At 51.8% G+C, this 59,623-nt stretch overlaps 1 protein-coding gene across 1 annotated transcript; it reads left to right on the top strand.

Moving 5' to 3' along the window:
* Nucleotides 1–18,004: 18,004 nt before the first annotated feature.
* On the top strand, nt 18,005–59,605 carry EPS8L2 (EPS8-like 2; the record flags this gene model as incomplete). Its single annotated transcript, XM_010156461.1, has 20 exons — nt 18,005–18,053; nt 33,934–33,998; nt 37,954–38,115; nt 39,034–39,183; nt 39,327–39,406; nt 39,540–39,679; nt 41,809–41,888; nt 42,345–42,471; nt 42,794–42,882; nt 43,631–43,705; nt 44,726–44,874; nt 45,057–45,183; nt 45,561–45,676; nt 49,221–49,332; nt 50,380–50,487; nt 51,911–52,052; nt 54,800–54,983; nt 55,838–55,970; nt 56,325–56,389; nt 59,564–59,605. Coding segments are annotated over exons 1-20 (2,195 nt in total), but the record flags the coding sequence as incomplete, so codon positions are not given.
* Between the last annotated feature and the right edge of the window lie 18 nt (nt 59,606–59,623).

Below are 59,623 nucleotides of genomic sequence, written 5' to 3'. Positions count from 1 at the left end.
CGCTGCTTGGGCCAGGGTGCAGCAGGTGCCCAGGAAAATACCGACCCACCTGCCCAAGGTATTCAAACCTCCCACTCGGAGGGAGGGGAAGGGTGGTACCCTCAGAAACCTGCCCTGCTCATCCAACAGTATTAGACTGTGTTAGAGAGGCCTTGCACCATCAGAAATGCTGCCAGGCACTGTACAACACCTGAGTGACACAGGAGACGACATCTAAGGAGGCCCGAGGTCACAATTTGGCTCTCGGATCTCCCCCACAAGACCCCCCAGCTTTTCATCTGTCAGGGTTACAGCAGAGAGAGTTACGGATTTTTATATAGCGGAGAGGCTGTGAACAGCGAATCTGTCTGCTTGCAGCGGGTTTGAAATGCCAAGCTCAGAGAAAAAAATCACTGTCACACATCCCTAAAATATTTAGTTCCTCTGAGTCAAATCCCTGTTGAGGGGGAATGTCAAAGGAGATCCCGGAGAGAGCCGTTCCCATGCTTTGGGTGCTGCTCCCAGATTAACGAGGCCACCCTTGCGCACAAGGCGAGAGCTCGTCCTTCCTGTCTCCTGGGCTGATGACAGCGCCGCCTCAAAGCCCAGATGCGCCATGCCGGGGGGTAACCAAAAAAACCCGGGTGGTTTTATTTCCTGGTGATCCAGGTAAATCAGGAGGATCGCAATTAAGAAGGGAGAGAAGGGTGTGTAGCTGAGCGCTGGACCGGTTTGGAGCTCTTCCCCACTCGGCAATTCCCCAGGAGAGCCCAGCCCTTATTCCCATTCCCTAAATGCTCCCACGGGCGTTCCTGCAACGTGCTCACCGTCACCAAGGTCCTGCTGAGGGAGCAGACCAAAAGCTTCCCAACCCACGGGAAGAGGAAGCCAAAGGTGGGAAGTCACAGGCTCTGCCTGCTCGGCTGCTCTGGAACACCGATGGAAGCTGCTCTGGCCCTGATTTGGGTTGGGGCACCAAGCGAAGCCGGGTGGTGACTGTTCCCGCAGGGAATGCTGAATTGGGGGCACCCTCAGAGCTGCGTAAGGCGAGAGGCTGGGCTGCTCCGTGTCAGATCAGGGGACAAGGTGCAGCCGGCCACAGATGCCCTATGTCCTTTTATCCATCCATGCCTGCAGGGGAGGGCCACACAACTCAGCCCTGCTCACCTGATCTCCCCAAAAGGTTTTCCTCACCCTGTTGACATGGACAAATACTCCTCACGTGCCAGAAACCCTCATCTCGGGTGCAGGGGCACATTCCCACACCCAGATCATGGTTGGGTCTTCACTCGCTGAGGTGTGAGCCCCCCTATTCACCTCTCCTCTCCCACTCCCCAGTACACTTCCACGGCTTCCCTCAGGCACTTTGGCTGGGATGGAGGAGCTGAGCACCCGTCGGGGCAATGGGCACCAAGGCCCAGGGCAGGAAGAGGCAGCCGATGGGGTTTTGCAACAGCCCTGGCTGTCGTGATGGGCAGGTGTGGCCCAAACGAGCCCTCATGGCTCACTGGCCTCTGACCCAGCCTTGCCCTAGGCGAAGGCAGCTCATTTGATGGCTGGTGGAGCAGTAATGCTCCTCATCTGGTGGGCTGGGGTCTTCCCACACCACCTTGGAAAGGGCCAGCGAATGCTTCCCTTTTTTTGGCTTCCAGTTGGCCCCCAAAAGCTTTTCATAACTTGTTTGAATTTTGTTCTTCCTGCTTCCTTTTTATTTTTTTTTTCCCTCTGTCTTATCAATCTCAACCTGTCCAGATTTATATCCCATGAAGGTAAAGAGCAGACTGTCTGAGTGGCAATAAACCAAAGTTCAGCCACCCAGCAGTAATGCTCACCACTGCTGAGCAATTCAGAAAGTGAAATACTGCTGCTGGCAGGACGGCGATTAAGATCGCACGAACAGGCACAGTCAGAGGCAACATCACCCTCCCCCAGACTGTTTACCCGTAACTTTTCTCTCGCTGAAGATGACCACAAGTGGGAATTATCCGGGAGCCGAGCTGGCTCTAACCTCTTCACGCGTTAGAGCTGTTGGCTGCCAGGACTAGAGCTGCCCCCAAAGCCGTGGGCTCCCCCAGATTCCCGCACCAACGAATACAAGGCAAAACCCAAACCCCGACAACACAAGGGGTTGTCCTAGCCTGCCGCTCCCTCCTCATTACCCCCAGCGGGACCCCACTGGGGTCACCCCTCACCCTACCACTGTCGCCAGGAGAGGGTGGCAGTAAGGATGGGGCTGGAGAGGCTGTGAACAGCCCCTCGGTCTGGGGGTCACGGAGGGTTGGGGTGTAGGCCAGAATGGCGACCTGTGGACATGAAATCCTCCAAGCCAGGTTTGAGGCTTTCAGCAGTAACTGCACGGAGTCAAAAGCAGCGACGCTGCCTTTGCTGTAGATAAACACCGAGGCACCCATTTGCCTAAGCCTGACACACTCCTTTCATCAGTAAATTCACTTTATACAAACACTGGGGAGAGGAGAAGAGAGAAAGGTAATTGCACCCACGACATCCCTTAATAAATCACAGGCTGGAGCCTGCTCTCATTCCTGACACTGCTGCCTCTTAATTATAGCTGTGTTCATCTGAGGAGACAGAGTAGGAGAGCCAGGCTTTATGCAGAAGGGAGCACTAATTAAAACCTCTCTGTTCCCTAGAAAGATATTCATGCTTTCCCCTGGGGAAGAACTGAATGGACTTGTCTCTGGCCATTCCCTCAGGTTAATCTGTAACACCAACTTTCACACAGCAAGGCGGTTCGTCTTGTTTTCAGTACCTGATGCTCTTGGCATTGCTTCTGGGTTGAGATACGGGGCTTTCAAAACTCCTTGAAGAAGGAAGAGGAGTAACATGCATCCAGGAAGCCTGTGCAGGTGTGGAGTAGCTGCCTGGGGTAAGGTTGGGTAGTAGGGGGTGGCTCCTTGGTGGATGTACGCTGACCACAACAGAGTTTTGCCAATCCTCCCTTGCTGGGACTCCAGCCCTTCATATCTGACACAGACAGGACTTGTGTGATGGAGAGTGTGTCCCAGACTGCACCCAAGCAAATCCTCGGACTGAAATTAGATGGACTTCAACAGGCTTAATCCAGGCTCAGATCCATGAGAAGAGTCAGGTCCCTTAGGTCGGCAGGGGAAGGATCTTGTACCACCAGGCACCAGCATCTCTAGATGATCTCCCATGGGCTTGGTACCTGGCCACGCAGGCGGGTGCATGGCTGGTTCACCTCTATGTTTCTTGAGAACACAAACCCTGCTAAATCGCAGGCGGAGAGTAGGCCATCCAAGCTACAGAAACAGCAATTTGCCCCCCTGAAGCCAAAGGGCCAATTCCCAAAGGGTGTCAGTCGTTCTCCAGCTGCAGAGGTTCAATAGCAGAGAACTCAAGCTGGCGAAGGGGGGTCTCTGGTTCAGCATCCAGACACATGCTGACTCCATCCAGGCACTCAAAGAGGCCAGAGCAGACTGGATTAGAATTACATCAGGAAAATGTTGGGTTGGACATTTTCCCCTCTTCTTTGCAATAGAAGGGGCAGGGGGGTGACATGGGAGGCTCTCAGGGTTATCTGCAGAGCCAGAGGACTGTCAGGTTTGCTGCTGAGTTGCTACTGCTTAAAAAAAGATAAAGTTTCACCAGCTGAAAAAAACCGGACAGCAGAAAAGCTGCAGCTCTCGGATGAGCTGCTGCAAAGGAGGCAGGAGCAGGTTCCACAGGATAAACTGAGAGTAAATGTACCAGAGCGGTGCTGGCTGCTGGGCTCTGCAGTGTGAGCAGGTAACACCCAAGGTGTGGCCCGGCCATCAGCTGCCTGAGCAACCCTCTCGCCATGGAAGCGCCCTCTTCCCACTGCTCCTCCGCGCAGCCGCGTCTGCCCCCGGCTTCAAAATCAAGAAGGAACGGCCCCCGAATATGTGACTTGAGTTAGGAAACTTCCAATGCTGTTCAGCGTGGAAGAGGGAGAGCTGAGGTGCTGCGCTCCTGGAGAGCTGCGATCCTGCCCGTGGCACAGACAGTGAATAAGGGAACAGTTGTTCCCGTATTCCCTTATTATCCCTCTGCTAACAGAGCTGGGGGGCACCCGTGAAACCGGCAGCTGGCAAGTGCGGCCTAAACAAAAGGAGATGGCTGAACAGATGATGCAGAGCCGAGCTGCGGAGGTTGTCCCAGGTCCTTCAGGATGTCACAAGTTTACACAGGTTGGCCAAATTCAGGGATGTAAAAGGGCACAGAGAGCTCCTAAATCCCACTGCTGGAGGCTAGGAGACTTTGCGGAGAGGCTCCCCATGGTTCTGTCCTGTTCTTGTCCTCCTCTGGGCATCCACAGATGCTACAGCCGTGGGTGTGCTCCCAACCTGCCAGCCAAGCAGGGGCTGAGCACGGGAGATGGGAGAGGTGATGGTCTGCCCCACGACCAGGCAGCTCTAGCTCCTCTGAGCCAAAAGGGAGGATGGGAGGGAGAGGGGCTCCAGCCCCAGTGACGGCTCAGTGGAAGGAAATGTCGTACCAGTTTAATCACAGCCTACGAAGTAAGGACTGAGGGTGGCTGGAATAAACAAGCTGAAACTCTTCTCTCCCCTTCCCAGCCCCGTGATCACTCCTGGTCTCTCCTAGCCCAGCTAACAGACTGCCCGCACAGCCTCTCATCCCAGGACTCTGCTGCAGGGACCAGTCATGCTTTTTCCTCCTTTCCCTTGCGGGAGATTAATTTTTTTGTGGCAAGGTTATTAAAACATTTCTGCACCAGAAGATTAGAAACTGCCATTTAAATCCTTCTGATAAACCCAGCCTCAAACATCCTTCTATTCTAAATGAAACAAAGGGCAAAGGGAACACATTTTTTTGGTTTTGGAACGATCTCTCCAGGATTGTTCTGGTCACTGTTCGTGCTGCAAACCTCCCCCCAGCCGGCCTCATCCGCAGGGCTTGGTGGCTTTACTGAAAGCCCAAACGTTGACGACCAACCCAGATGGCAGATGATCACCCTGTAAAAGCCGAGGGTTGGCGTGCCTGACGCAGGGGGAGGCTCCGCAGTCAGCAGCGATGCCAGCTTGAGCCGTTCCCAACCGCTCACGCTCCTGTGAAGCTCCTCCATTGTGCCAGCCTGTGGGGCTGGGCTGAGAGTCAGGTTCTGGAGCTGATCTGGCTGGAAAATAAACCAGCGAGTTGAAAAATGCACATGGGGGGGGAACGGGGGTCAGGAGGGCTCCCCCACGCAGTTGCTGAGGAGGGTGGGAAGTGCTGAAGCTGCTCCTGGAACTGACTGGAAGTTGTTGTGATAGCATGCAGGTTGCTAGGAGAGAACAAGGACTGTTGGCTCATCTTTAGCCCAGGTTTTGGAGTGAAAAGCAAGCGGGAGTTTAAAAGCAGGAGAGATGAACTACCAGAGTAAGCTTGCTGTGCCCAGCAGCATCCCCAAGGGTTAATACGAGGAGTCTCTAGCAGACCCTGCGGACAGAAGGCTCCAAACGCTACAGCCGGGTCAGGAGCCACAGGCAGTTGCTTAAAAGTGGAGTTAAAGATGAGTTGCTTAAAAAAGGTTAAAGCAAGCAGGCAATGAATGTGCCCATTTGGATCAGTTGTACTTGCGTCTGTGCCGTGGGGCTGCCAGCTCTTCCCTGACAGACTCCGCTACTCTTCCCAGCTGGGACACCGACGTGCACCTCTCCTCCGGGCCGCGGTCGCCCATCTCCTCCAGTATTCACCTGTTCCTCGCTGCGTACATTTTTCTCATGCCCTTTCCCTGGTGGGAGCAGGGCCCTGCAGGGTCTAAAGGATGTGCTGGAGGAGACCCAGGGATCTGTCAGAGCAGTGAGCTCAAATCTCACCTCCGATGTCCAGTTTGTCTCTTTAAGGAGCGCGTTTCCTGCACAGGGTTTTTGAGAACAGCACCTGCTTCTCCTCCCCTCGCTGTTTTCTTGACTCTGCACCTTGTCTTCTGAACCCAGCGCAGGGCTATCCTCCCCTGGGCATGGAAGTGGGGTTAAATAGTTTGCAAGAGAACGTGTTTTGCATCAGGAGTTGACATTAGGGTTCCTGTGGGGACTCTCTCTGGGAATCCAACAATCTCAGCATGTTGCAGGTAAAACAATTAAGTGACTGACAGCCACAGCGTATTTTTATGAACTCCTATTTCTGCCTTTCAGAGGTGACTGGGAAGTGACAAATCACAATTTTCCATAGAGAATTTTATCTACCGTGACATACATATGAAAATACCAACAGCAGAAAGAAAAAAGCTAGATTAGGTTACTACTAAAAAATGCCCAAGTGCTGCTGCACGGACATTTGTTGCTTATTCCCACCCTCAGCAGCACAGCCCACTCCCCTGAGCCAGCTAGATGATACACCCTTGTTGAGCCAAGCTGCATCCACAGCCAGTGCCAACGCCGCGGGACAGGGACACCAGCAGCGAGCTGCGCTCTGCCAGCATGGACATTCGCTCTGACGCACAGGCTGGGCCCAGTTCTGGCCGCCTGGGCTCCTACACCAGCTCCCACCACACCTCAGGGCAATGTGGGATTGAGGAACCCAGCAGCAGCCCCTGAGCAAGACCCCGCGCACCCTCTGAGCTTGGGAGACGCGGCTGCCGCCTGCATCAAAGCCAAGATGCCCCAGCCGCATTTTGAGGGGCTGAGTCCACCCTGTGAGAAACCCACCCATCCCCTGCCAGCCCGAAAGCTGCCACGTCCCCACCAGCACAGTTGCCACCAGGTCACTCGGTTAACCAACACCAGCTTGTTTTCCTGCAGTGACACTCAGAGCCGAGCTCCCAAGTGCCAAGTTCTAGCTCAAACAAATTGTTAACAAGTGGCCAAAAATACACCGACAGGATGTGAGTAGGAAGCACAAAACGGGGTGGGAAGAGATGGCAACGAATGTTGTCATGATTAGCCTAAAGAAAGCTGGAAAAGCTGTCAGCATCAAACGTGATTTTCAAGAGATGAATCTCCTGCCTGAAATGTCTTGCCCCACCCTCCCAGCAAAACTCCCAGGGCAAGTTTTACAGCAGGAAATGAAAATTATTGATGCATTAGCCTCCCCAACCACTGTGGGCAGATGTTTGGAGAGGGAGCAGGGAGCAGAGAGAAGTAGTTACTCGCTGGTATGGGCAGAGGGGGACAGGCTGCAGCCCTCTTCCTGTCTTTGGGGACGGATGCCACGGTGCATCCTTCCTACGCAGGGAGATAAGTATCTCTTGGTTCAGATTTACCAATCTCCCTGCAACCACAGAGACTTGAAGATGGCCATGAAGACAAACTGGAGCGAAGCTTGGCCCCCAAAGTGGCTCTCAGCCTAATAACAAGCTTTTCTCTGATGGAGAATAAGCTCTTGGCAGGCTGGCTGACCATCCTGCTGCATGCCTGAGTTTCTGCCAGGCGAGTGAATCAGCGTTTCAGGGAGTGACCAAAAATGCCCTTCCTTTAGGAGGAGGTGGTGGAAACGTCCCATCGATCTCAACGCCTCTGTCTTGCTCATGAACCAGTCGGTATGGAGTTAATTTACAAAGAAAACTCCTTCTGCCCCTCCTGAGGGTTGGTGAGGGACCCGCCGTACCCCTCAGTCATCTCTCAAACCCTTCCAGCCCTGTTTGGGTGGTACTAGCCAGGCCAGTGATGTTCTGGTTTAAGTATCACAGTCCTCCGGGGGCTAAAGGCCTTTGCTGGGAAGCATTGTGGAAAATGATGAGCCTGCCAAATTTCTTGCATTATTAGTTATTTATTTCTACAGGTCTCCTGTAAAAGCAGCAGCAAACTAGGACTGCTGAGGTTAGCTTGTAAGGATTGTGCAATATCAATATGAGGCGGGGTCACTGTGTACTTACACATTAAGGCAATTGTTTAATGAACAATTAAGGCACTTGAGTGATTAGCTGGAAGCTGAGGGGACAGCAAAGGCCAATCTCTTACCTACCTGTACAGCCACAGCTGGCAATAAACGACTGATACCCATCAGGGACTACCAAGGACCACCCAGGTATTAGTAGTGTGTTGTGGGTGTAGACATAGAATCACAGAACGGTTTGGGTTGGAAGGGACCTTAAAGATCATCTAGTTCCAACCCCCCTGCCATGGGCAGGGACACCTTGCACTAGACCAGGGTGCTCAAAGCCACATCCAGCCTGGCCTTGAAGACATCCAGGGATGGGGCATCCACATCTCTGGGCAACCTGTCCCAGTGCCTCACCACCCTCTCTGTGAAGAATTTGTTCCTGATATCTAATCTAAACCTCCCTGATTTCAATTTGTACCCATTCCCCCTTGTCCTATCACTACATGGCAGCTGATGGTTGGACCAGACAGCTTTAAAGCTTCTGGAAGCAGCAGTTTTGCTCCAGGTGCTTTGCATACACATACCACCACCTTTCAGACACAGACGTGACAGCCCTGAGCCCATCAGCCTTTTTTCCTTGACGTCCCACCACGAGGTACACTTTGCTGTGCCCTCGATCAGAGCTTGAAGCAGCAGGAACCCTCCCACCTTCCCCATCCCTGGCCACTGGCCCATCCTGCCCCACCGGTGCCAGCCTTTGGCTGAGTCTCCAGCTGTTTCACAAATGCCTTTGAGCCTGGAAAAGCCGTAAGAGAAAGGAGAGAGATTCTCGAGGCGCACGTGAGGGACAGCTCTGGGAGTCGGTGCTTGCAGCCAGCAGACACGAGCTCACTGCCAGTCACAGGGTTTGGTGTTTCGCCCCAACAGGGAGGCTATTCAGTCCCTCCATCGAGCTGGGCTGGAGCAGAACGGAGCAGCGCCTTGGGCCGTTATCCGTCCTGCTCTGGAATATGACACACACATGCAGAGTCACTCCCTATTTTTACTGGCCTGATGTCTGAGTCCTGATTTCAACACACAGAAAATAAAAAGGATCTCTTTCATCAACAGAGCCACAGTGAGAAATCTGTCCCCCCTTCTACAAATCACAGCTATAACCCCCTTACTGCCGGTGATCCAGCTCCCGGGGTCCAGCACCAGGCTAGGAAAAAGGGATCATTTTTGGGGGTGGATTGGATAAGGACAGGGCAGAGAAACCTTCAGCGTGACAGATACCAGTGCATTTCATCAACAAGCCTTCTGGGTACCAGGCATGCTACACCCACGCGTCCTGCCAGCTCCAGCACGATGGCCGGAGCCCTCCGGCCTTCCCCTCGCATCCTGCCCACAGTCCCATGGCCAGCTCCAGCCTCCCACGGCTCCCATCTGCCGGGAGCTGGGTGGTGCCAGTCGCAGGGCGAGGGGACAGGCTTTGCTCACAGAAGGTGTGGGCACAAATGAAAACAGGACAGAGGAAAAAGCTACAGCATTCCCCATAACACACTTCCCAGGAAGTCTAGGGAATACGTCAGGTTGGGTTTCTTCCTAGGGAACGCAAGTGACTCACATTACACTTTCTCCCATTTTGTTTTGAACTGGGGCCTTTTAATTGAAACCATTTAATGAGCTTTTATAGAAGGTGCGCTCATCTGTCTCCTGCCATCTTTCCATTAATATCTGGCACGCTATTTCTGACTCTCAAGCTTGTTGAACTGCAGCCCGAGCGTAGATAGCGCTGCACTCGGTACCCCTGGCAAGAGCCGGGCTCCACAGACACGCAGCAAGCCCCGACCTGCGCCGTGCTTTTCCTCCACCCGGCATCTGCGGGATTCCTCCAACAGAGAGGAAAGGTGTAAATTCGGGGGCTGTGACTCAGCACCGGGACTGTGCAAACACCTTTCAGAGGGGCAGTGGAGTCAGCTTCCCGTTTTTTCCCCAAGATCATGGAGATTGTGGCTATTTGTGCATTTTCCCTGGGTATTTATAGAGCAGGCACTGTCTAGACTTGCTTTTGGTTGTGTTTGCTGGAGGAAGGCTTTGCCTTCTGGCAGGAACAGAAAAGCTCCCAGTTTGGTGCAGCTAGCCCGCAGAGCCCTCCTCTCCCGCCACGACCTCCGTGAGCACCGAGAGCCTCCGGCGCTGCCTGGGCTCCCGGGAGCCAAATTAAGGTCTGTGTGCGTCATCACCTACGGACTGACACAGCCGCGCACGAGCGTGTGTACACACGTGCCTGGGGACACACGGGGGCAACTTCCCATGCTCGCTCTAGGTAGTTTGGGAGTCTCACATCAGGAATTTGTAAATACTGGCACTTCCGCTCCGTGGTGTCAGTTTGGGTTTCTGAGCGTTAACTCCCGGGTCTCCACTCCAGCCCCTTGGGGGATCCGTTCTAAAGCCAGGGGATGCATTGCCCAAATCTCCAGAGCAGGTCTGCGTGGTCACCCAGGGGCCGCTCATGCCAAGCCCAGCTGCCGGACAAGCGTGTGGGTGTTCCCCTCTCGACGCTGGGAAGTCTGCCTAAGCATTTTCCCAGGATATACTTTTTAAGCACAAATTACTGTTTCTGAGGATGTGAGCGAACAAGGCACGGCCGACTTGGGTGTGATCCTCCGCAATGGGCTCAGATCTTATCCTGGTGCTCTGCGGGGCACGGCACGGAAGGGCACAGCACACAAGGAGGGAGAGACTCTTCGAAAGTGGTCACTGGGGTCTGTCAAAGCTGGTAGGGGGGTGGCTGTAGCTCTGAGTTGCCTCAGTCTAAAAGAGCTGCTGCTGCTTCTCCCACAGAGGCTGAAGCACACTTGGTTCTTCTCTGCTCCGACCTGTTGGGCTGGGTTATATTTATCCAGGTGTTTGTCTTCTGGAGAATCTCCACAATGTGAAAAATTCCATGTACAGAGCAGGGAGTGTTTCTTCCAGACACCTAGCCAGTTGTGCCCGCTGCCTGTGACCCCAGCTACTGTGACACAGCGCGTGCCACGCACCCTGAAGCGACACAGGCGTTCACGCTCACCTCTTCCGTAGGGACAAGCGTCTTCCCAAAGCGACCTGTGACTGCCAGTAGCTCCGCCACTGGAAAGGTAACTCAAAAGGTGCCATGGGTGGGAAGGAGGAAGGAAGGAACAACTCACCCCTTTCGAAAACCTGGGGCACTGGGAAGACATCTCAAACGATGCAGATAAGAATGGGGACTCCTGCGGTGACCGGCCTCTCCGGGAGAGATCGGTTGGATGCATTCCCCTTTGCAAAGCAGGAATCACCAGGAACAGGTTAAAAGAGAGAGTTGTGACATCCTGACTTGGTCCCACTGAACCACCATGATTTGCAAGGCCTGACTGGTGATGAAGGGTTTGGAAATTTCAGATGGAATATGATCCTCTCTCTCTTTCACAAAGGAGCAGCAGTAACATGTTCATTTGTTTGGGTGTCAGGCTCTTTGCTCTGGATTTGGGTTTCCCCTGATGCTTTCTGACTAACCCAAAGACGATTTTCTTCATGAGTCCTTGGTTCGTGGTAGAGACCCTACGAGCAGGTCTGAATTTCCTCTGGAGAGCCCTGACAGGCATCCTTACCGGCAGGTTCGGAACAGCAGCTCGAAGCAGAAGGGTGGTGTGGTCATGAGGAGGCTGAACCAGGGCACAAGAGACCCAGGTTAAGTTCCCAGCTCCACCGCAAGCTCCCAGGGTCCATCTCACAAACTTTTGGAGATCTAAATCAGATCATGAGAATTTAGATCTCTTGGTGCCACGCAAGGAGCACTGAGCACAGAGATCCCAGTGCCCCACCAGCACCCGGAAGCTGTGTTGGTGGTGGACTGACATGGGACTGTAGCCTTGCCTAGCTGCCAGGACCTTCAATACGGTCACAGCGGACAGCATGGAGCATGGGAGTCAGGATACTCTCAGGGGCTGGAGGGGACTGTCTGGAGCACAGACAGTGCAGGGGACATTGCACGGGGCCTGCGCTCCCTTTACTCGTGCAGGTACAAGCAGACTTAGCTTTGCGGGACAGCCTGACAAACAGCTTTCACCAGTGTGACATTCCCTTACTCAAACACTCCACAACCCTAACAGACGGCGCTTTGTTGTCCTGGGAAGTTCAAAGATAACATCATGTGGTCACCAGCTAATGTTTCGAACTGAGCTTTATGTTACTTGCCGAGGCTTTTGCTAAGCTAACATTGCTGCCTGACCCATCCACTTGGCACCGGCTACACGCACAGACAGCAGCACCCTCATTGCGTCTGCCCCCTCCCTCCCCAGGCAGGACCCCCAGGCAGCGTTTCCATCACGTATGGAAACCAGTGACGTTTTCACAAGTGCCCAAGCCCCACAAGCTACTCGGTGCAGAGACTGCCCTCGCCACGTCCTGGAGCAGCTCACACGCGCTGCAGAACGAAACCATTCCCCACCTTGGGGTTGACTTGACGGGACATGAGGGAAGTTGGCATCATTCCAGCTGGTCCAACCTGGTCAGGAAACACTTCAGGCTACAGACATCAAACCTATTTGACACCTTTTTGTGACACACTGGTTAAGCCATCGGTATCAGTGGCGTGGCTCCAGGGAGGAAAACCTCTTACAATCCTGGCTTGTGGGCATTTCGGGAGTCCTGTCACACTGGGCAGATTTCAGCGGAATGACCAACAGAGACAAAGACAAGGTCTGTTAGAAATGGGTTAGGGCATGCTAGGAAAAAAACCAAACAAACTTCCTGTTACTCTTAGACAGTTTGTCAGTTTTTAAGGTTTTGGGGGTTTTTGCTATATTTTCCTACTCCTCTTGCAGCAAAAGTTGTTGCGTTTTGCCCGGCATTTCTCCACCGCCACAACCATCTGTTCCCACAGCCTCTGATACCAACAAACCGTCTCCAGCTCACTCTACCCAGTCCTTAGACCCATGACAAAAACCACTCACAAACACTCGATGCTGCTATTAACAGTAATTACAATAGCCCTAAAAAAGACACTGGTATTTCACATTTTCAAGTTGTCCAATCTTCACCTGAAGTCCAGACATCTTCACAATCCCTTTCCATTTTGTAAGAACAAAAATGCCTGATCACAGCAGACAAAGGAGAAGTATTCCTAATAAAAATAATGTGCGGCGATAGCAGTGATCGGCCCGCAGAGAAGAGAGCTATTATTATTTCCCCGCCCATAGAAATTCTCCACCCTTGCATCATCGCAGCTCCCTCTTCAAAGAGGCTCAAAGAAAGTCAAAAACAATGAATGGCCCGCTTCCATTTGCTGTAAAAGTACAGAAATGTAGCACAGACAACAATGCCAGGCTGCTATCATGACTGTGTGTCTTTGGGAGGATATTTGACCTCCAAGGATAAGACTGTCCGGAAAGTCAGGGAGTGAGATTTCCGTTGCTTTCAAGTACAATACAACTTCACCCACCTCAATGTCCTTCAGCAGTGACCTGCCGGCCTCCCCAAGGCCCTGTGTTTCAGCACAGGGGATCTCCTGGCCTGGGATGGACACAGTGCCAGGCTTTAGCCAGGCAGTTCAGCTTTTCCTGTGAGTCCCCGCAGCCGGAATTTAAGCCTGGCTTTGCTGCCGGAGCCCCTGTTCCATCAAACACACCGCTCACATGTAAGGCTTTGCTGGCTTTCTGGGTGACATGCAGAGAAACGCTGCCCTGCACCATCAAAAGCTCGGGCACACGGTCTCAAAGCTGGATTTGACAAAGGCAACCCCTGCGCAGCCACACATCACGCTGCTAAGGTTGCCTCTCGCTTCCCTTCCCGTGCACGCTGCTCAGGAGAAACCTCCCTGCGGGTGCGGGGGCTAAGCGGGAGATCAGGAATCCTCTCGTAAGGGACGCGTGAGCCACAGCTGAGACACCTGCGGGGAGAAGACACCGTCTGTGTAGGGGTTGCAGACTGTCAGAGCTCATAGGGATGCCCCCACAGGGAGGGGGGAACCTGGGGAGAGCCAGCCCCTCCGCCATAACCCCATCCTCTCTCTTGCATCTTTGGCTCCGTCCACGTTTAGGGGTGAAGCACTCTCAGCCCTTTCCTCACCTTATTCAAGCCTCTTGACTAAGTAAAATCATAATCAAGTCTCCAACCCCCCAGAAATGCACCCCCCACCATCTGCCAGCTAGGGTTCTATTAAAGTCAGCAACATAAACTGCACTTGGAGCTCTGGCGCGAGGCTCTGTCCTGGTGTAGCTTGGCCAGCATCACACCACACCCTCGTTTCGATGAGCACCAGTTCGAGCACAGACACGGCCCCCAGAGCAGCGGCAGGAGCTAGGAAAAGGTTAGGTAACAAAAATAGCATGAATAAATAAAAAGAAGGGAGCCCAGCAGGATAAGGACCTGGCAGGCACTCATGTTCCTTCCAGTTCCATGCCCTCTTTCAGATGCAGGCACACTGGAAACCAGGACAACCTTCCGACGGCGCTGGGCAAAGGGGGCAGGGATGCTGGGGTTTACCGTGTTACAACCAGAGATCGCTGATCGGACACGTCGGAACAATTTATAATCAGCCCCTCGCTGAAACGTCGGCAGCGCTGACACATTACAGCTTCTGCTGGGCCAGGCGGAGGCTTTTGGGGCGTCGGGGTAGAAACGGGACTGTATCAGTACGAAATCTTTCTGCTGTTCCGTGGGCGGTGGGTATTCCCACCAAGCAGCGCGTTGGCAAGTCATTCCGACCTTGGCTGCATCCCTGGTTCCTCCTGGGAGCAAACTCTGAACTTCATGGGCCAAACTCAGCACCACTTGCCTGCTGGAGCAGCCTGGATTTCAGTCCATAAGGACACGGCCCTGGGCCCGCGAGCGCAAGGGAGCCAAGAATACGACATTAAGACGCAGAAACATTCCCAGCGACCATCAGCCCTGGGACTAAAGCGATCAGATGGCGTGAAGTAAACAGAGTTTACTGGGTTTGTTAGAGCCCGTTCCCTTTCCTAGGTATCTTATGCTAATGCACAGAGATCTGGGAGATAGGGGCAGTTTGGGGATGGTAAAAGGAAACCAGCAGACAGCTATTAACAGAGGGAAAATTCACAGGTACCCAAGCCTGGGCGCAGGGATGGGTTTTATTACACTCAGAGGGGTTGGCAGAATACCAAGTTTCTCTTCTAACGTGTATGGATTTATCTCACGCGCGCGCGCGGACTTCAGGATCAGCCACAAGAGAGACGGGAAAGGGAGAATTTAACACACTAGCTAGAAAATGCACTTCAAAGTCATTTCTAACAGAGGCTCAGTGCTGAGGAATACCACTGCGACACAACCGAGCTGAAAGCCGCTAAGGCTGAGCCCAAAACATGCCGGGGTCCTCCAAGAAGCCTGCGCGTTCGTGTGCGTGGCTGTGCCACGCCGTTCCCAGACGGCACGCCGCGTGCTTCACCTGGAGAGCTGCATCCCCACCAGATGCATTCCTCCGACAGACGGGACAGTTTGGTTGAGATCAGTGAGAGAACTCGGTGTTCACCCTCACCTCAGGGTGCAACACAGGGAGCGAAATACCACAAATGAGAGTTTCCAACGCCAGGAATAAAAAGGGATAGGTAAGGAATCTGCTGACGGTGCAAAAAGACCTTCAGCAGAGGTAGGCGGCCTCCAGAGGGGAAATCCCAGGTGCCAGGGATAACCCCAAAGCATTCCGCAGGGATTACACACAGTTCAGCCTAAACTCAGCTAAGAACCACCTTGCGGGGCAGCTCTGCTGCTGCCAGGGACGGCTTCCCCAGCCCCACGGCACACACCAAGCACGCTCAGAGGTCCCCTCGCAGGAGGTCCCACTGAAGACACTAATTAATTTCTTCCTTCAGGCTAACAACAAGGATTTTAAAGCAGTATCTTTGCATTCTGACAACCTTACAAAGAGGTGAGCGGGCTCTGACCCAGCGAAACGAAGCGGCGCTGAGTGCCCAGCCCGCCGGCAGGTCCCCCCCGAGCTGTTCAAAAGGGAATAAAAAGACTTAAAAAGACTTTGCCTTGGCTTCCCTTCAGCTCACGCACTAGAGCAGAGGTGAATATCTCGGATGCCAATACAAAGCATCCCCTGAAGTTTTATTATACCTCGTTATCCCCTTCCTGGTCTTTTATTCTCCCCTTGCAGTTCTGCTCTCAGATCTCTGTTACATCTTCTCTCATATTATTTATAATTCTCAGCTGAAAGAGGAGGGAAGACTCCACAAACAGAGCCTGTCTGCCTCTCACCAAGCACTAACCATGACACTAAATTCTTCTCCATCCCCTGCCAGGGGAGCAGCATTCACAATTATCTCACTTTTCTCTATGCAGGCAATACCCTGGCTAAGGATACTTTAACAGCTGGTTTAGAGCTTAAAATTGCCACATAACAAAAGATAATGGCACTGTGAACATGAAAAATTACTCGGGACACTTACAGTCACGAGCACACGGCCACAGGGATCTGGATGCTTGTTAATGGCCTCTGACAGACCATAAAGGCCACATCAGTCCCAGCGAAACCGCAGGCAGGGCTGCTTTTCTAGGGGAAAAGAAGTTCCACAAAGCTGGAGTGTGCCTGGAAGGGACGGGAAAGAGGAGAGAGGTGGAAATAGGTTTGGGAGAGGCATCCTGGGATGTATCTGAGCCGCGGGGCAGAGAGCAGCAAGACAACCCGCTCGCGCTCACCTGACTGATCTCCTCTGCCCACCCTGCTGCTTGGAGACACCAGGTCGGAGGCAGGGAGGGCAGCATGAACACAGATAAAGCATCCGATAGCGTGTTTTTTACCACTAACCCTGTCTCTTCTGCTTCTGCTGCAGTTGCCCGTCCTGCGAAGCAACATGAGTCTGAAGGGATCCCTCAGCAGCAATCCTGGATCATCAAAGTAAGGATCTCCATGGCGGGCTTCCTCCGTATCATGACTGGCACTAACACTCCTTTCTACCAACCAGGGGGATGCTCCTAGGGGTCCTGCTTCCCTCCCCAATTCCCTGGTGTTTGTTTCATCCTTCCTGGGCTCCTCACAAGCCGTGGCCGTAGCCAGCATCACTGCCTTGCTTGGCAATGCCGCATTAGGTGTGGAGAGGGGGACACCAGGAGCCTCTTCACTTGCGGCTTCAGGGCTACGGCAGCCCATGGCAGCTTCCTGATGGAGCCAGCAGCTCCCTCCCTCCCTCCCGCATGCTCCTGGTCTTGGGAGAGCAGGGTGTAGGTGTATGAGCACCATGAACCCTCCTACCCTTGCAGACACCGTGATAGAGCAGAAAGGAGCCACCAGCCACCCACGGTCTCACTGTGCTGCGCAGGACAGCCCCACCACAGCGCCCAAAACCCTGAGATCCTGCTTTGATTGTCCCCAGCCAGACCTGAGCCAGAGAAACGTTATCTCCTGGGTGTGCACTCCTACGCACACGTAGGGGGTGGCCCTACAGGGAATGTAACCCATTCTTAGAGACCTGATGTCCCAAAACTCAAGTGTTTGCACACATTATGTCCTTCCACATTTTTACATGGGACACGTTCTACATCTGCGCAGCTGCCTTCAAGGAGTACAGCTCAAAAGGATCCGTTAATAAGGGATCTTAATCACAGACTAGTTTGAGTGGGAAGGGACCTTAAAGGCCCTCCAGTCCCACCCCCTGCCATGGGCAGGGACACCTTCCATAGCCCAGGTTGCTCCAAGCCTCATCCAGCCTGGCCTTGGACACCCCCAGGGATGGGGCATCCACAGCTTCTCTGGGCAACCTGTCCCAGTGCTCCCACCCTCTGCAGGAAGAATTCCTTCCTGATGTCCCATCTCCATCCCCCTCTTTCCGTTTAAACCCATCCCCCCTTGTCCTGTCACTACATCTTGGCACTTACACTGCCTCAGGTGGACTCAGGTATATCATGGAGGGGTCTCCATGTACCTGCACTGCTCCCTTATTGCTCACTGGGAGCCGCTGTCCTTAAAACAGCCCCTCCAGAAACAACATCCCTCCAGGGGACACTGTGTGACGGTAACTCTAGTGGGGACCGGCCTAGATGGGCTCCTATGTCTCTTGTTTCTGGCTGCTGGCTTTAGTGACACGGGCCTGTGGTGTGGATAACAGCTAGGGTTGCACAGGGAGCCACCGGCACGGTTGGACAAGCAAACGCTTTGCCTGGTAATTCGGAGTTATACCACATCCACCGTGATGAGCAGGGCAGGGCTGATCCCCCTGGGGAGAGCTGTGGGGCTGCTGTGCCGATTCTCGATCTGGGAGCTGATGTCTTATTTGTACCTTCCTTTTACAGCGGCAGCATGGGCAGAGCGGACGGAGCCTCCAAGCTGAGCGCAAAGGACCTGTACGGTGAGTCATGCCCACAAACACATCTAAGGTTTCCTGTAGCGAAAGCACCTCTGGAGATCTGGACGCGCCTGGTGGGGAGTTTTAGGCTGGAATTCAATCCCAGTGTGAAGCCAGACCTCCGTATCTCATGGGCTGGCCTGATAAGGCAGCAAAAATGCACCTCGGCTCTGTGCCACAACCTCCCATGCTGGGCACCGCCGTGATTTTGTGAGAACGGGCGAGCGAGGCACGATGTTGCTCCCCCTCACACACACACACCCCCGGTCACCCAGATCCTCTCCAGTTATGTTCGCAAGATAACCCGATAGAGAGCCTAACAAAAGAAAGACTGTCCTCAGCACGTTAATGATTATCCTCTCTTAACTACTCAGTGAACCACGACAACTCCAGTGCCCTTTGGCTCTCTGGAAGCAGAGGGAATCGACAGGATGGGTGTTGTGCAGAGCCTGATCTGCAGCTTGTTATAAACCACCCCAGCTCCAGAGGAGCCACTGAGTCATGGGGTGAAGAGCTGTAGAGGACGGTTCGGTATCAGTAGCAGTTACCCCTGATCACAGCAGCTTTAGCATATCCCGAGTGGAGACTCGGGCTCTGGGGTAAGCAGAGTGGCGTGAGAAGTCACCTCGCTCAGTCACTCCCCGGATAAGACAACAGGGGTTTGTCTAGGGGAACACTAACAACTTTTGGGGAGTCTGAGCCTGCAAACTCTCCCACCTGAGAGCTGCCGACGGGCCTGGATGGTGCTTTCATTGGGTACGAACAGGCTGCAGATGCCCCTACGGAGAGCTGATATTTGCTACGAGGGGAAGGTGGATGACCGTCCCTGGGAAGTGACTCTGGTCGCTGAACGGTTTTGGGCTGGAGGTTTATGAGTGAAGTGGCTTGGTCCCAGCAGTGACCTATTATCCTGCCTGGGGAGAAGCGGTTGCTGGTGGGGAGACGGGGGCTGTATGTAGTGGATGAAGTGTTTCCCAAAGTCACCCTAAACCGTGATTAGCTGCAAAGAAGTGAAACTTGGGAATTTCTTGGGAAAATCTGGAGTTACTGGCCGGGGCAATCTGTGGCCTGGATGCTGTGTGCTGGGCAGGATTGAGCTGTGTCAGTCACCTGTCTGGAGGTGAAAGGACCCAGGATAAGCCTAGAAAGAAGCAAGAGATTTGTAAAAGTGAAACGGAGAGCTGACAACTGTGTTGGAAACACAGCATGTGCCCTCAATTGCTGGGGTTCGGGGACAGGATCTAAGCCTGAGTGCATGGCTGACACGGTGCCTCGGGGAACAGGGGCCACCCCACAACGCAAAAGCCAGCCGAGGGAAGGGCCGACACGCCACCTTTAACACAAACACCCACTCTCAAAGTTGTTTTCAACACCGAGTGCCATCTCTTAAATATTTTTTTGCATGGACACACCCCAAAAGCAAATTTCACCAGGGATGGGACCTCTCTGACCAGATTCCAGCAAACCTGAAGTGAGGACCTTAAGTCCATGGGCCAAATCCTCACGAGGAGTAAACCAGCTGCCTGTTATTTCCCTGCCAACTCTCAAGCGCGGTACGAGGTTGCAGTAATTTACTGCCTTACGCAGTGGTCGTTGCCCAGCTCAGCTTGAGTACACCACAGGGTTTTTGCTTGGCAGAACTCAACCCCCCCACTAACCCAGCACGCCTTTACCAAAGGACACTCGGCGTGTGTTCAACTGATATTTAAATGTCTGGGCCCCCTTCACACTCGGATTCTCCCTCCCCCAATATTACTTTCTGCTGTGAGCTGGCACATTTGGGAGTGGAGGGCAGGCAAGAACTAAAATTCCAGGGAGAATTATGTTTCATAATGAAACAAATCACATCAAGCCGAGCTGGCTTTGATTATGTGATTACGATGCTGCTAAGGGATGTTCAGAGCTTACGAGACTCTTCATATCTCCCTTTTGCTCCAGCGTAATCAGGCTGGACCCTCAGCCTGTGAATGCTGCCAGGCTTCCAAAGAAATGACTGCAACAGCTCCCAGATTCCCTGCACACACATCTGCTGCATTTAAAGCTCACTGGGTGACGTAACAGATGTTCCAAGGCACACAGATGTCTCAATATTACTCCTAGGTGAAGGAAGCCTTGGGTTTAGCTTCCTTAAGATGTTTTTTCTACAACAGAGTGCCTCTCAGCACAGGAAGGAGGGGGTGTGGAGGAGCTCAGGTATTTGGGCTCTGAATACCAACCCAGCCTGAGCCTTCATCCCTGGCCTGACACGACAACAGTGCCAAATGCAGGGACACGACTGTGATCTGAGGTGTCCCAGTATCAACAGGGACTTACTGGGGGTGTTAAAGCCACCTCGGGTGAGACCCTGGAGAGTGATATTTCGAAGCATCGTGGTGAGGCTGAAGCGGAGCAGCAGCTCCAGGCTGTGCAAGGAACGCCAACCCGATGACAGAGGCGAGGGGGCTGTTCAGGGGGTTGAAGGACAGTGTCAAACTCACAGGGCCATGTAGATCTGCAGAGGGGACAGCCTTATGCCAGTGATGGGCGGGGTGGGTGGCTGCCCTAGTGTCACCCTTGGCCTGCTGTAATCGCCTTGATCGTCAAGTACATGGCACGCCACCGCGTCTCCTTCACTGTGGTGAGCACAGGGGCATGCTGGGAGAAAACCAAAGTCAGGAGGGAATTCTGCAAAGAAATCGGCTTAAGGCCTTGAGGTACCTTCCCCCGGCTCCATCCCTACCAGGGTTGGTCACACTTTCCAGGTGCTCAGCTGTCCTCAGGGGAGTTTCCTGGCTGTCACGGGAGCAGGATGCTCATCCTTTCCTCCCCCTCTTAGTCAAACAGCATCACATTTGCTCAGCTCCACATTCTGGAAGGGTCTGTGGCTGCCTGCACAGAGCGAGCCCCGGCTCGGCTGGCAGCAGTGGGAATGGCTGGCACCTATCAAGTTGCCACCTTACTCAATGCACAGCAACCAGCTGAGTAAATGTTAATGCATACCATAAATAAATTAAGCTGCTTCTCCACTTACTGGCGTCTGTTCTGAACCTAGATGAAAGGCCAGGGAGGGGGGGAAACCACTGTGGCTCCAGCAGAAGCCAAGGGAAGGGCTGAAAGGAAGTATTTCTGCATGCTGCTTCCCACAGCATGCTCCTGCCACCCCCTTCTGCAGTGACACCCCTTTGGACTCGAGCAGGGGTTCGTCTAAGCTGCCGTCGTGGCTGATCGGACAGTGCTGTCTCTTGTGCCGGATTCGGCATCGTAACCACGAGAAGCTGCAGAGTCAAGGGCAGTTTAATGATTATAGTGGGTTTCTCATGGGGCTGAGACAAGGCAATGGCTCTGCAGCAGCATTCAGAGCAGCCCATCTCTGCGTGGCTACCACGGCTGTCCCTGTGGTGCTCAGCCACTTTCCAGCACCCCTGGCCAACTCCTTGGGTGCCTTTGCTTCTCACTCTGAGTGCTGGGGCACAGAAGTGCCCAGCAGACCCAAAACCAGGCTGGCCCCCCAGCAGGGCCGCGGAGGGGAGGGACAGTGGAGGTGCACCCCAGAGGTGCCAGATGCCAGTGCTCATTTCGCATCCAAATCTGCGAGACCCAACCAGTTGCCCCCAACCTGCCCACCCCATCCTTGATACGCTCATTTCTGGGAAAAAACAAAACTTGTTGAGATACAGGGCTGGAAAATGGATTTTGGAGCAAGAGAAACTGTCTGTAGTATGAGTTAGGCTGGAGAAACGTGGTGCAGCAGCCTGTGAGGTGCGATCACTTGACACTGCACACCCCCAGTAACCCAAGACAGGCTTCAGTGCTGTAACAGGACACGGAGCATTAACACAAAGAGAAGAGCCATTCCTGCCTGCCTGGTGTGGGCCTGGATAGGGATCATCTGCCCAGGGAGCTGAGACTCCACTGGCACCAGCAGCACCGGAAGCCTGGCAGAGGTTGCTGGCCCTGGCTAGGAAAAATATGCTAATGGTGAAGGAGTTAATTAGGTTTAATGGTCACAAACCAGCTCCTGGGAGTCTCCACAGACTTCCCTTGACTCCCAAGGAGGCCTCCAGCCCCCAGCCATGTGGGGAGGTCTCCGAGATGAGACTTGCCAGCCCCTAGCATAGCCCCCACCTGTCATTCCTTGCCAACAGCTCTCCCGCACCCTTGCTTACACCCCGGGTGAGCAGGGGGTGAAGCTGGGCCTTGGGGTCGCTGCTGTGAGATACCCAGACAAGAGTTGTGCTGACTCAGGAATCGCCCCAAAAGCAGAAAGACAGGAACATGGACTCAAGACAATCTTGCTCTCCCTAGAGCTGTCTCACAGAAGTGCATTTACTATCAATATCTCAGCACAATGGCCAACAAAAGGGTCATTATTTACCATTAGTTATTGCTTGCCCAAACCATGAGCTTGTTAATTATTTCAGCAGGCAGCCACGTGGTAGTCCCAGAGTTACCGCTGGGAGCTCTGAGGTACTTCTCCCTCCCCACAACCCTCCGGAAGAGGGTTTGGTGCAGAGATTTAACACACGCTGCTATCATCTGCAAGCTACAAACGTGGCAGGAGCGGTGGCTAGAAACCGAGCTTGCTCAGCTACATGAGAGGACCGCGCTCATGCCTAGACCCGAGGGGATCTGGGCAGCATCTGAACGGTGCCACTCACCGTCACGTCCCTCAGATGCAGATATATCCTCCATTCCTTTTAGCAAACGCTAAAAATGAAAAGCACTGGCATTGAGATGATTTGTGAGGCTCAATAGCTGGATGTAAAGGCCGAGTGTTTGGTTTTGGGCACTTCTGACCTACATGAGCTGGCAGCCCGTGCCCTGAAGCCGGCCTGTGATGCCATCGGTAAAGCAGTGAGGCTGCAATCTCGGTAAAGCAACTTCACACCCAGCAGAGCAGCTGTCCCCTCTAAAGCTGTCGTCCCACAGGAAAAAAAGCCTGAGATCCAGCAAAGATCAAGACTCCTTGCTGTCCAAGTCAGAGCAATGCCTGAGACATTAACTCCCCATCTCCTCCGCAGCCAGCCTTAATAACTCCTTCTCCTCCCCCTCTGCTCCCTCAGTGCCATTTCAGCTTCTTCACATCCCCTTTCCCACACGAGATTCCAGCTTCAGATTACCCCAGCTCCCCTCCGACACTGCCTTGTGGGTGACCCTTTTAGTCAAAGCCTCAGACATTTAATACTCCAACTGGAAACAGGGCTGGAAGAACAGGAAGCCAGCATCTTGGTTGGTTCCTGCAGATCACAAACCAGTGGTGGGTAAGACAGGGAAGGCTCAGCTCTTCCCTGCCTGGAGCTACTGGGAGAAGCGGGTGCTGCTTTGGCTGCTGCTGGCTGGAAATCCGTGTTGGATGGGCTCAGCCCAGGCCGCGGAGCTGCCCTGCACCCGCTGACCGGCCGCAGGCAGCCCTCGTGTCTGCACTGCAGGGTCCTTGGGACAACAGTCAGGGACCTGCTCCCTCTGACCCACAGCGCCTGCTTGGCCTCTCCAGCAGCCCCTTTTCTTTGCCACTTCCAGATTGCTGAGCAGTTCTGTCCTTGCATGGAAGAACTGCAGAGTCTGTCCATATGAACATTTTCTTAGATGGAAATGGGTTGCTGGACATGCCCAAGGACCTTGGGAGCGAAAGCTGTGTTAGTTAAGAACCACCAAAAAAGGGGAAACTTTTCGCTATTAGTTATTTTTGGTCCCCAAGTGAAGCAAATCCACCAGTTTGTTTTATTAAATCAAGGTTCTCAATCTTACTAAATCTATTCTGACATTCAAAAAAATGTCATTACCAGCCATGGGAAGTTCAAAAACCAACATTACGGATTGCTTGGTGAAAAATAACATGGCATATTTCTTCCAGCTCTGGCTGTAAAGGGGGAAAGGGAACACCTCTACCCAGGAGCTGCCCCTGCAGCTGCTCAATACCGTGATTATCTTCCGCGGAGCGGCCCCTGGGTGCCTGCCCAGCAGACAGTATCCTACTGTACACGCCGCGCCGTGGCATGCCGGGGACAAACACGCAGTGTTTCCCAACGTACTCAGTCCTTGCACAACCCAGGAGGAGGGTCAGGTTTTTATTTGCTCTTCTAGAGTGGGTTGTGTCTTCAGCTAATAAAAGAGGAATGTGAGCACTTGGGTCTGAGCTAGTGGCAAATATGAAGCGTGCCGAGGAGGAATTCAGCCTCACGACGCCTACTAGCAGCCGCCGACACACTATCGGTAAGGCAGCTCCGCGCTGCCGCAGACCATTCATACCTCTGGCTGCCCCCAACCTCAATGAGAGCCTTCTCCTTCACTTCAAGAGCTCCAGCTCACGTACTAACGTGCCAGCCACGAGCGTTAGCTGCCCGTGCAAAGATTCCCAGCGTCACAGACACCAATACAACGCTCTGGCAGTTCAGAACATACCACGGTGCTAACGGGAAAACCGGGGAGTTTGATGCTTCATAAGAAGCTGTAAAGATGCTTCCAAAAAGGAGCTCCCCCCGCGCCAGCCAGCCATAGGGACCCCCGAGCAGGGAAGCCTCTCCAGCAGCAGAAGCAAGGTACGGACCTGCGGATAGCACAGCCCACAGGGTACGGACACAGCAGGTCTGTGCAGCACCTAAACCACATCCTTGACTAACCCTACAGAACCCTGAGCATCCTCCCACTCGGCAAGGAAGCAGGAACCTGTCAGGTGCACTACTGCAGATACACAGACTGCCAGATCGGATCCGGCCCTGTGCTCAGATCCTGGGAATGGATGCTGTTTCCTAAGGCTGCTTTATAACACAGGCCCGGTGAATTTGCATCGTTGCCGTTAGCATAGCGAGGCGTTTGTGCTCCTCTGCAGGGCTGCGTCCTGACCTGTTGGTTTGGCACGAAGACTAGCTCATGCCACACTGGCAGGTTGCTATAATCAGTGTGTGTGCTGCTAGATAATGCATAGATAACATAAAAAATTGGCAAGCTGTGGAAGACAACAGCCAGGACTCTCCTTAGGCAGTTCTAATGGATGTGGAGGCCAGAGAGGTCTCTAGTGTGGTGCAGGGAATCACGGAGAGGTCCTTGGTCTGGGACTGCCGGTGAAAACAAGCCTCATCGGATCCATCTTTGGCTCCCGATGGACGGCTGCACACGACTTGTCCATCCCCCACCTTTTCTGCCCAGCAACGGCTGAAAACAAATACGGGGAGAGACAGGGAGGCTCCTGCGTGGTAAGGCGCACTGATTAACCAGAGAAGGATGCGCAGGGAGAGGAGGCTGGGGCCCCGCAGCCCGGGTGTAACTGGCTGCAGTCAGTGCAGAGGCACTGCTTACACCACAACCCGCTTTGGCCCCGAGCACAGGCGCGTTTTTGTTGAGAGCAGTAACAAGAGTGTAAATGGATGGGAATGTTGGGAACGAGCTTTGGGATCCTTTTTCCAGCCTGTAAGCCCCGTGCAGCTCCGCAGGTGCTCCCCCCGCCAGCACCAGGCAGGAAGGGCTGGAATTCCCCAGAAACACTGGGAATACGTAGGGTTATGGCAGCCCCAAGGCCGTTCTACTGTCCTCCAGACACTTAAGAAAATGCAAAAAGAGCAGAAAAAAAATGCTATAGCCCACTAACAATGCAGGGAAACAGAGCGTGGTGGAAGCACCCCCCATTCCGCCTGTTCACCCCACGGGCAGAGGTGTAAGGGTCTCCTGCCGGGAGGTGTCCGCTCAGACAGCTGCACCCCAGCACAGTCGGTAACCGGAGGCGCTTCCGGCACACGGCTCAGCTAACGTCTCTGACTATCCCCGTCGGAGTCAGACGAGCTGAACCCCAGAAGAGCCTGTTTCCCTCCTCCCTAGGCTGGTGTTCCCCCCTGTGAACGTTCACAGGCCATTTCAGCACCTGGCAGCAGAGGCAGGGCCCAAGCCTGGGTGTCTTACCCCTCTGACCACCCGCTCTCCCACCCTCGGTGCCGCTGGTGCGTGGTACCGGGGATGCTCTGCCTCGCTGGCTTGGCGAGACCATGCACGAAGAGAGATGAGCCTGCTCCTGCCCTCCTTTGCTCTACTCTACATCCCTGGAGACTTCAACCAAGTTATTTCAGCTCTAAGCTGCTCCCAGCAGGCAGGATTTATCCCACCAGCCGATCTGCTGGGCTGAAGGGATTTCACAACCACACCCTAACTCCCTGCAAAAAGAGGGTGCTGCCTGGAAATGGGGAGGGAACTTGGCACGAAAGGTGTGGTTTGGCTTCCTGGCTCAAGCCGATAACCCCATCCCTCCAGGATGTGCATCGATCCTGCCTGGGTTTTTTTTCCCCCCTCATTTATTACTCTTTCATTGCTTGCACTCCTTAACAGAAAGCCAAACAGCACGACCTCCCTTCCAGCCAAGATTTTAGCCTCATCACTGGGATTTCAGCCCAGCACCCAGTTTTCAGCCCTCAGGTGAAATCCACTTTGCTACCTCTGCAGTGGTCTGAGCCTCTTCCATTTCTTCACGTGGCCACTGGTGCCAGTGGGAAACGCCATTCCCACAGCACTGCTCATCCCTAAGGTGCTGGGGACAGATAACATTCTCCAGAGAACAGCTTTGCAGTTTTGCTCACACTTCCGAGTAGAGGCAAGATTAAAGCTAGTGGGTTAGGGAAGGGCTGGACAACTGAACTGAATTCAGTTAAAGAACCATTTCTAGAGTTTTTTTCCCTGAAAAGGGTGTCTTAGGGCTCAGTGAGCCAAATCCTTAGAGGCCAGAGATGAGACAATTTACCAGAGCGTACGCAGGTGGCATCCACGTTCAAGTCATTCAAAACTTCCTGGATCACCCACGCCATTCATACAAAAAGCATTTGGGTTTGTCAACGGCGCCACTGTGAACTACCCATCGTTGCTTGTTAGGCCACAGCCACCTTCCTCCCGATGAGGCGGGATCCCCACACTAGGAAGGGTTTTTTTGTTGCCAGACACCAAAAGCAAGGGACAAAGCTGTATTGTTTTCCCATCTCTTTGGCTCTCTTGGCAAGCAGAAAACATACAACAGTGGTCACTGTGGGCTCCTGCTTTTATCACCTTCAGAGGTTTTCTGTCCTAGTGCCACAGCCCTGGAGCTCTCCTTGCCCTCTGCAGCCCAGCCTGGGTTATATCCAGAGTATCCTCCACTGTTTCAGCCTCTAAAGGTTATGGAAGACAATTCATTTAAACAGAGGTGCAGACTGGTGTCTAAGCTTTGACAGCAGCTGCCACCCAATGTGAGGAAAATCAGGGTTATATTCCTGTAATGCTTATTTTTCACAGAGGGATTATGCAAATTCTCCACCTCCTGGGGCCAGGGTAGGGGTTGGATAACACCTTAGGGCGCTCAGGTCTTGCAAAGTGTCCTAGTACAAGAGGTGTCAGATAAACCAGGAGGAAATTAGCTACTGCTGCTAAGGTGCCAGCCTTCATTCATACAAAATTCAGCAGGCAGCGGACAGGGCTGTGCAGAAGGGCAGCGTGGGAGCCACCCCAGACAAGTGACCTGTCTCCTGAAGTCATTCCCGGCCGAGGGAGTTCACCTGTCCAAAGTAAAGGATCCCTCTTGATCTGTAGAGTCAAACAGCCACAGATCTTCCCGCAAGCATCCTTCTGTGCACAGCATCTTTGGCCCAGTCCAGCCCAGCGCCAGATTTAAGCTAAAGCAAATAAGGATGCATCCACAGAAAGGTCTGGGATGTTGCACCACATGAATTTGAAGTAAACACAACAAAAAACCCTCTATCTTTTCAAGCACCCACACTTCTCGGTTCGATGTGGCCTAAGAGTGACTGTTCCGTGACTTGCAGCCCAGGTCATAGGATCACAGAATGGTTTGGGTGGGAACGGACCTTAAAGACCACCTAGTTCCAACCCCCCTGCCATGGGCAGGGACACCTTCCATAGCCCAGGGTGCTCCAAGCCTCATCCAGCCTGGCCTTGGACCCTCCCAGGGATGGGGCATCCACAGCTTCTCTGGGAACCTGTCCCAGGGCTCCCACCCTCTGCGGGAAGAATTGCTTCCTGATATCTAATCTAAACCTCCCCACTTTCAATTTAAACCCATTGCCCCTTTTCCTGTCGCGACAGGCCCTTATAAAAAGGGCCCCCCAGCTTCCTTGTAGCCCCTTCAGGTACTGGATCTTTAATTCTCCCTGCGTTTAAATCACAACTAAGTGCTGGGGAAGGAGACCTCAGTGTTTTGGCACCCTGCTGTCCCCGGAAAGCCTGGCTGTTTTCAGGCCTCATGGTTATATTTGCGGATGCCAGGAGGAAACACAAAAATAAAAGTTTCCATGGGTGTGGGGGCCAGGTAGACGCCAACAAGAGAGAAGGGATTTCAGGAGAAGGAACACCAAGGCATCTTAAAGAAAGGGACAGGAAGGAGAATATGCAGAAACACCCCAGTTTCTGGGACGTCACTCGAATGGCATCCTGAGACAAAATAGAGGCACTTTGTTCCAGTTCTGTGACTCTTAACGCAGAAGTTCCCCCAGGGAGAATCAACAGAAGTAGGGGCAACATCTGCATTTTCTCCCAGCCCCAGAGCTTGCTTCTGTCCAGTAAGGGCTGCAAATGGGAAAGGGGCCTTTGCCCTCTGAGTCAGCTGCCCCCCAGTGCGGGCGATGGGGAACAGGTCTACGCAGAGCCCTGGGGTTTCGACAGGTCCCCAAGATTTCCAAGGGCATCTCCAAACATTTTCTCCGAGGTGCACGCTGAGTTCTCCCCTGGGCACTACACGTGCCGCTTCTTTGAGCTTGGAGGATGGGGCAAAGGCCTCCTTTCCCTTTTGCAGACCCCAAAGAGTCTGTAGGCAACCAGGCGCAGCCCCGACCACTACTACAGCGCCGTGTGCTGTTCTCCTAGCAGAAACCCAGCCTACAGTCTGCTAGGCTGTTCTACCAGAAACACAGACCTGTGCCAGCCTCCCTCTGGAAAACACATCCTCCCAGTATACCTTCCCTTCCTGCGGGCCTGCTGGCTCCTCACGCAGCTCTGCACCCTTCCTTTCAGGGCTGGGGATGTTTGTCTGTCCTAATGTAAAACCCCTTTGTTTCCAGAACAACCACTTCAGCCTTTTCCATTCCCTTTTAAAAAGGAGGGGACGGGATGTCTTAAAATCCAAATTTGTCTCCGTCCCACACAGACGTGGTGTTCTCATTTCCATCAGTGTCATCTATTTACACGAGAAATGCTGGGTGAGGAAATTGAGGTTACCAAGAGAAAAAAAACCCACCACCTTACTCACATCAGACACGAATCCCTGCGGCATGCGGTGCCGTTTGCCCTATTCCAGACCTTGCCCCACATTTCAAGTAGGGCAGACTGCAATTAAAACACCCAGCAAACAGAAAGTGTCATTGACCCTTCACTGCGAGCTTAAGATGGGAAGTGGCCATGCTGAAATATTCATTAATCTACTCAAGGTCACGCTGGAGCTAATAACGGAGCAGGGTGCTGTGCCGGGGGGCTGAGATCTTTCCCCTTAAATCGTTCCCGCTCCACCCATGACTCGGTGCTGCTGGTGTGAAAGGCACTGTCTCAGGGACCTGTATTCTTTGTTAATGCCCACCAAGAAATCATTTCTACTTGCCAACAGCAGCTGCTTCAGGGCTAGCAGGGATGGGCTGCGGAGGTAAAGCACAGTGTTTTCGGGCACAGACACGAGGTGCCAAGGACTCGGGTGTGCTGCCGAGCTGATGGAGCACCTCAGGCTTAAAGAGTGTTAGAAAAGTGTTAAAAAGCATTAGGGATCAGCTTCTGTCAACCCCTGCCAGGCTCCAAACGAGAGCAGCAGCATCTCTTCACGTTCGTTGTCTCTGGGGTATCTGTGTACGCTCCGCACGCTGCTGCAGCCACGGATGGGTTTGCTACCCGCGCTCAGCCTTGGGGGAAGCACCAAGAGGAGCTCAGCTTAAAAGCTTTTTCTCTGCTGGCCATGGAGAAAGGTGAAAACCCCACTCTGAACCCCAAGGAAAGCAGCGCTTTGGGCCAGTGCTTGTTCTGGAGGGACACCTGGTGGCAATGCCTGCCGAGCCCAGGGACATGCTCATCCTTCTCCCAGGGAAGCCAAGGGGAAATCAAAGCGTAAGGAAGAGGCAAAGGGAGTCTGAGGAAAAGGGTCACAGTGAAGAGGTGGTACCCAAAGCACACTGCAAACCTAGGCATGAGCCAAGCCCCGATCCCAGCTTCTCCACCCCAACCTGAACCAGGGCAGATTATGGGGCGACAGCACCCGACAGGCACTTAGCAAGAAAACTGCAGAAAATCTGCAATCCTCAGAGGTTTGAGCTTCTTCAACCATAACCAGCTTTTAACTGCCCTCCCTGCCAGCTCTCTGATTCTAGGACAGCCAAAGAAATCCCAAATTCCCACCAGGTGTGAGCTAAATCAAAGCGAGGTGGAGCAGGAGCCTTGGCAGAGACTGGATGGACTGGCTGGAAATTCTGTCCCCTTCCAGGCAGGAAAAATCCAGGCATGAAGCTGTTACATGCAAGGACATGCACACTCGTGGGGAAGGACATTTGCAGAAATCCTGGCAATCAGCCCCCAGAAAACACGTGCCTATATGGTACTTTAACTCTTGTCAGCTCTCTGGGAAAGCAGCAGAGCCAGGGCAGCTTCTCCCGCTGCACAGGATCGACTGGCAGGAGGTTTAAATAACAGCGAGTCAGGTGAGAAGTGAACACTCAGGGCCCCAGGACTCAGCTAAAGCTCCAAACCGGCGCTTTGGGGTTTGTTTTCTGCTCTTGTCACAGCAGGATGCTCTGCACGCTGCATTTTCTCCTTCCTAGCCCTCTTCCTGCACGCAAGGCTTAAAAGGAGAACATGCGTAGAGTTGGGAAGTTCGCCCCCGGCCAACGCTCAGGCTGTAATTGTGTCGCGTATTCCCCACCACCAGCTTCAGGAACTACCATCCTTCCTCAACCTGGCCTGAGTTTCCCTGTCCCGTTGCTGCAGGCCACCGACCCCTCCGCTTGTCCCCAGCTGTCACTCCAGTGAGCAGAGGGAAAGGCACGTCCCTGGTCGGAACTGGGGCAGCAGCAGGCAGCTGCTGGGGGTGGCGTCCCTTTGCAGGAGCCTCAGTGGGTCCTGGGAGCTACGGACAAGATGGAAAGGACAGGCTTGGTAGATCGTGTAGAAAACAAGTCCGTGGTTTGGGAGCAAGCAGGGAACTGCTCCGTCTTGGGGTGGAATGGTTGGAGCCCGTTTTTGCTGGGATATAGTCAGAGAGAAGGAAAAGGCTGTCAGAGCAGCACTGCTTTGGGCACTGTGGTGATGACCATGACAACCTTCCCTTCCATGGGTGACATGTTGTGCCCTCTGCCCCTCTGTCCCACTTGCTGGACCCCTTCCCATGCAGAGACCCCCAGGGTGGGCTTGCCCCCAGCTCCTCTCCCCAACCAGCACCTTGGGAATCCCCCCACTGCTGCTCCCACTGTGACCTCAATCAGATACACGTGTAGAGAGTCTGCCAAGGAGTTTGTTAACAAACGTGCCAACAGCACAAACGCTGACTGGGTGCTGTTCCCTTCCACTGCCCTTCGTCCCTGCTCCTATCACCCACACTCATCTCCCTTTGCACCCATCGGGCAAGACCCCACTCCCGACCCTGCTGAAGGTGGCCGGGCTGCAGGGAGAACCCACGTTGCTCGTTCCAGGGGGCTGGGGCCTGACGGCTTCGCTGTCATCAACGCAACTTGCGTCTCACAGCCGGGGGCAGGAAGGCAGCGCTGAGGAGACCATGTCTGGCCAGGCTGGGCACCGAGAGCCCACTTCACGGGGGAGAGGAGGGGGGCAGTAACTTCAATAGCACACTGGCAGCTGCAGGAGGTAGGGAACAGTCACTTCTCTGTTTCACACAAGGGAGAGAGGGGAAAAGAAGGCAAGACACCAGCAGTGGCCAAGCCAGAACTACCGCTTGAGCTCCTTCAACTCCCTGAGCTGCGCTCATTTACCCAGAAGGGGAAGGATTTGCACAGAAGCAAACCAGGAAAGAACTGTGTGCGTAGGCAGGGGTTCTGCTGAACAAACTAAAAGGATGCAAAACACTCGCACTGTCAGAGGAGAGTGAAAGGAAAAGTCAAACCAACCGTGGCATCCCAAGGGAGGAGCTACATCACCAGCACCTTGTCAGGGTGTTGTCCTCCACCTCAGCAGATCACCCAAAGCAGTGACCAGAGCCCTGGTTGCCCGTAGCCCGTCTGCGTGGGCAGAGGCTGTCCAGGGTCACCACAGGATGGTCCAGCAGACCCTGCTCCTTCCCAAAGCTCCTCACCCCCTCCCGCCTCTCTCAGTTACTGCCCTGCTTTATAGTCCCTTCATTTCACCGTCTGCACTTCGAAAACTAAAGATAAACCCATTTCGATCTTTTTTAGTAAAAAAAAGTCAGCGTCTTCTGATTACAAGGAGAGCTTCAGTTTTTAGCAATCAAAAATACTACCAGTGTTTCTTGTAAGTCTTCAGGGAGTGTTTTTCAATTAAAATGTGACATACTACAAAAATGTAAACTAACGGAACATTTTGGAAAGTTTTACCTAGGTCTTGCACCACTTCACCAAAAGAAAAGGGAGAAGCTAACATCCTCAAGAAAGTACCCAAGAGAGCTTTGAAGCAAACCACAAATAAACTAAGATTAATAGACAGTCCTTTAGAACACGAAGGCCCCTACCGTTTGCTGGGTTAGAAACCCCCTTGGTTGTGACTGGTGCTAGAGAGGGCAGGATACTACCACAGGCCTCAAAAGGGTGAAAACATAAACCTGTCATCGCATTTTCCAAGCCAGCTGGAGATCAGAGGATGTCCTCTGCTGGCGAGGAGGGTATTTTCAGTTTGGATGCTCCCCGATCCCTCTGGGTCTGGATAGTTACTCCTCCTCTGCTACTCAAAGTGTTTATAAGGAATGCCTGGACAAGCACCAATTAAACAGCAAGTAAGAGTTGGAGGGTAAATCCTTATAGGATTCTATTCAATAGCTTTATGAAATTCCAAGCAATTTTTTCCCCCAATTGCTCCTTACTGCTGCTTTCCAGTGAGAAACGCGGGACGTAACGAAGATATATCGCCACATAAAAATACTGTACAAGAAACTCAGGTTCCAACAGGCTGGCCTTGATCCCTAAAGCCCTTCCTATCCAAAACTACAGCCCTTAGCTGCGGCTTGCCAGGAGATGCAAGCAAGGGAACTAAAAGCATCACGGTACAGCAGAAGGCTTCAGCCTGAGGATGATTCAAAGGGCTGTTATGTCCGAACTGGTGGGTCATGGCTGGATTTATTTCTTCTTGCCACGTGCATGTCACAGCCTTGTGCCAGCCTTCCCAAGCCACTGCTCACCTTCCCAGCCCTCTTCCGAGAGCTTCCCTAATCATTCCTTGTCTGGGGCTTTCCTTTACTCTAGGTTTGATTTCCTCCACAAATGGTGCTGACCTCCAGGAGCCAAACTATCAGCAGCGTTAAGGGGTACAACTTGAATGGATAGGACAAGGGGTAAACTGAAAGAGGGAGATGGAGATGGGCCATCAGGAAGGAATTCTTCCTGCAGAGGGTGGGAGCACTGGGACAGGTTCCCAGAGAAGCTGTGGATGCCCCATCCCTGGGAGTGTCCAAGGCCAGGCTGGATGAGGCTTGGAGCACCCTGGGCTATGGAAGGTGTCCCTGCCCATGGCAGGGGGTGGGAGTGGGTGGGATTTAAGGTCCCTTCCCACCCAAACCAGTCTGTGGCTCTATGAATGTGTACCCTACACACCCAATCTGCCAACCTTAGTCACAAAAGTTAATATCATTAATATATCTTATTATTCCCAATACTCCAATTGATGCTGGAAGCTCAGAGACTGTGAGAAAGACTGCAGCACCCACCACAAAAGCTGTAACTCCCAGACCCTGATACACTGATAAACAGCCTCTACCATGAAGACTTTCATTTCTTTTTTTTTGCAGAACAAAGGAAAAAATACTCCAACTCCAATGTCATTATGCACGAGACTTCACAGTATCACGTACAGGTGAGTGTGCAACAAAACGTTGGGAACCTTCTTACAATAAGCAAGTGTTGCCCTTCGCACCCCGGGAGAGGCAAAAAGCAAAGCTGCGTGAAAGCTCGCGTTTCTTTTCCGCAGTTTCTGGCTCCCTAATGCCTGTAGACAAACCTGCCTCCCGAGCTTCCCACGCAGCTGGATGCACTCCCTGTGTCCAGCTCCTGCGCTGCAGGACACGCTGTCAGAGAGCCGCCCGCTGTAACCTCCCTCCTGGAGCTGCGGGTCACCGTGGTCCTGCCAGCCCGGAGCCAGGTGCCGAGACCGCTCAGGGCCTCCCAGTCACGCCTAACTGAGCTGGGGTCCTCCGGGCTTCTCATCCGATTCCTTCAAGCACAGAAGGGCAGGAAAGGAAAGGGTGTGCATAGGTGGAGCACAGGAATTTCTGCACCACAGACAGATGGTGGAGATAAACCAAAGGTCTATGAGAGCATCACGAGTCCCGAGATAGTTCCTAAGACTGACCCCACTCCTTCCTACTGTCAGAGGATTCAGGCTGGACTGCATCCCTCTCCTTTCCTTCATCTCCTCTCACACCTTGCCTGCTCTAGAAGCAATACCAGCTCTCCTGCCATCTTAGATTTCTCTGCTGCTCCTCTCCAGCTCCTTGCTTTGGAGAGCAGTGCTCGTTCCACTCCGAGGAAGCATTATTTAAAGTCCAAGCAGACTCCGGCTTATCTCCCAGATCCTCCCACGAGGCTACAGCCAGCTTCCCAGGACACAACTCTGGATCGTGCTCAAATCCCGTAACAAAGCCAGGTCAAGACTTCCATGGCTTCTCCCACACTGCATTGACAGGCCATCCCTGACCATTCCACTGTTCCTCCCCTGGATCCCTCACATTCCCTTGAAATGGGGAGTGGGAGAGACACCCACATTAGACAGACTGCTTTGGGATGGGGTGGGAAGCAGAGACCGGTCACTGCTTCTGCCCCTCCAATGTGCTGACAGCTCAGAAGTTACTGGCTCATCCCTTTTTCCTTGCTGGGCTACATCAAGGACCAGATCAGCAACTCTGTCCTCATGCTCCGAGGTGTGACACGTGCCCAGGCAGTCACTGCCTCAGGGACTTGCTGTAGAGCCAGCAGGAACCAGCCGTTCAGCTGGACACTTTCTGCCGTTACAGCCTGCAGATGGGATGAGAAGGGAGGACAAAAACGATCACTAAAGAACGGGAAGTTGGTTTAATTACATATGGACATCTTTTCTGCTTTAAATTTAAATGGAAAGTGGCATATGAAACCCTCATTTATCAAAAAATTATTTCCCTTCTGAGTAATCAAGATTCAGCAAATTAAAATGTTGAGTAGTAAGGGAGAGAATGGGGGGAAAAAAGATATTAAAGACAAGTGAGATTCTGTATGAGGAAAGAGGAAGGGGAGAAGCTGTTGTCCTCTCTTCCTCCTCTGCATCTGAAGAGGCATAGTAGGAGCTGCCGTCCCTCATCACCTCGTGCTTCAAACCCTTCTTGGCCAGCACGGGCAGACAGGTTAAAAACAGGGCTCCCGTGGTGGTTACAGGAACTCCCCTGCCCAAACAGCAGAGACCAGAGTGACTATCTCAGCTCTCCCTCAGCTACTGCGTCCCCTTGAGTAATTCAAAACCCTTCAACCATGACAGGCACTAAGCCAGATTCATCTCCCAGTGTCACAGACATTAAAAACACAGGAGCCAGCCTGGCCGGCCCAGGCCCGGCGATTCCTGGAATTCAACGCAGCGGGCTCCGCACCACAGGAACTGAGGTGCCTGGCTGAGGCCAGCTGGACCGCTCAGCACCGAGAACTGGGCAAGGCGAGACAGGAAAACACTCAGCGAGGTCTGTATTTAGTAGACAGGGCCCTCTCTTCTCCAGTTTAAAAACTCAGTCCAGCAGAGAGCTTAAGTACACAGGTAGAAAGAAAGGAGGGTGTTCAGTTGCTTAAAATGAAATTTAGACCTTTAAAAACGCTTGTTTGGAAAGAGGCCCCAGATTCCATACGAGAAACCAGCCCGATGGCCAGCTGCCACATCAGTGGCTCTGCCAGCCATCCCCATCCATGACGCCTACCAAGTAACGTCACTCACGGGAGCAGAGAAAGGACTTTAAACGGTGACACGTACATGAATTCTTCATTAATTATGCCATATGCCACGCATTTGTGAGCCTCTACCTTGAACTTTGCCCAAGGCAAAAAGGATTTCAGTGGCAGGCAGCAAGGTAGGAAGAGGTTTCCCTGCAAGAGGCATTTTACACCCTTTGAAATAATCTATAAACTGATCAAAGTTTAACAGTGGACGGAGTCATTGCCCATTCTTACAAAAGGTACTATATTTGACTATCCATCTGGATGAAAAGGGGGTTTAATGAGATATACAAAAAGAGAGTAGTGAGCTTCTCTCCCTCTCAGTCCACCAGTATCTAAAGAAAATGGAAATCAATATTCTAATGACTGAGTTAGACAAGCTTTCCCCTCCGTGAGAAGTAACTTCCGTAACAGTAAACAACAAAGGAATTTATGAAGACTGTAAACCTGGCAGTTAAAATAATAGAACAGATAAGAATGCCCATCATCAGGTATAAACCTTCACTGCTCAGAAGTGAGGGTTTGTCACCTCGGCACAGATAACACTGACTTTGTAAAACAGCGCACGAGAAGGTATTTGCAGTTCCAGCGACATACACCTGAGCACGTTCTTCATAGCTGATTGCGGGGCTAATCCCAGTTTTCAGCTCAAATACCTGCCAGGAGCTTTATTTAGACACACCTCACCCAACACCTTTGCTTTGCGAGCACAGCGTCGGGTCTTACGCTGCAGTGTTTATCTTCTGCTCTTTCCAGCCTTTGTGAATTATCCAACAACAAACTGGTCACCACAAACCCTCTCCACCCCTAATCCCCACCAGCGACCACCATGTTTAAACTCAGCCCTTTCTGCCTGTCAGGGCTATGGGTGCTTTAAGCCAGCCTTTTCCCTGCATCCACCTTGTCTGGAGCCGACGGCACCAACAGTTCTTGCCTGTGCTTCGACACGACCATCCACGGCTCCATGCTCTACCTACATGGATCCTCCTCAGGTCCATCTGGTCTGTATCGGACCCCGACATTCACGACCTCTCCAAAGGCCCTTCGTAACCAGTTTCCATGGCAGCAGAGTGCTGGTCCCCTCCCTGGTTCCGGAGCAGGGTCAGCTTTTGCTGCCTTGTAGCCTGCTTCCCGCTTTGCATCTCCCTGGGCTCTTACAGGGAAAAAAGGACATTCTTCCCAAGGAACTCTCATCCTCCTCCATTGCCCTCCAAGGCACACAGTGGGTACTAGCCATTGGGTTTTTAATCAGCTTGTGGATTGAGACTGCTACTGGGAACAGACCTTTTCCCCCAGCCCTTTTTTCCTCCTTCTCTTCTTGAGGTTTGTTGCTCTCGCTCGCAAGCCTTTTGGGACTAAGGCTGCCTTTCTGCACCATACCTGCCTCTGACATGACACCGCTGTAGCAAACAGCACCAGAAACTGCTTGAACACTAAAAAGATTTGATCACTAGGAGAAGGCACAAAGACAAGGGATCAGAGGGAGAAAAGCCAGTCAAAACTCATCCCTGAACTAGAGGCAACAACAAGCCTCCCCAGATTTCACATCCCAGTTCGTGGCTTGCTTAAAACACACCCCAATTCATCCAGGCTGCAGGATTTGTGACGTACGACGAGGTAAATAGGCAAGTGGTGAAACTCGTTAGGGAAAGCCTTGCTGCATTATGAAACCCTCGTCCTTCACCACAGGCTGGTGCTAACAACCAGAACGTGCGCTTTCTGCAGCCACTCTTTCACGCCTGTGCTCTAAAAAACCAGACAAAGCGTAGCTCAAGCCTTTACAGACGGTTTCACCCCCGATTTATGGTACACACCCCATCAAATGTCTTTCACCTGTTTTTTTTTTCCACCCCCAACTGCAGCACTTGGCCACCTTCGTCATGGACAAGAGCGAGTCCATCGTGACGGTGGATGATGCTATCCGAAAGCTCATCTTGCTCAACTCGAAAGAGAAGATCTGGACGCAGGAGATGCTGCTGCAAGTGAACGACAAGTCCATCCGCTTGCTGGACTGCGAGTCGCAGGTACCCAGGGCTCCGCGAGAGCGACCCGCGGATTGACGCGTGGGACGCTGCGTGTGCCTCTCCCTCTGGGAGGGCCATTGATAAGGAACCCAAAGAAGGGCGAATCCCTATGAAAACCCACTCCTGGGTACGCAGGGGTTGGCTGACTCTAACCCAAAGGGTAGGTAGGTGCGGGGTGATTTATTCACGGCTCCAGAGCACAGAGGCTCCAGGTGAAAGATGCCCTGAGCTGCGTTCCAGGCCGACAGCAAAACTGCTTTCTGTGGGAGTGCTACGGAATTTCAGGTCCAAAGAGATCTGCATACAGCACGAGCAGAGAGGGAAGGAGATGCTACTTGCATTAAAACAACATATAGGATCCCCAGCCTGAGAACAGAGCCCCACTTTGACAGGTCAAGCATGTACAGGGCACCTAATCCGAGGGGAAAGAGCAGCCAGGCAGAGGGAGAGAGAGGGTGCTGCCCTGATTTTAGCAATGAGAAGCTAAAGATTATTAGCCCAAAGCCATCCAAGGAGACAATGTGAGGGTTAAGCCCCTCACAGAAAGCACCTTTCCTCCCAGTGCTCTGCTGGGATGCAAAACAAGCAAACTGGTGCTGGTAAAGCTGAGCAATAAGACGATGGGGAGCAACAAGGGTCAAATTACTGAAGCCTCACGCTGGGCCCCATATTCAGGACTCAGAGGGGAACAACAACTCACCTCTGCCACCCCCCTTGCTCCTACGCCACAGTCCCGAGCCACTGCCCCTCTGTACACCTCAACACTATGTTTGCTGGGCTCTTCAAAGCACTGCCAAGACGCACAAGCTCTGCCGTGTTGCTCTCCTCACACAGGAATCCCAGAAGTTCATACGCAGGATCGCTCCCTGTCAGTTCGATAGCTCTCCATTGCCTGACCCCTTCCTCTTTCTCTTCCAGGAGGAGCTGGAGGACTTCCCGCTGCTGACAGTCCAGCACTGCCAGACGGTGCTGAATCAGATGCGCTATTCCTCCATCCTCCTCCTGGTGTGTCAGGATTCGGAGCAGCACAAACCTGACATCCACTTCTTCAACTGTGACGAGGTGGAGGTGAGCAGAGCCCTCCTTGTCGATGTGAAACAGAACAAAACACGCTCCTAGCTCTCTGCCAGCCCCTTCTGCCTTGGCCCACTTAGAGCCCTCGACCCTTTCCAAAGCAAAGCCCTTAAACACATCTCTGGTTTATCTTTGAGGCGGAGATGGTTCACGAGGACATAGAGAGTGCCCTAGCAGACCACAAGCAGGGGAAGAAGATACGGCCACAGACACTCAAGTACGTACTGCAGGATACAGCTGGGAGTACCTTAAGATTAAAACAAAGCCCCATTTCCACTGGTGCACACCAGTCCCTCAGAAACAGGATCAGCAGCCGCTAAGGGGGTTGTTCTCCGTTGCTTCCCTTGCAGAGCAAACCAAGAAAAGATCAAGCAGAGACAATCCATCCTCCCACCGCCGCAAGGGCCAGCTCCCATCCCGATCCAGCACGACATGCGAGGCTCGGGGATGAACAGGAACCGGGTGGCACCCCCTTCCCAGCACAATCCAGGTACTGGGAGTTCTCAGCAGGTCTGTCCCGGGGGTGGGGGACTGGTTAGCTGGGACAGCTCACCCTCCTGCAATGGCCTGCGGTCATTTTGGGCCCCGTCCTGCTGCGGCACAGGGAAGCCCAGTGGTTTTTCACCACGTCAGAATATAACACAGACACACACCGAAGGCACAACATTCTGTTTTATCTCTAGCTGTGCTTTATAAATGCCTAACAGCCAACACTTCTACTCACTGGGCTAGCAGTAGGCGTCATCTGCTCAACAACAGCTTGATGAACCAAAGCTCCTAGAAACAACTTGTAATGACATGTGTATTTTGGGGATCCTGAAATTCCCAAAAGAGGTGAAAGCCCCACATAAAACTGAGCAACCACATGAAGCTGGGACCAGGCACCAGTCTTAAAACATACAGACAAAACAGACCTGGTCCAAAAGGCAAATTCCTGGCCCTCCTGACTTCCCAGGAGCCAAGGTTTCAGCCTCGAAATCAAGTGGTTTGTGTGAATTCTCCTGGAGTTGAGCGGGAAAATGCAGATCTGAGCTCACCTCCCTCACGTGCTCATCTAAAATCTTATTCCAAAACCATCCTGACTTCAGCCTGTCTGAGCTGGCTGGAAGAAACCTGTATTTCTCTTTGGAGAAAGAAGTATCAGAAATAAGCTCCTTCTCTGATAAAAACACAAATTGATGAAGAAGATGAGAAAAATTCAAGCCTATTTTATCACTGCCTCTTGTACCACCTTCTCTTGGGATTAATTTCTAGGTTAAAGGAAAACAAGTAATCAGGATACAGTAAGAAACTCCAAACACCAGGTGAAAAGAAAAAAACCGACCCTCCTTTCCCTGGGATGGGATCTGGAGCTGATCTGGCAGCCGGGTCCAGGTCCAGCTCTGCATAACAAAAATCTGTAGTTCAGAACTGGACCATATATAAATATCTACATTCTGCTGCACAGCAGATTTTTATGAAACAGCCTTAACTCTGCCCTCCCTGGGATGCTCAGGAGAAAGCTTTAAGTCCGCTGCTTACATCAGCAGAGCAGGGCATTTACCCAGACAGGATTTCTGGGTCTGAGAACACAGAGCCTGGCACGAAAGCCGGTGACAGGAGAAAGCCTTGAACGATGCCTGTCTGCCGAGATCACTTCTCCTTTGCGACACACCTTACTGCTTTTGCTACAAAACCTGTCAAAACTAATCACCTCACCGCTTAAGGATGGAGTAACGTTTTTCACAGTCCTTTGCCAAAACTGCCTCCCCAGTTCTCCCACTTGGTAAATCCTGCTGGGCTGGCCCTTTCAAACCCCATTTCACTGAGCTGACATGCTGTTCTTTTCACAAGAGGCCACCCGAGCGATTGTTCACACCGAAATATCACTCCCCCACCATCTGCTTCTGGGAGCTGGGAGTTGCCCATGGGATCTTTTTTTTTTTATTGCGGGAAGACTTTTTTTTTTTTCTAAATACCTATTAAAATCACTTGAGAGCACGCACACAAGTTTGTACAAAAAACGTCCATTTGTGTACGGGCCTGCCTAAACGTCAGTCACGCAGAATTCCTGGCACGCTGCTTCCTAGCCAGGGACAGTTGTATTCACTTCCAGGTCTTATTTCTTCTCTCTCAACTACTGTTTAGTCAAACTGGTACCTCTGGGCCAAGGCGGGCTCCTGTGCAGAGGTGGAGGTTAGGAGCGAGGGTGGGAGTTAATCTACTCCAGCTTTACGTACACGTGGAGCTCTGCAATGCACACGGTAGCTCTTCGGCTCCTCTGCAGCCCAAGTCAGCTTAGATGCATCAAAGGCAAAGGAGTCGGTGACTCGGAGCACCTGGAGACCAGGGCTGGCAGGTCTCTGCCCGCAGCCGGCAGCTCTTCACGATTCACTCACTGCTTGCCTTCGGCACCAGGCAGCGTATCGACACAGGGCTGGCGGGCAGGTGCTGCAACCATGGAAGATTTAATTGACAGCTTTGATCACCTCCTGCTCTTTGTGATCCCCTGAGGTGCTCTCACAGCCCAGAATAACCAACCAAGCCAGGAGTTACCATCCCAGGGGTCCCAGCGTTTAACGCAGTCTGTTTACAACCTCTGATAGCAAACGTATTTTTCTCTCCCTCCCTTGTTTGCAGACTACGAACGACGAAGCTCCGGCTCCCACGACCACGAAGAGTCCCGAGCCATCTTAGCACAGAAGATTGAAAAAGAAACGGTTGGTAACAATGGTGTGGGGACAGTGGGCAGAAGGAGAGGAAGGAAGCAAGGGGCCGCTCCACGAGCAGACACTGTGCATAATCTAGTCGTTGCTCAACTGGTGCCTACAGCTCACAAAGGCAAACAGAAGCCAAGCTCATCACTGGGTGGGTTACAAATCCCCTGAGGGAGCTCTGCTCCTCCTCAGCCCACAGCCCAGCCTCCGGGTTGTTTTCCAGACATCCATTAGCAGGGGTCACTTGTCACGTTGACAAGTACAGCGCACAACCAGACCCAGCTTTGTGTTTGAAAAGTGACAAATTCAGCTTAATTTCATGCCTGGATTCCCCCTTCCTGTGCATTCTTCCAGGAAACGGAGCAGGCACAGAGCGGCATGCTCCGCGTTTCGGGCTTCCCGGCTGCGTGCAGTCCGGGATCTCTTTCACCGGGCTCTGTTGCGTTTCTGCCCTCACAGCAAATCCTGAACTGCACCCTGGATGACATCGAAGTGTTTGTCGCCAAGCTTCAGAAGGCTGCAGAGGCATTCAAACAGCTCAACCAAAGGAAGAAAGGGAAGAAGAACAAGAAGAAAGGGCCAGCAGGTAGAGTGCAGCACACGGGGAACACGGGGGCACGGAGGGGGGACCTCAGCTGACACCCCAGCAAGGCCAGGTGGATGCAGCAGCACGGCTACGGACCCAACAGCAGCTACACCAGTTTGGAAGGGGCTGCTGGTTGCGAGGACCCTCTTGCAGAGCACACAGAGCCCAGCGAAGCCTCCCACAGAGAGAAAGGCTTTTGGCTTTTCTTGAACCCTTCATTTTAAGTAGTTGTAGTCTCCACACCCATTATTGCTGTGACTTCTGCATGCCAGCAAGACAGGGAGGCTCTGATGGAAGTGTCTTTCCCTCCACTTTCTAACAGAGGGCATGCTGACTCTTCGAGCGAGACCCCCAAGCGAGGCCGAGTTCGTTGACTGCTTCCAGAAAACCAAACTGGCTTTTAACCTCCTGGTAAGACACAGAAGGTGGTGTTGTCCCGGGCAGTGACAGGGCTTATTCCCACATATCATAGAAGTAAGCATTCACCTGGAATTTGAACCGAAAGCACTACCAAGGGACAAAGGTGTGAACTCCAGATTCTTCAGCATCCAGAACGTTGTGTCAGGCTCGGGCAGGTTTCTTGGGCCACATTGTTAAAACCAAAACTGGAAGCATCGAGTGCAGGATGGGACTGAGCAGGCAGGGGCCTTGCAATACCTGGATCTTGTTTCAGATGATAAAATCACAGACTGGGTTGGGTGGGGGGGGGGGACCCCACACAACTTAAAGCCGCCCCAGCCCCTGCCACGGGCAGGGACACCTTCCATAGCCCAGGGTGCTCCAAGCTTCATCCAGCCTGGCCTTGGACACTCCCAGGGATGGGGCATCCACAGCTTCTCGGGGAACCTGTCCCAGTGCTCCCACCCTCTGCGGGAAGAATTCCTTCCTGATGTCCCATCTCCATCTCCCTCTTTCTGTTTAATACAGATACACTCCTGCCTTATCTACTTTTTTTACTCTAAAACCAAATGATTCTTACTGCCCAATCACTCACTCGCTCTTCTTCCCGGATTTCAGGTGAACTGTTGAAAGCTTCCTTACTTTTCAGGCTGTGTTATTAACTACAGCAAATACCAGTCAGCAACAACCCCTCCATGTCACACAAAAGAGAAGGCAAAAATCGGGTTAGGGCTAAACTGGGCTCCCTTTCTCTTTTCAGGCCAAACTGAGAAAGCACATCCAGAACCCCAGCGCTTCAGAGTTGGTGCATTTCCTGTTTGGGCCGCTGGAATTGGTAAACCTTGTTCACAGGTTTCACTGTGAACTCACTTTTTTATTTGGAATGTTGCTTTCGTGCTCACGGGCAGCGAGGTTACGGGGAAGAGGTAGAGGAGCGCTCGCAACCAGCTACAGCTTTCTCGGTGAAGACTAGAAGCAACAAGGCCAGTGTTTCTGACCCTGATCTGATTTCTAGCTTGAAGTGAATACCCCAACCCTAGCAAATAGGAAATTTTCCACCCTATTAGGACCTCAGTGTGAACAAAAGTGTAAGCCAGCTGTGGTTCCCACTGGGGATCTGCCCGATCTCACCTTCAAGCACACGTCCCAATATTTGCACTGAAAATGAGAAGCAGAAATCCCAACTTGAAAAAGAAGCCAGAAATGACACAAATACCAAGTGATTTTCCATTTTTTGAAGTGCCAGCTTGCAATGTATCCCAACCCTAACAACAACTAATTTTTGCTTTGACTCCAATAGAAAAATTCTCGTGTTCCTCTGAACATCAGGGTCTTCTTCAAAGATTTAGGCTGATGTTCCTGGATAGAGCTGAGCTGATCTGCAGATCAGCTGCTGCCCGCAGGAGTCAGGCCATCCCTTGGCATGAAGGCTTCCCTCTGGCTCTTGTTTTATGCCTAAGTCAGGAACCATATGCCTTATTTATCTATTTGCTCTTTCGTAAGAAAATCTGCAATTAAGTCCTATCATGCAGTGCAAGGATAATGAGGGGATGCCGAGGGAATACAGCATCCTTTTGAGGTGACAGCAAACCATTAACAGTTCATCTGTGTTGTGAGGCCTCACCCTCAGGAAGGCACAGAGGAGAACTTCGGGAGTGCAAGTCTAATGTGAATTAGCCTGGTTTTAGAGGTATCTACCATGGAGGGAACATTGGCTTCCCTTGGAGCAGGCAGGAATGGAGACTCCAAAGGGTCAGAGCCACTGATTTTTGTGTCTTTCTGTTCCTTTGTGCGTATGCTGGCTTGATATTTTGAACATTTCCTGCACAATCTCTCACGTTTCTGTGTCGTCCAGATCGTCAGTAGCTGTGGTGGCCCTGAGCTTGCCAGGTCTGTCGTCAGCCCGCTTCTTTCTAAAGACACCACAGATTTCCTCAGGGGACACCTGACACCAAAAGAGATAAACCTCTGGGACTCCCTGGGAGAGACGTGGACCAGATCCAGGTGAGGACAGAGCTACCACCTCACCAGGATCCCAAAGCTCTTGGGAAAGGCAGGAGGGGTGTTTGATTTTACAGCCCTGTCTGAGGGTCAAGGATGCCCTCATGCTCCTGCTTCTCCCTGACATGCTCCCAGAGACATGTTCCTTGTGACCCTCACCACATATTCCCCACTTCGTGTCCTAGAGCTGAATGGCCCCGAGAAGCAAACATCCCCACCTACATCCCCAAATTCCGCAATGGCTGGGAACCGCCCATGGAAATCTTCCGCGGAGCTCCCTGGGAAATAGACATCGGACACTTGCAAGAAGAGGTTAGTCTTGGGTCCCCAGTCATCCTTTCCCCTTTCCCTCTCCCTTTCTCAGAGTGAGAGATGGATCTGTGGAGCTCGCAGTGGTGTGTAACAAGGAGTCGGCACAAAACTCAGTTGGATCTGGTCACTCCAGTTAAACATGGAAAGAAAACAAGGCCAGAAAAGGGCAGCAATAACCAGCCTCGCCTCCTGATCAACAGGAAATAGGATACTACACCATAACTGAGCTCCACGGACACAGATTTGCCCAAGGAACCTTTCTTTGGTGCACACCTCATCGTGACCAAAAGCTGCCAGGCCGTGATTCATCCACTCCCCTTTTCCCTGATGCAGCTTTCCCTTTCCTGATAACACTGATGCCGCTTTCACCTTTCCAGCTCTCATCAGCCAACGGATATCCTTACCGTAACTCCTCGCTCAAGCGCGGCCAGCCCGCCGATCAGACACAAGCGGTGGACGCCTTCAAACAGAACGTAACTCAGCACGTCAATAGGTAACGTATCAGACACGGCGCCTCGCCTCCCACCTCGCAACCTCCTAAATGCCCGCTGCAACGTATCCTGACACCGGGGTGGTTTGGCATCCTGGTAGATAACTCCCTGCCGTTATTAATTCAGGTTTGGTAACGAGAACTCAACGATCAGGTGAGGGATTATTCACGTAAACGCTGCCTGCTTTTTAATCCCCGGCAGGAAAGGGGTCACAAGTGCGTTCCACCACACAAGGCAGAAATACTGACTGACTTCCAGTCGATCAGCCCCAAGTGATGTTAAGGCCATGTGCCAAAGATACTGCGCGTGTTCTCCGCGCGTTCACCACGGGCTGCACGGGAAGAACCTGCTTGGAGGAGGAATCCGAGCACACGCAAGAAGCCGCGGTGCTGGCAAGGAGCAGCCTGACCTCAGCAGCACCGCGTGAAACCCTTCTAACGGAGGCAGCAGCTCCTCCTTTGACGTTTAGACACAACCGAAGGGAAAAACATTTATTAGAGGCTGAATAAAACGAGAATGTGTTTCTGCTCTCACCCATCTCCCCAGAGGAAAGGGACAGGGGCTTGAAACAACTCTTCTTAATGAGATAAATCCAGAAAATGGGGAGAAAAAAAACCCTCTTGCCCTTTCCTCAGGGGTCTTGGAAGGTTCAGTTCTCAACCCAGAACCAGCCAGGCCACCCCCCTCCAGCTGCTTTCCAAGGGAAAGGTGGTTCTTTCACAATTTAACCAAACCCTCTGCCCTGCTGCTAGTTTTCTATCACCAACTCCTCAGCAGTATAAAATTTTTTTAAGAAAGTACTTTTGATTCAAAATTTAGAGGATTTCATTGTTTACACGGGCTCTGAAATTTTCCCCGAGATCTGAGTTTCAACAAACTCTTCCCAAACTGCACATGAATTCCCTGCCATGTTCCTCTTTGCAGTGATTTGACACGAAGTTAGGAACTTTAAATCTTTAAAGACTGGAAGTCCAGACCCACCAAGCACTTAACCGCACGCTTTGCTGTAGCCAGCTCTAGACTGGGAAAAAACCTTCAAGCCAGCCTGGTTTTTCATGGGTTTGTGTTCTAATCCAAAAGATTTATAAGCTCTTCTACTACAAAGAAAAGTTCAAATTCACAGTGAAATACCTAAAGTCCAATTATATCAGCAAAATAACTTATTCTTCCCATTCACCCCATCAGAAGTCCTGATGGGGCCATAAAATGATACAGGTGTAGGTGAAGAATTACGATAAATTCTCTTCTCCAATTCCATTTTTCTTAGTGAGGTTATGAGAAATAAGGAGAACTTAGTTTACATGAGAACATCTTAGTCCTCTTCAGTGACTGGCAGATAACACACGTAAGGGATCATTTTCACCTGCCAGTGTCAGCACACAGCAACTACAAATAGAAGTCTCGAGTCTTTTTTACCAAGGTGCCCATTTCCCTGAGACACCACCCAGTCTAACTGCAGTGTGGGCACTCAGAGGGGTAGATGAGGATCTCATTTCCCCTGGGACAAGTGTTGTACTTTTTTACCTACTTTTCAGACTGTCAACAGCAAGTTTTCCTTACGGATAACGTTTAATTAGAAAACATCAAAGTTAGCATCTGCTTCAGTGCCGTTAGAACTGCGAATGTGCTTAGACACCTTCTTTCCAGTAGCCTGCCAGCCAAGCCTGTGCACACATTTGCCAGGATCCCAGACCTGGGACACACAGATTTCCTGCTTTTTTCAGGGTAGTTTGAGCTACTTTTCTAACCAAACAACCCTATATTAACAAAAATACCCATGCATCAGTGTTATTATTTACACCAGGGCTTTCGGCTGCAGAAGTGTCACGAAAGCCCCAGGCAACACGACAATAATCAGCCAAGGTCACTTGTGTAAAACCTAGGTGCATGCCAAGTACGCATCAGCCTCAACCTCCCCCAGCTGTCACCACGTTCCTCGTGACTCATTTACCTGCTGGAATGCTACAGAAGTCATTTCTACCTAACCCAGCTTTCCTCCTCCTCCCTGCCTTCAGGGCACTGCTGGGTAAGGCCACCCACTCCCTTTCTTGACTGCTGGACTCAAGACTGAGAGGCTGCTCCGGGCTCTGCCCCGCTGCAGACTTAACATGTATTGCACATAACGAGACCCAGAGTTGTCCCAGACCAAGCCATACAGACAGCACCGCAGCCACAGGCATGGCATCGACCCCCAGAACCAGTGCTTTCGACCTTTCTCAGACCACCATAAGTTACCTAGTGAAGACAGTGAAGTGAACTGAGCACAATGGGCTTGCTTTTCACGCTCAGGCTATATAGATGCCTCAGAAGCAGATCCACAAAGAGCTAAATTTCCCCAGATCGCAGGTTTAAAATCACCGACCGACCCCAAGAGCTCAGCAATGGAGAAACATCAGGCTACAGACCACAGTTTCAGCAGTGCTGGAAGCACTGGCTTCACAGAACTTGGCATGAACTGGAGGAGAACCTGCCCACTGGGAATAGGGCACCCAGGACTGTTCTGCTTCACGCAGCTGTGCGGGTCGCAAGTCATAAGCAGAGAGATCCATACAAAATGCGTTCAAATAATTCCTACCTGCCCTCGCACAACAAGGCAAGGCAGCTTCTCCACACTGCAGACATTTTCGGAATTAAAAACGTAACACAACGCCCACCTTAACTGGAGAAGAAAGAAAGGAGCTCTGCAAAATTTTCCTAAGCCAGGCAAAAAAAAACTATGAAAAAATAAACCATTTCAGTTTGGGTCAAAGGAAATCTTTCATTCCACTTTTTTTTACCATTTTTTCCAATCTGGGTCAAAGGAAATCGTTCATTCCACTTTTTTTTACCATTTTTTCCAATCATCCATGTTTATTTTCCCTCTCCAAATGAAAAGCAGGTTCAGCATTGAAAGCCATATAGTCTCAGGTCAGAAATTCCCAAGCAAAATACTTAAACACATTCCTCTTCCCCCCAAAATGTCTTAGAATAGAAACAGTCAAACTCACTTTTCCTGAAAAGCCGCAGAATTCCGTTTCAGTAGCTCAGCATTCATCGCCTGGTGAAAAAAACCCACAGATTTCCAGTCAGTTCTCCCTACGCTCGTTTTCAACAGCCTTTTCCCCGGTGCTGGTGCCTGCTTCTCCCTGCCCTGGCATATGGGGCAGCCACGTCCACTGATCATTTCACACTTCGTTTTCACTGGAGGAGCAATCAGCGCCTTTTCTCTGGGCTTTGTCAGGCTGCCCAGGCCTTGCTGCAGCAAAGGACAGGAAAGAAGTCTTTTCTCCCCCCCTGAAAGCAGCAGCCTCGCATCCCCCAATAAAGCCACTAACCAAAGAGCCCTACAGCAGGTGGTTTTTGCCCCAATCACAGGTTGTTTCACTAAAATGAGGGGTGGAAGTCTTCCTCAAAATGAAGTAGTAAAGAGGCACTGCCCCCTCCTAGCACAAACACAGTTACCCCTCCACCTGCACTGGATCAGAGCCTTCACCACCCCTGCCAACCTCTGTTTCCCTAGTTATCAGATGGGCCTCCCTTAAAACTCCATTTGTTTGTAATCTGCAGGAATTTTGAGGCACAAGGAATGGCTCCGCCGAAGAGATATGCCAAAATCCGCTACGATTTCACTGCACGAAATGCCAACGAACTCTCCGTGCTGAAGGATGAAATCCTGGAGGTACGTGAAGGTGCTCGGGGAAAAGGTGTGCCCTCCTCCCCTTTCCAGGAACACGACAGAAATTCCAGGATACCTGGCAAGTGCCAACTCCTTTTGCTTCTTGGGCTTTTCTGAGCGCTAACAGGAAGCTTTGCTCAAATCTAAAGCTTCACCTGTGAGCCGGAGCAGGCTGACACCTCATGGGCTCATTCCCACAGCTGAAACACATCACTCACATCTTAATTAGCAATCAGGAGGGAGGAAAACAAGTCACTGTAGTAATATGCTGCCCACCCACGCGCTGGGCCTACGATCATGATTGCAACTGCCCCCCCGCAGAGGAGTTATTTGCTATGAAAACATCCTTTTTCCTAACGTTTCCCTGACCGCCGTACAGGTGGCAGCTGGAAAATGTGGGACATGACCGGGTCTGCACACTAACTGTAGGAAAAGATCTGCCCAAAGATGCAGCCAGCAGCGTGTGCGGGTCTTGCCAGCGAAGCTCATCCGTTCTGGGGAGATGACTTCAAACTAACGAAGTAAAAAATGAGTTTGGGATAAAAAGCAGCCTGCCGAAAGGAGTGGGGAGGCAGGCGCGGTGGGAGATCTCTCAGCCGCGGGCAGCGTCCCCACCACGTCATGGTTATGATGTGATTATGTGTTATGACGTAACACGCCATCGAGTTATGTGACAACACCCCGGCATCTCTGGCAGGAGCGACTCTCAATTCGTTTATTTTGTTTCATGCAAAATGACACCAATGGAAAAAAAAATATGGATAAACAGGCAAATTAAGTAGAAACCAGGAGCCCCTCCGCACCCCAGGGCTGTTTGCCCCCCAAGACGCTCTCCTGTTCATTGGTAGGGTAAGATCCAACGCTTTTCAGGAAAGCTTGGGTCCTGAATCGCGAATGAGCCAAGAGGTGTGTTTGCCAGCTCCTGGCCTCGATGGTGGTGTTCTGTCAACTCCACATTATCGTGTGGTTTATTTCCACGCTGGGCCATTTGTGTATGCCACAAATATGATGTTCTCACCAGCAAATGGAATTTTTTCCCCCCCCTCTCAGGTGTTGGAAGATAATAAACAGTGGTGGAAGTTGCTCAACCGGAGCGGGCAGGCTGGTTACGTCCCTTATAACATCCTGGATGTGGTGAAACTGGAAGAGCTCGAACAGGTCTGTAGTCAGGTGATATTTAACTGGTAGCTGGCTGCCAGGCATAGTCAGCTTCCAAGAATAATCCTGTAATTAGACTTCCCTGGATTTGTTAGGATGCTGTGCAGAAGTTGGGATGAACCCTCACAAGTAGACAAAACAGGATCCTGGAGATTCCGGTGCCTCCTACAATAAAACTCTCATACATTGCCACTCTTACCCTCCCTCTCCCCGCACAAGGCCTACGCAGCAGCCCCATGCGGTTCTCCCACTTTGAGATGCTGAGCACAGCGCCTGGCAGGCAGGGTCACGCGACAGGCTAAGCCATCCTAGCTCCAAGGGACACCCACCCCAAGCCTCGCACTGTGCCTTCTCATTGCAACAGAAACAGTGTCACCTTGGGGTGTCCCCAAACAGCTGCTGGTGGCTTCAAAGAGTTCCCCCTTTTGCCAGCGCCTTCCCCCTAAACCCACGTACTTCTCAGCCTGTGGTTTACCACCTCCTCTGCTGCGAAACCCTGCTGCTCCCAGGGCTGTGTAGTGGTGGGTGGAAGAGCAAACGCAGCCCTAAAAGCACGTTTTGCCACGAAAATGCTGAAATTTGTGTTGGGGGGTAAATTAAAGACAGTCAGTTCCCTCACCCAATTCAGCCCAGCAGCAGGAACAAGTTACTGGAGTGGAGGCGGCTGGAAACACCCTCTGAGCGGTTGTTAAGTGAATATTGCTCTCAAGCAGCTTGCACTGCAAAAATGGGGAGCTGGAAAGCTGTAGGTGCCCTAAGGAAGCACGGAATTGCTTCCCCACTTTGGTATTTCACAGCTTGGGCAAAGCATAAGGTGTGCCAGCAGGCCTCTGGACAGAAGGTTAATCAAACAAATGTCAAAAACCTCTTTCCAGGCTGCTCCAGGCACTTGGCAGCAGGAACTCCCCATCCAGTTACTACGGCAGCGATGCTTTAGCTTCACATGGGCTTTCTGTTTGCTGAGAAAACATATAAAGCATACAAAAATCCTTTTGCTTCCCTTGCTCTCTATCTCTGAGGAAGTCCTACAAGTAGTAATTTCCGCATAGCAAAAGGCCAAAGGGCAGAGTCACGCATGCGGAGCGGCCATCCCCAGCAGCAGTAACGAGCCTAACACACCAGCCCCCTCCGTGTGCTGAGGGTGATGTGTTCTCGAGGGGAATAAATGCCTTCACGCAGCCTTCCACCTTCGGCTGAGGTTCCGCTCGTTCCTATGAGACCCCAAAAATTAGCTTTTCCCATGCAGCTCCACTTGAGGGCACATCAGCCTCAGCTGAGCGACCCCAGATCAGCACAGGGAGAACGTGGCAATTTGTCCCTCAATTTGCCATCGTGGGTGGGAGGCAAAAAGTTTAAGAAAATGAAAAATGGCCAAAAAAATAAATTCTTACACCTTTTTTTTTTTCCTATTCTTATCTCCTAGTCTAACCAGAGGTACAAAGGAGACCTGAGCCCCAGGGGATACGGGCCATCCAGCCCAACTCACAAGCTACCTGCCAGCTACGCGGGGGATAAATGGGGAAGCGAAATGTTATCGCGCAACTCTCCCCAGGACGCCAAAGAACGTACGTGTCCCACCTCGCGCTCCAGGTGCCTTTTACAACACACGTGGCAGCCGCAGGCAGCCGGAGAGCTCGGCACCGCGGCTTCGCATTTCAGGACGCAGTTGAAAGGTTCCTGTGAGCACACACTTTTGCCCGCTCTCTGTCCCGGTGTTTTCCCTCCTTCTCACCATAATGCTCTGTCCAATTTCGGTTGCCGTCTGCGTGTAACCAGAGCTACTCAAGGGCATGTTCCCTCTCCAAAGGCTCCCCCCATGGAGTCACTGCCCCTTTCAGTGATAAGCAACAGACCAACGGTGGGTTTGGAGATGTGCAGAGAAGTTCCAGGTAGCACAACAGCCAACAAGAGCAGCTCTGAGGAGCTCACCGCTGACACCACAGGCTCCCAGGCAGCCTGGGGCAAGGAGGGCAAAAGGGTGATCACCTCAACCCTCCTCCTCCCAAGAAGAGAGTGTCCTTTCCCCACCAACACGTCTAAGTCTGTCTAAGCAGTCACCCACATTCAGGTCAATCCTCTTCCCTCACTTCATAGAATCACAGGATTGTTTTGGTTGGAAAAGACCTTTAAGATCATCGAGTCCAACCGTCAGCCCAGCACTGCCAAGTCCACCACATCCACCCATCTCTTAAATCCCTCCAGGGATGGTGACTCCACCACCTCCCTGGGCAGCCCGTTCGAGTGCCTGACAGCCCTTTCTGGAAAGGAATTGTTCCCAATATCCAATCTAAACCTCTTCTGGCACAACTTGAGGCCATTTCCTTTGCTCTTGTCTCCTGCCATATGTGCAGCATCCGTCTGGCCTGTTTCTTCAAGGGGTTTCAGAGAAATCCCAGCCAGCAGATCTGCCAAACAGGAGATTCACCTCACTCTCTCACCCTGCACGTGCTATGCAGGGTCACAGAGCACGAGACAGTCTGGGAGCCCTGCTCTGTCACCCCCTTATCACACCCTGCACACACTGGTAGCAAGCTGTCACTCGAAGGCCACAAAACCAGGGTTCATCCCCTTTCAGCTACCATGGACTCATGGAAGCAGGAGCCCGTTTGGGATGACAGAACACCACATAATAGGAACATCACGGACACGTAGCTGTTAATAACACTGAGTTATTCTCCAGAGTCTTCAGGAGTTTCATGGAAAAATGACACTAGATGGTGTGTCACTGGAGTTCTATGCGTACTGCTCGCTCCCAGTTCACACCTCCTGCCACTGCTGTTCAGCTGCACGGCAAACGCTGGAGCTCTGAGGACTTGGGTCCGCAGATTACTTATTAGAAGTAGCAAGAGGACTGAAAAGTAGAGGGAGCAAGGCTACAGCTCAGAACCAAGACTCACACAATTGGCTTTCCACATCAGGCAACAGCAAAGGGGCAGTGGGAAGAAAACAGACGGCAAGGCAGGGGCACAGAAAGATGGGAACCTCACCCACAGCTACTCAGGCCTCCCTGACCTCTGCTGTCTCACGTGGTCTAGGCTTTTTCCCCACCCGCACTGCTAGGTTTGCAGGGCAATTTCCTTATTTCAGTAGCCCAAAGGGAACTAAGTAACTCAAAAACAGGAAGGTGACAAACTAAAGCAAGAACACAACAGCAACACCAGACATCAGAGAAAAGGGACCCTACCCCTCGTCACCACCTGACAGGACCGGCGGAAGCAAAGACCCTGACAGATCAGGGTTTACATCCTTGAGTAAACTTCTGCCAGTCGGTGGTGCAGGGTTTCCTGTCCTTTGAACGAGGTGTGATGAACAGGATAGGTTATCAAAACGTCCTCCTGTTATTTTGCCAAATATGACATGCTTTACCCCAGTAGGTGCTTCTGAACAAGGATTTTCAGGCAGATTGACAGGTAGGTTTGCTCCTGCTGGCTAAAAGCAGGTGCCTCTGCAGATATGAGCTCTCCTTTTTCACACCAGGCCAATCCCTGCCCGGTTAAACATGGACTGGGGAATACATGCTTATTAAATGAGACGGCTCAGAGTCTGTCCGTATATACCATGAGAGAGAACGCACTTTTCTAGACAAAACAGAGCTATATGAAAGCTGGTCAACACCAGAACCGGAAATTTCCTTTCTCCCAGGAAGAGCAGCAGCTGTTCCAAGACTCTCCAATTACCCTAATGGATGTTGCTGAAGAAAGGAGGCCAAACCCTCCGACACGCAGTGCTCGTAGCAAGCCCTGCCCTTGTCCTGGGGGACAGTCACACCGCAAGCAACCCTTAAGCAGCTTTTTAGATTCGGCGGTCACTGTGTGGATGATGAGCATTTAGCAGTTCTCGTGCCATGCCTTTGCCCCATCATTCTGGAGAACTGCAGAAATTGAGGTTTCTCCCAGAGCGCCAAGCGAGGTTCCAAAAGCTGAAGGAAATTAAGAGTGTTGGCTTGGGAGGAAAGGGGAGACACCCTCAGCCTGCTCCAGCAGTCTGCCAGCCTCCAAACCTGCGGTCATCTCCCTTTAGCAGTCTGCCAGCCTCCAAACCTGCAGCCGTCTCCCTTCGCACATTCATTCCTGATGGAAGTTTGAAGGTCAAAATGTTGTCGCTCAACCTGTTGCTCTAACAAAGCCCTTCAGCTTGTTCTTTAGGATTGAAATACAAAAGTAAGCACTTAAATTGGTGTATTTACAGAGCTAATAAAAATGCTGAGCCACATTCTGATCTTCTTTACAATTTCCCCACAAATACATTAATTTAATTGAACTTGAGACCAAAGACTTGATTTCATTCTCTACCCTGTGCCTTGTTTCCCCAGAACTTATTCATCAGATGGATGAGCTGAACGATGAGTTGCTCAAGAAGATCACAAACAATAAAATTCAGCCTCCTCACAGGAATTTCAAAGTGGAAAAACCTCAGCAAGTTTTTGTGCCCCTCACCTTCGAATCCAGCACTGAAGAAGTCAAAGCTTGGCTGGAGGCAAAGTCATTCAGCAAAGAGTAAGAACGGCTTTAACTGTCGGTCCTTGGTTGAAAAAGGGGTGGGGTAGGGGCCAGCGTCCAACATTCAAGTGGATTACAAGTCACTTGCATTTACTTACAGAGCCTGTGTTGCGAATTAGATTTCAACCACAGTAAATCCAGGCCATACAACCAGACATTCAGAGCCCAGACTCGTTCCCTCTCTTTCTTCTACACTATCAAATAAACTTCGTCTTACAGTGCAGCAGAAGACCTAATGACTGGCTGCAAATAACAGAAGGGTCTTGCTTATTCACACAACTCCTGCTGCAGTGTCCTACCGCTGCTTGTCCAGCCCCAGTTAGCCAGTCCAGAGTGCTGAACTTAGGGAAAAGTAATTAACTAACTAAACCCATAGCCTGACATGCAAATTCCAGATGACTGCCTGTCTCTGGGGAAGCTGTTGTAAAGTGTATCTGAGGAAGAGCCTCAGCCATGGCTAGCAAATCTTCCCAGACACCAGGGAAGGACCAAAAAGCTGCTGGCAGTTCATGGTTACACGTTCCACCTCACACTCTGCACAGCGAGCTAAGAGGAGCTCCAGGATTGCTCCCAAATGTGATGCAACTGGAGTGAAATCACTGCAGTACCCGTGGGGCTGGGTAGACGGTGGGTGCCAGCTGGCTTCACCCTTTTTTTTTCATCATCCCCGCCACGAGCTGGGGTTACGCAACAGCCACCGCCTTGGCACAGCCCCAGGGCCTTGCACGCAACACGGTCCTGGTGCCAGGGCTGTGCGAGGCTGTTCCGAGCCCTTTTATCTCCGACTCCTCGCCTTTGGTGAGAGACCACGCGTAGCGTAATTATCATCGCCTCGTTTTGTGTCTTCCCAGGACAGTGGAACACCTTGGCATCCTCACTGGAGCTCAGCTCTTCTCCCTCAACAGGGAGGAGTTGAAGAAAGCGTGTGGGGATGAGGGAAACAGAGTATACAGTAAAATCACAGTGGAGAAGAACCAGCTGGAGGTAAGCAGCTTTCTGGAGCACTCCTACCTGAGTGGGGGCCTGTACCAGCAGTCTCAGGTGCCCCATGAAACAGACAGTTTAAGAAACACAATTTAAACAAACAAACAAAAAAAAACCCCAAAACCAACCCACAGAACAAAAAAAAAAATCACCACCTAAAAATGCTGAGAAGCCCTTTAAGGCGAAAGGGCCCAGATCTGTAAGGCAGATCGTGTGCCCAGTAACGAACCCGCTTTCTTACCAGTGTCACTCATCCCTTTGAAACTAGCTCTCCTCCTACAGCATTCGTTACATTCGTAATTCAACCACAGCTTCAACTTAAAATTCAAACTTCCTCTTTTGTTTCCATTCTAGAAAAACAGAGGGGAGTCCGAGCTCCAAGAAATCATGAAGCGGCGCCAAGAAAGGATCGATTCTGCTAATTAAAAAAAAAAAAAAATCTATCTGCTTTATTTCAGCTCTTAGTCGTAGTAGTGCAGAAAAAGGGAATGAAAACGATGATGCCCAGTCCAGACAAGAGGCAGCAGTGCTCCACACTTCGCGGTGTAATTGCCATCAAAGCGACACTTTCTTGCACACTGGTGATGAGGGTAGACAATAAGACCACGTCCCACTGGGAAAGGTGTTTTAATATTGCATGAAGTATTTTTTTTTTATAACTATATATTTTATACTGAGATTTTATGTGCATGCGATCAGAGCAGATCAGAATTCACACGTGTCTGAACGTACGACAGTGGCTGGGTTCAAGCAAAAAAGACCCCGCAAAGCTTTTCTCAAAAGGCCGTGCCTCCCCCCAACGCCCTCACCAGCGTGGCTGGGGACGAGAGGGCACCCAGCAAGCCAGCCTGAATGCTTAGAGTCTGCACCACGGAAATAAGTCTTTTCCCCCACTTTTCATGTCCTTCTGTGTGGCAGATACCCCCTGCAGCCCACTAGCAAAGGCCCTGGGACAAGTCACCGTCCTCCTCCTGTCCCCTCGTTGGGCGAGCCTGAATTGCAACACGCGTTACCTAAGACTGGCTGCTTCCTTAAATACACCAGTGAGCGCTGAACAGTGGAAACGGGCTTCCGTTGCGTAAGCAGGAGTGGGATCCGAGTGACAACTGAAGCGATTTGAATCTGCAGATAGGTGAGCTCAGCCTGATCATCCCTGCTTACGCAGCGGCCGGGGCGCGGGGTGGCTGCGCAGCCCTTCACCTCGGCACTGATCCCGTATCGGAAAGCTGCGGTGTTGCCAAAGCCCGGCCTCAGACAAGGAGAAGATAAGCCCCTACCGTTTGCTCCCAACCCAGTCACACCTAAAGCCCTTCCCAGGGTGCTCACCGCTCGTCCCCGCCTTCACGTTTTTATTGCAAAGAGCAATCTGAAACGCTCCCTAAATATCCAAGAAACAAAAGCACACTTGGAAAGGCTGTTTTAATAGAAAATAAATGGCCACAAGAAAAAAAATAATCTAATTTAGTAGAGGCTGTTGTTCTTCACTTCCTGTTTTTCTTAACGTTACGTGCATATGGATATATCTATCCAGTGAAACGCCCCCTCCCTCGTACGCTCTATAAATAGGGATGAGGAAAAAAACCCTTTCCCTAGAGACATAATGAAGCAATTATGCATCAATAATTTAAAGTTTTAAAAGCTCTAGCCAGCACAGAGTAGATTTCCCATCCACAGCAAGTTGGGCACGCTCTGCATCTGTCCCACTGTTTCACTTACAGAGCAGCTCGGTAAGAATGCAGCATGGCAAACACATCTAAGGAACTGCTCACAGGCTCCGTCTTCCTCTCTCAGTCTCACATGACCTTGGGTTGAACGGGAATTCAGGCCCAGACCCCACAAAAGCACACCCATGTGAATGGTCCCCACATCCTTTCAAGACTGAGCACGTGCCCAAGTTTCTGCACCACTTGGGCCTGTCCTTGCACATGGAATGGGAAAAGCTGCGCAGCTGTGGCAGGGGAACACCCGGCTATACGGATGCACCTCTCAAGTTTGGCTTTGTTCCTCCATTTCTAACGGATGATACAATTTCTTAATCTTGAAACAGGACATTGCTAGCAGCAGCGGGATTAGGGTGCAGGCAGGGGACTTGCCGAGGAGGATCGTGGTTTTGGTCACAGCTGGCTCGCCACAGCAGCTGGAATTCGCAAAAGGACACTCACCTTGTCAGGGAGGGATGAAGAGGACGATCCTCCTGAGAAGCCCTGGCTCTGGATGAGGGTGGAGATGGGCAGCAGGTGTAAACACTGGCAAACCAGGGGTGTTACAAGCGCAGGAGGCCAAATCGTTTCTGAAGCGAAAATAAAAAACAACGGGTGAGGTTGGAAATCCGACACAATTCTTGTCTGCGGCTATAAAGGAAAACAAATCACAGAATAATAGCTACTTGGGGTTAAGACAGAAGCGTACATGACAGGTCTGTAAAGCCAGGAGCATCTTGCAAAATAAATATATCGTTAGACCTTATTGCAGAAGTCACTTTTAAAAATTTCCATATGACTGCGCTGTGCATCTGTTGTATTTGTACTGCCTGCAGGCAACGCTCTAATGTACTGTACATTAATGTAATTGAACGAAGGATAAAATAATATAACCGTGCACTGTGTAAGATTTATTAAAATAGTTAAGTTATAACTCTTGTCTCTTTCACTGGGGCATAAATTAAAGCAACAGGACCCAAAAGCGATTGTTACAGGCTGGCTTTTCATGACTTGTCACTGTGAGTCCAAGACAGATGGCAGAGTGTCTGAAACTGCACGTTTCCTTTTGGTTTTGGGGAACTACCCTTCAAAGGAAGGATGTTACAGCCCTGATAATCATTTGCAAACAGGGATAGATGAAAATCTGACATATGCTGGCAGTCAAATGCTGGGAAAGCTACCAGCTGAATCCAAAATACCCTCTTCCTCGTTATCATGAAGAACAACTTTCTCCTCCCTCTGGAACACACAACTGAGACAACACCCCGGCATTTACACGTGCAGATACTGTCCCAGACCATGCTGTGCACTGGTAAGCTGTAAACACCCAGCCCTGGTCAATACCAGCTAACATGGGCCCAAGAACAAGGAGAAGGGAAGGGATGTACAAGGGAGGCACTTTTATTCCTTGGCAAAGGGCTCTGGAGACAATGAGAACGTTTCCTTCGTAGTCATGGAATTCAAACAGGACTTAAACCTAACGCCTCTCTCCATCACCATCTCTTTGGGCAAAGCATGAGAAAGCCGTACAAAACCATATTCTTAGGGACATCACTGGGGCAGCTTCCACAACTGAAGCAATACGAGACAAAATGAGGGGAAGAGCCTGATCCAGAGCTTCTGTTTAAAGGCCAAGGGGCAGATGCTCCAACATTTCCAGCCCAGTCCCATTCCCAGTTTCAGAAGCACAACCATCTTAACAGGATCACTTTCTCTAGAGCTTAAACGAAGCTGAGGCGATGAACCCAGGCGAGCGCGTGCCTCGCTGGCTCAGGGGGTCTCTCCAGCCCGGCAGCGGCGGGAGCCCTGCTGAGCCCTCACCAAGCTCTGACGAGCCTTGGCACAACAGCGAGGGAGGCAACACCCGCTTGACTCCCGCGGCGGATTAACGCAAGCGAGGGACGGCTGCGAGTCCTTCCTCAAGGGCTCTACACGGCGCGAACGCCTCACGCT

This window comes from Eurypyga helias, unplaced genomic scaffold (assembly GCF_000690775.1).
Source record: "Eurypyga helias isolate BGI_N326 unplaced genomic scaffold, ASM69077v1 scaffold2098, whole genome shotgun sequence".
Taxonomy (NCBI): Eukaryota; Metazoa; Chordata; class Aves; order Eurypygiformes; family Eurypygidae; genus Eurypyga; species Eurypyga helias.
This window is presented reverse-complemented; position numbering and strand designations above follow the sequence as displayed.